Source organism: Scyliorhinus torazame, chromosome 5 (genome assembly GCF_047496885.1).
Source record: "Scyliorhinus torazame isolate Kashiwa2021f chromosome 5, sScyTor2.1, whole genome shotgun sequence".
NCBI classification, from domain to species: Eukaryota; Metazoa; Chordata; class Chondrichthyes; order Carcharhiniformes; family Scyliorhinidae; genus Scyliorhinus; species Scyliorhinus torazame.
Genome location: NC_092711.1, coordinates 202,914,606 through 202,986,694, shown reverse-complemented (window position 1 = coordinate 202,986,694; position 72,089 = coordinate 202,914,606). Strand labels below are relative to the sequence as shown.

Sequence of the window (72,089 nt, the reverse complement as noted above, 5' to 3'; positions counted from 1 at the left end):
GCCTTAGAGTCGCCAGGTATCTCTCGATACCGCCACAAGGTTCAACCCGAATACCGATCAAAGAGCCAATACACCAGTTAGTTAGTTCAAAGTCAATACTATTTACTTACGCACACAGTAAGATCTACTCATGCACAACAGTACTACAAATTAAACTATCTCTAACGCTAACGCCTATACTTAACTTCGGGTGCCCACTTAGTCAGAGGAACAATGGCCGTTGTTCGGATCTGAGGCTGTTGGGTTTGAAGGTATACAGGAGAACAGCTAAGGTCGTCCTTCTGGTAGCGAGCGTTGACCTTGAACTTACTTGCTTCTGGTGATGCTGCTGGACGGGTCTCCCTGCTTTGAGAGCCAAGTCCAAGAGAGCGATTCTCTCGTGGAGGTTCCTTCTTATACTTGGGGTGGCTTTGCGTGCTTTTAGGCAGGCCTTAAACTTGTTCCCAATTAATTGGGCCGCTTCTCGATCACTGTTATTGATCTTGACCAATAAAGGGGTGGGTGCCCTGATGGCTGGGCGTGTCTCAGGTGGCTGTTGGCCTTGCTTTGTTTGTGCTTTTCTGTTGGGGAACTGATGCCGGGATGTCTGCAATAGTATTGGTTACCTGAGTGTCATTCCTATGTTTCCCGGAGATGGGCCATCAATATGCTAATCGACCCATAGTTTCAATTCCGTCTGGGAGATGTTTCCCAAATATGCATTCCGGCTCTGTGCCCGCTTGTTTTCTAGTACTGTCCACAGTTCCCTACATTCTTTGCGAGCATCCATTTTGTATTCTGGAAGTGGCCATCCCAGCTGGCTACACTCCCTCCTTGTGATCCTCAACGCAACGCGTGAAGGATCATATTGCTGCATCTTCTTTGTTCTCTTCCTGAGTCAAGCACCCGCAAGCAAAGACAGGCTCTACTCTACTCTGACCTATGAATTGGAACTTTTACCTAAATTGTTTTATATACACACATTATTATAAAATTCTACAGGGCGCTATGACATTCAGGCATGCATTACAATTAAAACACGGGAAACTCTAACTATTCTTATCTAAACTATCCTTAATCAATGAAAAGCATGTGCAACATTATAAACTGTACAGTAGCAACAATACATGTCTCTGTGGCTTGACAGAGTTTTACATCTTTTTTATTAGAGCAAACAAACAAACAAAAAAGGTTGATGCACTTTAATTTACTGAAAGTGAGTGGGGGGTTTGCTGAAGTCCGAAGATAGCAGGTCTGAATGTCTATCCCGGAGTGCGGGAGGCTTTACTTCGCCATTTCCTAAGTCTCAGTATCTGGATGACACTGCAGAGTATTGCAATGACTAGCAGTGCTTTTACAACGTAGGACAGGGAATACCAGGTGACAAACTTGTCACACCAGGTCGGTGTATCAGTTGCTGTCTCTGGGTGTAGTGTGTGGCAGGGATGGGAAACATTCATGGCCTGTGGGGTAGGGGTCAGGGGGGTCGCGTCCGCGTGCAATTGGAGGGATCCCGTGAAGATCCAAATGTAGACCATGATGTCAGTCTTCATGTTCTCTTCATTTTTCCGTGGTCTTCCTGAGGCTTCTGTGGTTCTGGATTTCTGTGGACTTGAGCATCATATCTGTTATTATCTTGCTTAAGATCTCGTATGTCTGTCTGTCTGTCCTTTTATTACCAATTACCCATTATAATTGGTCACCATATGTGACTCCCTCTTTTTTAAACCAAATATTTTGGCCCAAGACATCCGAGAAGAAAATACTGTCACAGCGCGAGCAGTCTTGCAGCCTGTGTGATCGATGCAGTGAGTGTACCATCCCAGTGTTTGAGGATGTAAATAGCACATGGAGAGCAACCTAAGGGTCGCTGGAAAACAAACAAAAGAGTTTTGAACCAAAAGTTCCGAATGGGGTGCGTATGGGCCGAGGCGGGTAAGAATGGATGGAATCCCTGGGTAGGACGGTGACCAGTGCCATATGTGCACTACCTGAGCATAGCTGACCAGATTGGGGTCCTTAGGCAGGGCCGTTACTCCACTGCCTGAGTGAACGGACAAGAACGGAAAGAATTTGTGTTCGCCGTGGATGTTGCCTCTTGAATGTTACCTTAGAATCAGAAGAGTAGCTATGATCGCTTGTCTGTCGACAAACTTGTTCCTTTAACTGCCAGTGGGCGTTAAAAGAGTGGTGGCGTGGGGTCATGAATAAACTTTAAGTGCACAAACAACATTCAACATTTGCAGTAACAAACATTTAAAGTAACAAACTAACATAACAAAATCGGGCAGGCTCCATCAGAAGGACACCGTAAATCTCCATTGGTTCCTTTTTACCATCATCTGGACACCTCATTGCTCTATTGCGAACAGAGTCGCAAAGGGGTTCGTCTGGTGGGAGTCAGACTCTAAGTCATCATCTTCTCCCGGTTGCCATACTTGTGACTGGAGTAGCTGTGCTAAAGCTGCTTGGGGCGAATTGGGGTCCATCTCATCGTTCCGGAGGAGTCTGAACGAATTGTCTCGGTGCCAGTGTTTCGTGTCGAAGTTGGAGGTGCTAGGTGGTAATCCATAGTCGTTGCCCTGTGGGTCTGGATCACGGGCTTTAATGTACGTGGTCTCAAAGGGGTCAAATGAATCTTGTTCGGAGTCGCTGGGAGTGGGGCCCGGTGCGGGAGTGTAATCGTGGTGTGGTGTCATGGGGCTGTCGCTATCGCTGTCGCTGCTGGTTAGATGAAGGGAGAGGTGGAGTCATGCCTCTGGGGGTGGAGTCGAAGTAGTGTCTGAGGATGGGCTGGACTCGTTGGGGGAGGGTAGGAATAGGTCGTTCGTGGGCGGGACGTGTTCATCTGCTGCTGCAAGTGAGAAGTGGTGTGAATGGTTGTTCTGTTGTAGCCACCTAAAATGGCTGATTCCCGATTAATTTGGCCAAAACCCGATATAAAATGGCTAACCGAAAAGGCTGATGGGAAAAGCAGCCAACAGGACACAAACGGACAGCTGCAGACAAAATAGCGTATTCGGCTCTGGGGAAGTCGGCCCAGATCGATACCTGCAACCATTAGAAGCACATCAACACAGACATCTGCAGTTAAATCGGCTATCCCCGGGAACAATTGCAACATATTAGCAATTGAATGCCGGGCCAGACCTCTCGGCGCCTGCAGTGGCCAGAACAAAGACAGGTGACGGACCACCCCCCCGATCGAGGAATCGCCCCATTATTGGAGCATATCGAACCCAGTGATTGGGAACAAGTCCAAGACTCAGGGTCAAGGGCCGCCCCGAGAGGCGGGAAGCCCCGGTGCCCTATAAATTGAGGGGCCAAGTTCAGATCGCCTTCTCTCTCCCTTCTTCTCCTGCTCGCAACCTTCGCAAGAACATCGACCAGAAACTGTAAGTTTGACTCCAGCAATCGTTAACCGATAGAGACTCCTAGCCATCGACCCGTATCAGCCTTTTGAATCCCGCAGGCCAGATCCAATTCGATAAACCATTTATTTCCCTGACCTGGTGGGCCATCCCCATAAGTTAAGTATTGGCCAGTAGTTGTAGGTAGTGATATAGAAAGTAGGATTATTGTGTAAGTATTTATTGCTGTACATAATAAATGACCGTTGATTTCAATCTTACTAAGCGGTGTGCTAACTTATTAATCATAACTCGAGCTTGAACCACATGGCGGTATCAGAAAGATACCTGGCGACTCATGAGCAAAGGTGACATAATCAGAGCTAATAAAACTAAGGCTAATAAGAGCAACACTGTGTGCCATGAGCCTTAAGCTGGTTTATGTGCAACCATGCAGACTTGCCATTTGGATAGGTGATTTTATATACGGAGGGGCTGACTTTATCGGAAATGGAGTAGGGTCCTGCAAATTTGGGGGAGAGGAATGAACTGGGGTTGTATAGGGATAGCATGACCTGCTACCCTACTACAAATTCTGTGGCGTGTACTGTCTTGTCAAAGCAAACTTTACTTTGCTTCTTGCGTGTCCCAAGCCTAACAGTTGCAGCAAGTTGGGCTGCTTTTACATTCTCTATAATATGTTGAACTGCTTTCTCATGGGTGAGGGCGGTGACTGTGGGGCTGGCCAAATCCAGTCCTAACAAATATTCTGTCCCTTTCATGGGTCGTCCGGTCGTCGTCCGAGGGTGTGGGGGGTGTATCCTGTCGACGTGGATACCGTGTTTCTTATGAACATTATTGCAAAGGGGAGAACTGTGTTAAAAGCAACACTCAGAAAAATGGTGCAACAATACAATAGCAACTGTTACTATTACTATCCCAGTTGCTATTGTATTGTTGCACCATTTTTCTGAGGGTTGCTTTTAAGGTCCTATTCATTCTCTCAACTATGCCGCTTGATTGGAGGTGTTATGCAATGTGGAATTTTTGTTTGATTCTGAAAATTGTGAGGACGTTTTTCATTATTCGTCCTGTAAAATGTGAGCCTTGGTCAGACTCTATGCTGCGGGGATGTCCCCATCTTGTAACGATGTGCTGAGTGAGGATTTTGGCTGTCGCTTTAGCCATGTTCGTTCTGGATGGAAAAGCTTCCACCCATTTTGTGAAGGTGTCGATGACCACCAACACATACTTAAAACCATTCTTGCAGGGGGGTAGGGGTCTGATATAATCAATTTGCAAATTGGTCCAGGGGCCATTAACGGGGTGGGTGCGACTAAGCTGACCTTTCCTTGCATATCTGTCCGGGTTGTTCTGGGCACAGATTAAACAGTTTTCAATGTAGTGCGTTACATTGGATTTCCAATCGGGCCACCAGCAGAGAGGTCTGAGGTGGATGAGGGTTGCCTCTATGCCTTGATGTCCATGGTTCTCATGGAATAGACAAATAATCTGGTTTCTGGCCTGATTGGGGACTACGTAAATACCTTCTTTTGAAATTACACTGTCATGTGTTGTTAACGTGTTTTTGTATTTATCATAGGGGGCTGGGAAGTTGCCTTTTAAAACTTCCCTGAGCTGTGGCGTCTTCTTTTTGAGCCTGTGGTAAATCCTGAATGTTGGTCTGTGAGACCTGAACCACGTGTACTGAGGCACTCTCGGGAGAATTCCAAAAGTGACCGTGTCTGGAACCTGCCTTTGCGAGGGCGTCAGCCTTAACGTTACCAGGGGAGGAAGAACGATGGTGGTTACGAACTTTAATAATACCATATTTCCAATGTTTTACTGTCTTTAGGATATGCTGGAGTAATGGGGCTGAGGGTAAGGTTTTTTCCATTTGCGGAGACGAAACCTCTAGATTCCCACAGGGGTAGGAATTCTGTCAAACTAATACAGACATTTAAACTGTCCGAATATATGTCGGCTGGGGTCGGGAATGAGTCAGGGTGCTCTACAATATACGCTACGGCTTCTAATTCTGCTGCCTGTCAGCCGGGTAATTTCAAAGATATTTCTTCAAACGCGTGTCCCTGCGTGTCCTCTACATATATACCGCAACCGGCTATCCTTTTACTGTTCAAAACTGGAGGAGCCATCCACATAAATCCTAAGGGGTGCACCTATGTCTTTGGGCTGGGGTCTCTGGGGTGTAGTACCTGGTTTTGGGGGAGCTGACTTTGGCACAAAGGGTCCTGTATTGTGCCGAGTGGTTATTATTTCACACTCACGTGGGGTGCCGGCATAGTGTAAATTGTCTGCGAGGAAAGTGTGTGTTTTTGTCCTCTTCACTGTAATGTCCCGTCCCTGTAAGAGAAGGGCCCATCGAGCTGCGCAAATTTGGCTGACTGTGCCGTCCTTCAATCTACCATCTAGTAGGGGTTGTGTTGGGGTGTGCTCAGTTAAAATGGTGATGGGGTTGAGTCCTGTAATGTAGGCGAAGTATTGAACTGCCCACAAAACTGCGAGCAGGTGCCTTTCGCAGGCAGAAAATCCTTGCTCAACTGGATCAAGTACTCGTGAGGCGTATGCCACGGGGCCTAAACGATCATGTCTTTCTTGGAGGAGCACGGCCGAAAGGGTCTGGTGGCTGGTTGCAACTTCAATTGCGTATGGGGATAGTGGACCTGGGACCTGTAATGCGGGGACTGTGTTGAGGGCTTGTTTTAATGCATCCACGGCATCCATGTGCTGTGGAAGCCATTCCCATGTCTTGTTCCTTGTCTCTGAATAAAGCTCATAGTCTTAAAGTTGAAGTAGATACTTTATTGTGAGTCCGTTCTCTCTCCAGCGCTTAACTTAATGTTACATCTGAGTTGCCTGCCTGTTCTGCTCCCATCTGCCGTTCCTGTGTAGTGTGTCCTGACTTCCTGTTCATGTGTATTTATACCTCTCCCGTGCTCCCTCTAGTGCTTGCTCAGTTGTATTGCATTTACACAGATATACAATCACCACATACCCCCTTTTTTCTTTACATATTTTCTGTACAGTGTTAAAGAAAATTGTACAAAACAGTTAGATTACTTATGATATGTGTATCTGTACAAGTGATGATGATATTGGATATTTTACAACGCCAATTAATATTTATGAGTCCAATCTTAATAAAAACATTTATGAGTCCAAAGTTGATGAATTTGTTTGTTGAGTTTTTTCTTTTTCGTTATTGACGTGGTGATATTGATATTGCAACTCCATTATGAATGTTGTCGTTGTTCTTGTTTTTAAGTAACCAACACGTCATCCCGAGGTGTTTGAATGGTCGAACCACTGATGTTGATTGACATGGACTTTTTTCTGTGCTTGTGGTATTGATTTAGTGTGTCATCTGCCTTGAAAGCTGGTGTGCTTGTTTGTTCTGGAGCAGATGTGAATTCATGAGGTTCTTTGTCCTGCCATGGCATGTTTGTAGTCTTGTCATTGTTTTGCAGTGTGCTGTGGCATTGCCCTTCTTGTGCAGAGTTGTACCATTTTGTACAGGTCGTTGTTTCATTGTTGTTGTTTCTGTCGTTTCTGTCTTTGTTGTTTTCGTTGTCATTCTTGTTGTTCTTTTTTGTCGTTTCTGTCTCTGTTGTTTTTGTTGTCGTTCTTGTTGTTTTTGTTGTGCTTGTTGTTTCTGTTTTTGTTGTTCTTGCCGTGCTTGTTGTTGTCTTTGTTATGCTTCTTGTTGTTTTTGTTGTTGTGCTTATAGTTTTTGTTGTTGCTGATGTTGTTCTTGTTTCTGCTGTGCTTCTTGCGGTTTTTGTTGTTCTTGTTGCGCTCAGTGAGTTGGTCACACCGCAGATTAAAATTACTGAGGCAGATAGGGAAAGGGTGACCAACAGACAGAGTAGGAAGGCAGTGCAGGGATCCCCTGCGGTCATCTCCCTCCAAAACAGATTTACCGTTTTGGAAACTGTTGGGGGAGATGGCTCACCAGGGGAAGGTGGCAGCAGCCAGGTTCATGGCACCTTGGCTGGCTCTGCTGCACAGAAGGGCGGGAAAAAGAGTGGCAGAGCTATAGTGATAGGGGATTCAATTGTAAGGGGAATAGACAGGCGTTTCTGCGGACGCAAACGAGAATCCAGGTTGGTATGTTGCCTCCCTGGTGCAAGGGTCAAGGATGTCTCGGAGCGGCTGCAGGGCATTCTGGAGGGGGAGGGTGAACAGCCAGCTGTCGTGGTGCATATCGGCACCAACGATATAGGTAAAAAAACGGGATGAGGTCCTACAAGCTGAATTTAGGGAGTTAGGAGTTAAACTAAAAAGTAGGACCTCAAAGGTAGTAATCTCAGGATTGCTACCAGTGCCACGTGATAGTCAGAGTAGGAATGACAGGATAGCTAGGATGAATACGTGGCTTGAGAGATGGTGCAAGAGGGAGGGTTTCAAATTCCTGGGACATTGGGACCGGTTCTGGGGGAGGTGGGACCTGTACAAATCGGACGGTCTGCATCTGGGTGGGACCGGAACCAATGTTCTCGGGGGGGTGTTTGCTAGTACAGTTGGGGAGGGTTTAAACTAATGTGCCAGGGGGATGGGAACCGATGTAGGAAGTCAGTGGGGACAGAAACAAAAGGCAGGAAGGGAGAGTGTGTAAAGCATGACCAGAGAAAGCAGGGCAGAGAGCAAGGAAGGTCTACATTAAACTGCATTTATTTCAATGCAAGGGGCCTGACGGGCAAAGCGGATGAACTCAGGGCATGGACGGGCACATGGGACTGGGATATTATAGCTATGACTGAAACATGGCTAAGGGAGGGGCAGGACTGGCAGCTCAATGTTCCGGGGTACAGATGCTATAGAAAGGATAGAACAGGAGGTAAGAGAGGAGGGGGAGTGGCGTTTTTGATTAGGGAGAACATCACGGCAGTACTTAGAGGGGATATATCCGAGGGTTCGCCCACTGAGTCTATATGGGTGGAACTGAAAAATAAGAAGGGAGAGATCACCTTGGTAGGACTGTACTACAGGCCCCCAAATAGTCAGCGGGAAATTGAGGAGCAAATATGTAAGGAGATTACAGATAGCTGCAAGAATAATAGGGTGGTAGTAGTAGGGGTCTTTAACTTTCCCAACATTGACTGGGACAGCCATAGCATTAGGGGCTTGGATGGAGGGAAATTTGTTGAGTGTATTCAGGAGGAATTTCTCATTCATTATGTGGATGGACCGACTAGAGAGGGGGCAAAACTTGACCTCGTCTTGGGAAATAAGGAAGGGCAAGTGACAGAAGTGTTAGTGAGGGATCACTTTGGGACAAGTGACCATAATTCCATTAGTTTTAAGATAGCTATGGAGAATGCTAGGTCTGGCCCAAGAGTTAAAATTCTTAATTGGGGCAAGGCCAATTTTGATGGTATCAGACAGGAACTTGCAGAGGTAGATTGGGGGAGACTGTTGGCAGGCAAAGGGACGGCTGGTAGATGGGAGGCTTTTAAAAATGTGTCAACCAGGGTGCAGGGTAAGCACATTCCCTTTAGAGTGAAGGGCAAGGCTGGTAGAAGTAGGGAACCCTGGATGACTCGAGATATTGAGACTCTGGTCAAAAAGAAGAAGGAGGCATATGACGTACATAAGCAACTGGGATCAAGTGGATTCCTTGAAGAGTATAGAGATTGTCGAAGTAGAGTTAAGAGGGAAATCAGGAGGGCAAAAAGGGGACATGAAATTGCTTTGGCAAATAATGCAAGGGAGAATCCAAAGAGATTCTGCAGATACATAAAGGGGAAAAGAGTAACTAGGGACAGAGTAGGGCCTCTTAAGGATCAACAAGGACATCTATGTGCAGAGCCACAAGAGTTGGGTGAGATCCTGAATGAATATTTCTCATCGGTATTCACGGTGGAGAAAGGCATGGATGTTAGGAAACTAAGGGAAATAAATAGTGATGTCTTGAGAAGTGTGCATATTACAGAGGAGGAGGTGCTGGAAGTCTTAAAGCGCATCAAGGTAGATTAATCCCCGGGACCTGATGAAATGTATCCCAGGATGTTGTGGGAGGCTAGGGAGGAAATTGCGGGTCCCCTAACAGAGATATTTGAATCATCGGCAGCCACAGGTGAGGTGCCTGAAGATTGGAGAGTGGCGAATGTTGTGCCCTTGTTTAAGAAGGGCAGCAGGGAAAAGCCTGGGAACTACAGACCGGTGAGCCTAACGTCTGTAGTAGGTAAGTTGCTAGAAGGTATTCTGAGAGACAGGATCTACAAGCATTTAGAGAGGCAAGGACTGATTCGGGGCAGTCAGCATGGCTTTGTGTGTGGAAAATCATGTCTCACAAATTTGATTGAGTTTTTTGAGGGGGTGACCAAGAAGGGAGATGAGGGCAGTGCAGTAGACGTTGTCCACATGGACTTTAGCAAAGCCTTTGACAAGGTACCGCATGGTAGGTTGTTGCAGAAGGTTAAAGCTCACGGGATCCAGGGTGAGGTTGCCAATTGGATTCAAAATTGGCTGGACGACAGAAGGCAGAGGGTGGTTGTCGAGGGTTGTTTTTCAAACTGGAGGCCTGTGACCAGTGGTGTGCCTCAGGGATCGGTGCTGGGTCCACTGTTATTTGTGATTTATATTAATAATTTGGATGAGAATTTAGGAGGCATGGTTAGTAAGTTTGCAGATGACACTAAGATTGGTGGCACAGTGGATAGTGAAGAAGGTTATCTAGGATTGCAACGGGATCTTGATCAATTAGGCCAGTGGGCCGACGAATGGCAGATGGAGTTTAATTTAGATAAATGTGAGGTGATGCACTTTGGCAGATCGAATCAGGCCAGGACCTACTCAGTTAATGGTATGGCGTTGGGGAGAGTTATAGAACAAAGAGATCTAGGAGTACAGGTTCATAGCTCCTTGAAGGTGGAGTCGCAGGTGGACAGGGTGGTGAAGAAGGCATTCGGCATGCTTGGTTTCATTGGTCAGAACATTGAATACAGGAGTTGGGACGTCTTGTTGAAGTTGTACATGACATTGGTACGGCCACACTTGTAATACTGTGTGCAGTTCTGGTCACCCTATTTTCGAAAGGATATTATTAAACTGGAAAGAGTGCAGAAAAGATTCAATAGGATGTTGCCGGGACTTGATGGTTTGAGTTATAAGGAGAGGCTGGATAGACTGGGACTTTTTTCCCTTGAGCGTAGGAGGCTTCGGGGTAATCTTATAGAGGTCTATAAAATAATGAGGGGCATAGATAAGGTAGATAGTCAACATCTTTTTCCAAAGGTAGGGGAGTCTAAAACTAGAGGGCATAGGTTTAAGGTGAGAGGGGAGAGATTCAGAAGGGCCCAGAGGGGCAATTTCTTCACTCAGAGGGTAGTGAGTGTCTGGAATGGGCTGCCAGAGGTAGTAGTAGAGGCGGGTACAATTGTGTCTTTTAAAAAGCATTTAGATAGTTACATGGGTAAGATGGGTATAGAGGGTTATGGGCCAAGTGCGGGCAACTGGGACTAGCTTAATGGTAAAAACTGGGCGGCATGGACTGGTTGGGCCGAAGGGCCTGTTTCCATGCTGTAAACTTCTATGATTCTATGATTCAATGAGTGTTCTTTGTGGATAATTTGAATAATTGTCACAGTTATTGGTGTGAGTGTCCTTTGTGGTATCTGTTACATTGAGCGTTTCGTCTAGAGAATGGTCTGATGTTGCATTGATCTTGGTGACATCAGTCATTTGTGGTGGATTTGATTCATCTTCTTTGCTTCCTTGGTGCTCCTCTTCTGGAGTCATTCTCTTCACAATTTATTTTTCTTGTTGGTCTTTGTGCTCCTCTTCTGGAGTCAAAATCTTCAAGATTTCATTCTCTTGTGAGTCTTGGTGCTCCTCTTGCGGAGTCAAAATCTTCACAATTTCATTTTGCTGTGGGTCGTGGTGCTCCTCTTCTGGAGTCAACATCTTCAAGATTTCAATTGACGTGGTCTCTCTGTACTCTTGGGTAGCCCTCTCTGTGCTCCTGCACAGACAAGCTGAGATCTGTCAGTCTCGCTGTGATCCTGCACCTCCTGTATGTCGAGTGTGATGACATTGTCACTGTTTTCGCATGCAGTGGATAGACATTCAGTGTCTTCTTCTTGATTATGTGAGCTTGGTAGACTTTCATAGTCTGCTTGTGGTTGCTCAGATCTGGTGGGTACAGCTTCATGGTCTTGATCATGCATGGCGTTCGATACGGAGTGTTTGCTTGCTTCCATTTTGGAGTCTGTCAACGAGCTGTCCGTGGAGGCTTGCGTCGCTCCCTCTGTGGAGTCTTTCATCGCTCTCTCTGTGGAGTCAATCTGTGCTCTCTCAACGGAGTCGTTCTATGCTCTTTGTGTGGCGTTGTCTTCTTCTTGGGTATTGCTGTCATCCAATGTCTCGACGATCTGCCATGGCATCATGGTATTCGATTCATCTACCATGAGTAGAGTCGTGTTGAGCTTTGCAACCGTGTTGCTGATGCTGTGATCAGCATATCCGAATAACTCAGCCAACTCAGCCATGTCTGAGTAGTATTGTTCAAAAAACAAATCATCTTTTTTTGTTTCGGATTTGTTTTCGTTCTCTTCACTCTGGGTGGTGCAGGCTGCTTGTTCCAGGGTATTGTGAAAGTTAATTTCAACTGCTGGTGTTAATTCAGGCATTGGTCCGTTTTTTGAGGTCAGAAAATTGGGTTTTACAGCTTTAAATTTCTTTTTGTTCATTTTCGTGCATTTCCCTTTTAATTGGGCGTGGTCCGGGTCCACTGACGTCATGACATTCATGATGTCATGCATAGGGCTCGATTGCGCATGCGCACATCAATCTTCTTTTACTGTGCGCTGTTTTGTCCACTACGCATGTGCGGCTTCGGTTTCCTGCGCATGCGCAGACGCAGATTTTCGTCTTTTGTTCCCCGGAGACTGTGAATTGCACTCTGACACCATTTTACAGTGTTTTTCAGCGTTTTTGCTTTGTAAAACATTAAAGTTACTTTTTTCTTTCGACCTGGACTTTTCAATCACGATTTTCAGAGTTAACCCTTTATGTTCTGGTTTTGATTGTTTGAGTTTTGCATCACTCATTCCCTGTGCAATTTGGTCTCTGGGCATTGACTGTTTTAAAGCAGCATTGTTACTGATGTTGCAGTAATCTTCAAATTTTTTCAGTATTACTTCTAATTTGGTGCTGGTGCTGTCTTCACCTTTCAAGTATTTCAAGCAATTATAGATTTTTCTAACTTTCTGTCCTGCTGTTGCGAGTAGCAGCGCTATTTTTGTTGCGTTAGAGACTGCGTTCATATCATTTGCTACGATACATATCCCAAACATTTGTTTAAAGCTTTTCCAGTTATTACTTAAATTACCAGTTGTTTCCAGCTGCGGTGGAAGTCCAAATTGCAGTAAATCAGCGAAGTCTTGCAACATCTTTCTTGCCATTCTGGTCTTTCTATGGCTGCAGCTTGTGTAATCTTATAGTAAGCGTTCTGCAGCCAGTCCTGGTACCAATATGTTGTTCCGTGTCTCTGAATAAAGCTCGTAGTCTTAAAGTTGAAGTAAATGCTTTATTGTGAGTTTGTTCTCTCTCCAGCGCTTAACTTTAATGTTACATCTGAGCTGCCTGCCTGTTCTGCTCCCAGCTGCTGTTCCTGTGAAGTGTGTCCTGACTTCCTGTTCGTGTGTATTTATACTCTCCTGTGCTCCCTCTAGTGCTTGCTCAGTTGTATTGCATCTACACAGTATGGTAGGCACCACTGATGTATAGATTTGGTGCTTTGTGGTAAGGCCATGTACTACAGGTACGGGGGTAGTTCCCTGCCTGCTGGCTACGCCCAGTAGGCGGAGTATAAATATGTGTGCTCCCCGTACAGCAGCCATTTTTCCAGCTGCTGTAGGAGGCCACACAACTTAGTGTAGTAAAGCCTCGATTGCATACAACTCTCGTCTTTGTGTAATTGATCGTGCATCAATTTATTACACTAAATTTTTCAGAAGATGGACCTCTGCATCAAGCCGGATCGCCTGCAGCTGGATCCGCAATCAGGCAACGCCAAAAAGGACTTTGAACATTGGCTAGCCTGTTTCGAAGCTTACATCAGGTCTGCACCAGACCCAATTCCGGAAGCTCAGAAGATTCAAATCCTCTACACGCGGCTGAGCTCCAATGTCTTTTCACTTATCCAGGACGCGCCGACCTACGAAGATGCCATTGCGCTACTGAGGAAACCTATGCTAAGCGGACTAACACGCTCTACGCCAGACACATCCTCTCCACTTGTAGTCAACTTCCTGGTGAGTCAGTGGAAAATTTCTGGCGTGCTCTAATTCCCCTAGTCAGAGACTGTGACTGTCAGGCCGTCACGGCCACGGAACACTCGAACTTGCTCATGAGAGATGCTTTTTTTACTGGGATAGGGTCAAATTACATCCGCCAGCGCCTCTTAGAAGGGGCCACGCTCGACCTCGCGGCAACTAAAAAGCAAGCGCTCTTGCTGACGGTCGCTTCGCACAACATCCAGCCCTACACCCCCGGCCGTGCGGCCCACCCCTCCTACACATCGGGGACGCCTCAGACGGCCGCCCCATCGGGGACCCCAGTCAGCCATCCCCATGCCTGTGCCACGCGGCAGCCAACCAACCCTGGGGGCCCAAATGTTACTTCTGTGGGCAGCCAAAACACCCCCGACAACGCTGCCCGGCCCGGAGCGCCCTTTGCAAGGTCTGTGGCAAGAAGGGACACTTCGCTGCGGTGTGCCAGGCCTGCTCAGTCGCCGCTATTGTTCCGACATCCCCCTCATACGGCCAGTGGGCGCCGCCATCTTCCCCTCCCGGACCACGTGCGGCCCGTGGGCGCCGCCGTCTTGATCGACCCCCACCACGTGCGGCCCGTGGGTGCCGCCATCGTGTCCTCTCCAGGATCATCAGGTGGCGCCATCTTGTTTCCCCCATGACATGTGCAACCCGTGGGCACTGCCATCGTACCAGGACCCATGCCCCCCGGGCACCCCATCGTCTGCCACCATCGACGACCAGCCGCGTCTCGCCTCGGTCACGTTTGGCCAGTCTCACCCACGCAACCTAGCAACTGCCTCTACCAACGTGAAAATCGATGGGCACGAGATCTCCTGCCTGCTGGACTCCGGGAGCACCGAGAGCTTCATCCATCCCGATACAGTAAGGCGCTGCTCCCTCGCGGCACACCCCGCCAACCAGAGAATCTCCCTGGCCTCCGGGTCCCACTCCGTGGTGATCTGGGGGTACTGCATAGCCACTCTCACTGTCCAGGGCGTGGTGTTCAGCGGCCTCCGCCTCTACGTCCTCCCCAACCTCTGTGCTGCCCTGCTACTCGGCCTGGACCTCCAGTGCAAGCTCCAGAGCCTAACATTGAAATTCGGCAGGCCCCTACCACCCCTTACTGTGTGCGGCCTCGCGATCCTAAAGGTCGACCCACCTTCCCTATTTGCAAACTTAACCCCAGATTGCAAACCCGTCGCCACCAGGAGCAGACAGTACAACGCCCAGGACAGGACTTTCACCAGGTCCGAAGTCCAGCGACTGCTTCGGGAAGGCATCATTGAGGCCAGCAACAGCCCCTGGAGAGCCCAAGTGGTAGTTGTGAAAACTGGGTAGAAACACAGAATGGTCGTGGACTACAGTCAGACCATTAATAGGTACACGCAACTCGACGCGTATCCCCTCCCACGTATATCTGATATGGTCAATTAGATTGCTCAGTACTGGGTCTTCTCAACTGTGGATCTAATATCCGCCTACCACCAGCTCCGCATCCGCAAGGCGGACCGCCCATACACTGCCTTCGAGGCAAATGGCCGCCTTTACCACTTTCTTAGGGTTCCCTTTGGTGTCACCAACAGCGTCTCGGTTTTCAAACAGGAAATGGACCAAATGGTTGACCGGTACGGGCTGCGGGCCACTTTCCCGTACCTAGACAATGTCACCATCTGCGGCCACGATCAGCAGGACCATGACGCCAACCTTGGCAAATTTCTCCACACCGCCACTCTCCTCAACCTAATTTATAACAAGGAGAAGTGCGTGTTCAGCACAAACTGCTTAGCCATCCTCGGCTATGTGGTCCAGAACGGAGTTCTGGGGCCCGATCCCGACCGCATGCGCCCTCTCATGGAACTCCCCCTCCCCCACTGCCCCAAGGCCCTCAAACGTTGCCTGGGGTTCTTTTCTTACTACGCCCAGTGGGTCCAAAATTATGCAGCAAGGCCCGCCCACTCATTCAATACACTCTTTTTTCCCCTAACGGCCGAGGCTCACCAAACCTTCAACCGTATTAAGGCTGACATCGCCAAGGCCGCGATGCATGCAGTCGATGAGACATTACCATTTCAAGTTGAGAGCGACACACCAGACGTCGCTTTAGCCGCCACCCTCAACCAGGCAGGCAGGCCCGTGGCATTCTTTTCACGAACCCTTCATGCCTCCGAAATTAGGCATTCCTCCATCAAAAAAGAGGCCCAAGCCATCGTTGAAGCAGTGCGACATTGGAGGCATTACCTGGCCAGCAGGAGATTCACTCTCCTCACTGACCAATCGTCGGTAGCTTTCATGTTTAACAACACACAGCAGGGCAAGATCAAAAACGATAAAATCTTGAGGTGGAGGATCGAGCTCTCCACCTACAACTACTAGATTTTGTATCGCACCGGTAAGCTCAACTAGCCCCCCCGATGCCCTATCCCAAGGTACATGTGCCAGCGCACAGGTGGACCAACTCCGGACTCTGCACGATAACCTTTGTCACCCGGGAGTCACATGTTTGTACCACTTCATCAAGGTCCGCAATCTGCCCTACTCTGTCGAGGAAGGCAGGGCAATCACCAGAGATTGCCAGGCCTGCTGTTGCTAAATGTTGCTCTCTTTGGTTGGCGGTCAATATGGCGGTCAATATGGTCGCCTTCCTTAATTCTAATTACGTTTTGCTCGAGAGTCGCGAGGTATCTTTTGATACCGCCACAAGGTTCAAACCGAATACTGATCAAAGGCTCGATACACCAGTTAGTTAGTTCAAAGTCAAATGCTTATTTATTTACACACACAGTTAAATATACTCATGCACAAATACTACAGACTAAACTATCACTACCGCTAAAGCCTATACTTAGCTTCGGGTGCCCACTCAGTCAGAGGAACAATGGCCTTTGTTCGGTTCTGAGGCTGCTGGGGTGGAACTGGTACGGGGGAACAGCTAAGGTCGTCTGTCTGGTAGCGTGCGTTGACCTTGGACTTACTTGTTTCTGGTGCAGCTGGTGGACAGGTCTCTCCTCGGAGAGAGCCGGGTCCAAGAGAACGATTCTCTCTTGGGGGCTCTTTCTTATACCCAAAGGGGCTTCGCGCTCTTTTGGGCGGGCCTTGAACTTGGCCCCAATCAATTGGGCCGTTTCTTGATCATTCCTATTGATTTCATCCAATAAAGTGGTGGGTGCCCTGATGGCTGGGCGCGTCCTAGGTGGCCTGCTTTGTTCTGGTCTCCTCTGGTGCCAGGGTATCTGCCTTAGTATCGGTTACTCAAATGTTACTCTATTGTTCCCGCAGATGGGCCATTAGTCTGCTAATGGGCCTACAGTTGTGGTCTTGTCTGGGAGCTGCAGCTCCAATATACAGACAAATCCTGAACCTGCTTGTTTCCTCAGTATTGTCCATTTTTCCTGCAATCTTTGCAACGTGTCCATTTTGTAATCGGGAAGTGGCCATCCCAGATGGCTACACTGCGCGGAGTGCAAACCGCAGTTCTACCACCCAGAACGTGTGCGCCTGGTGAAGGCCTCCCGCCCCTTTGAATGCTTCAGCGTGGACTTCAAAGGGCCCCTCCCCTCCACCGACCGTAACACGTACGTTCTCAGTGTGGTCGATGAATATTCCAGATTCCCCTTCGCCATCCCATGCCCCGACATGACGTCTGCCACCGTCATCAAAGCCCTCAACACCATCTTCACTCTGTTCGGCTTCCCCACCTACGTCCATAGCGACAGGGGATTCTCATTCATGAGCGATGAGCTGCGTCAGTTCCTGCTCAACAGGGGTCTCGCCTCGAGCAGGATGACCAGTTATAACCCCCGGGGAAACAGGCACGTGGAGAGGGAGAATGGGATGGTCTGGAGGGCTGTCCAGCTGGCCCAACAGTCCAGAAATCTCCCGGCCTCCTGCTGGCAGGTGGTCCTCCCCAATGCATTGCACTCCATTCAGTCGCTCCTATGCACTGCGACTGATGACACACTCCATGAGCATCTCTTTGTCTTCCCCAGGAAGTCCACCTCCGGGGTGTTGCTCCCGACTCGGCTCAGGACCCATACTCCTCCGTAAACACGTACGACATCACAAGGCGGACCCGTTGATTGAGAGGGTACAGCTATTCCACGCCAACCCACAGTACACCTACGTGGCGTACCCCGATGGCCGCCAAGATACTGTCTTCCTCAGGGACCTGGCACCAGCTGGTTCCACACACGCACACACACCCCTCCGGCCCGGCGGCACCCTCCCCTCCCCCGGCGCATCCAGCCGCAACCCCTGTCCCAGAACAATCCGTCCGTCCCCCTGCCCACGCCCGAGGATGAAGAGGATTTTGGCACACTCCCGGAGTCACTGAAGACCAGACCGAGAACGGAATCGCCGCCATCACTGTGGCGCTCCCAACGGCAGATTAAGGCTCCGGACCGACTGAACTTGTAACTTGATCGGGACTCTTAAATCATCATCCTTCTGTACAATTCTCCTCCACCCCCGCTGGACTCAATTTTTTTCTGTACTTTAAAACATCTACTTGTATATAGTTCTCCACCATCCCCGCCGGACTCAGTTTTAACAGGGGGTGAATGTGTTAATCACCACTGATATATATATTAGGTGCTTTGTGGTAAGGTCCTATACTACAGGTACAGGGGTAGTTCCCTGCCTGCTGGCTCAGTAGACGGAGTATAAATATGTGTGCTCCCCGTACAGTAGCCATTTCACCAGCTGCTGTAGGAGCAGCATCTTAGTGTAATAGTTACACACATCTTAGTGTAATAAAGCCTCATTCGCATCCAACTCTCGTCTTTGTATAATTGATCGTGCATCACACAGATATACAATCACCACACAAACTAAACTATCTCTAACGCTAACGCCTATACTTAATTTTGGGTGCCCACTTAGTCAGAGGAACAATGGCCGTTGTTCAGATCTGAGGCTGTTGGGTTCGAAGGTATACAGGAGAACAGCTAAGGTCGTCCGTCTGGTAGCGAGCGTTGACCTTGAACTTACTTGCTTCTGGTGATGCTGGTGGACGGGTCTCTCCGCTTTGAGAGCCAAGTCCAAGAGAGTGATTCTCTCGTGGGGGTTCCTTCTTATACTTGGGGGGGGGGGGGGGCTTCGTGCGCTTTTAGGCGGGCCTTAAACTTGGTCCCAATTAATTGGGCCACTTCGCGATCACTGTTATCGATCTTGACCAATAAAGGGGTGGGTGCCCTGATGGCTGGGCGTGTCTCAGGTGGCCGTTGGCCTTGCTTTGTTTGTGCTTTTCTGTTGGGGAACTGATGCCGGGATGTCTGCAATAGTATCGGTTACCTGAGTGTCATTCTTTTGTTTCCCGGAGATGGGCCATCAATATGCGAATCGACCCATAGTTTCAATTCCATCTGGGAGCTGTTTCCCAAATATGCATTCAGGCTCTGTGCCTGCTTGTTTTCTAGTATTGTCCACAGTTCCCTACATTCTTTGCGAGCGTCCATTTTGTATTCTGGAAGTGGCCATCCTAGATGGCTACATTATTCAGGTTACTTACTATACATTCCTCCTACTTCCTGAAGGGTCTCCCAGACCCAGCTCTCACCTGGGCCAGGGTATTAATATCCCAGCAGTCCTTTGAACAGAGTGGTTAGCCCCGCCCCCTCACCTGGGTGGATCATATTCTGGTGAGGCCACAGGGACTCTGATGTTACAGATCCCTGAGCCTCTTGTAGGATATAACCCCCCCCCCCCCCCCTCTACCCCGGCCCCCCACCAAGCATGAAACATTGTCCATTTCGATGGAAGGGGGAAATCCTTTGCCCTCTTCGCTAAAGATTATCTGGCACTCTCCGCTCCGGGCACGGAGGGATATAACATTCTGGGAAGAGTCGCTTCCTGGTTGATCACCTGGGAGGTTCTCCGATCTGTCACGCGGCGGTCACCCCTGTACCTGCGTCGATGGCCGTCGGCAAAAACTCCATGTTCGAAACCTGGCCACAATTGACGGGTGGAGCAGACCATCACAAACTGGTTTTACAACAATGTGAAACCGATTTTTGCCATCTCACCAGCAACATTGATTGGAATTAATTGGGTCTTGTACAGATTGTACGTTTGCTTCTGTGCTCACTGGCTCACCAACGGGCACAACATTCAGTCGCATGATCCACTGATTCTGTACCCAGCGTGAATAAATTCTAAATATAGACATCTGGAATCAGAACATGTAAAAATAAAATCTTCCTGGCAACAAATGAGCTCCCACTGTGCATGATTCTCATTGAACAGTGTACAGGAGTCTCTTCACTGAGTATAAAAGGCTGTGTTATTGAAACAGTTCCGCATTGCGGCTGGTGTGAGTGAGAGAGAGAAGCAGCAGTAACCAGTCACTCTGGATTAAGGTGTTGTCAATGAGTGAACTTCACTGGTAAAACTCTTATCCGTCAAGGACGCAGTGCAGGTAAGTAGCAAGAAATCAAAGTACAAACTGGGTCAAGTTATCACAATTATGAGGGAGAATCATATTCAACAAGTTTAAACAAAATTACAGCTCAGCTTTAAATATTGCTCTGAGTGAGTTCCTTCATTTTCTGAATGTAATTTTCCTCATCAAAATCTGGATCTGTTCCTGATATGAATTTCTAAAAGTGAAGAATTTTATTTTGATTTCCACAAGAAGTTGAGTGAAGATTAAAAATTAACAAGAGAAATAAACTGCAGGAAATGTTTGTGGTAAAATGTTGTGGTTAACTGGGTGTGGTGCTGAACAAAAATCAGGACGTGCAGATGAATCTCAGTCGAGGTGACATTACCATTAAAATAGTGAGAGGCAGCACCAAAATAATTCTGCAAGGAAAAGGGCAAACCTAATTTTGGGCTGGATTCTCTGGTCGCCGATACCGAAATCGCGTTCGGCGATCGGCCGGAGAATCAAAGTTCCCGACCAAATCGGGGCGGCGCCGCTTTCGCGATGCCCCGCCCCCTCCAAAGTGACGCGCTCGGAGGGTACGCCGCGCAACGTATCAACAGCATCAGGACATTGCCTGAGGTCCCCCCCCCCCTCTTTTATTACACTCCTCCCATCTTTTATTACAGTTCTTTGTATGTTTTGACATGCTACAGAGTGTAATATGTGGTCGGGATTCTCCGACCCCTGCCGGGTCGGAGAATCGCTGGGGGCTGGCGGGAATCGCGCCGCGCCGGTCGGCGAGCCCACCCCCGCCAATTCTCCGGACCGCGATGGGCCGAAGTCCCGCTGCTGGAATGCCTGTCCCGCCAGTGTGGATTAAACCACCTTTTGAACGGCGGGACAAGGCGGCGCGGGCAGGCTCCGGGGTCCTGGGGGGGGGCGGGTCGATCTGGCCCCGGGGGGTGCCCCCACGGTGGCCTGGCCCGCGATCGGGGCCCACCGATCCGCGGGCGGGCCTGTGACTTGGGGGCACTCTTTTTCATCCACCTTCGCCATGGTCTTCACTATGGCAGAGATGGAAGAGACCCTCTCCCCTGCGCATGCGTGAGGATGACGTCAGCAGCCACTGACGCTCCCGCGCATTCGCCGACCTGTGTCGCCCAGCGAAGACCTTTCGCCCCCGGCTGGCGTGGCGCAAAAGGCCTTTCCTGTCAGCCGGTGGAGCGGAAACCACTCCGGCACGGGCCTAGCCCCTCAGGGTGAGGGCTTGGCCCCGAAAGGTGCGGAGACTTCCGCAGCTTTGGGCCGGCCCGACGCCGGAGTTGTTCCCGGCACTCCATTACGCCGGAACCCCCCGCCCCGCCGGGTAGGGGAGAATCCCGCCCGTGTTACTAAAACCTTGGTTGCTGATGAGGGTTTCTGAATCTCGATGAAGAAGACTCAAACTCATCCAGTCGTAACAAAAGGTTTATTGAGTAACTATAACAATAATTGCGTGAGTCCTTTATAACAATAATTGCGTGATGCTCTATGCTGCCGGCATGATAGCCCCCCGCCAAATGGAGGATTGGTGGTCAGTTTTTCGATCAAAACACCACCGTTCCCACGCCGCCTTGGGGACATAGTTTCAGAATCGGAGAATCCAGCCCCATATCTCAGGTTGGAAATTATTTTTTTAATTTTGCAAGGAAGGGCTGTTTGGGTATTGTCTATAATATGGACAGCTGAAAACACTGGCTCTTTGATACGATCCACCCGACTAGATACAGCCTAGATACCTGGCATCACATCGCCATTACATCTGGGGCGTCATTCTCCGACCCCCCAGAGGGTTGGAGAATGGCCGTTGGCTGCCGTGAATCCCGCCCCCGCCCCCGCCGAAGTCTCCGAAGGGAGAAAAGTCGGCGGGGCGTTAATGTCTCCGCTGCCGCGGAGAATGTCACGGGTCTGCGCAAGGCAGCCGATTTTCGGCCTGCCGATATTCTCCCTTCCGGATGGGCCGAAGTCCCGTCGACGTGATGACCGTTCACGTCGACGTGAATCAAACCTCCTTTTCATCGGCGTGACCCGGTGCTCCAGGCTCACGCCGACCAGCGTGGAGGTGAGTGACGGCCTGGGGGGTTGGCTCTGGGCAGGAAATGGCGTGGCCGCAATCTGATTGCATGGGGAGAGGTGTGTCTCGGGTTGTGTGTGTGTGTGTGCGGCGGGGGTGGGGTGGTTAGTGTAGGCTGGGCTCCGGGGGAGTGCCGGGAGGGGGGTCTGTGGCGGGGAGGGGGATGGGGGGGGGGGTCCGTGCCGGGGTGGAGGTTGGGGGGGGGGTCCGTGCTGGGGTGGAGGTTGGGGGTTGGGGGGGGCCCGTGCTGGGGTGGAGGTTGGGGGGGGTCCGTGCCGGGGTGGAGGTTGGGGGGGGGGTCCGTGCTGGGATGGAGGTTGGGGGGGGGTCCGTGCCGGGGTGGAGGTTGGGGGGGGTTCCGAGCTGGGGTGGAGGTTGGGGGGGTCCGTGCTGGGGTGGAGGTTGGGGGGGGTCCGTGCCGGGGTGGAGGTTGGGGGGGGGTCCATGCTGGGATGGAGGTTGGGGGGGGGCCGTGCTGGGGTGGAGGTTGGGGGGTGGTCCGTGCCGTGCCGGGTTGGAGGTTGGGGGGTGGGTCCGTGCTGGGGTGGAGGTTGGGGGGGTCCGTGCTGGGGTGGAGGTTGGGGGGGTCCGTGCCGGGGTGGAGGTTGGGGGGGGGTCCGTGCTGGGGTGGAGGTTGGGGGAGGGGGGGTCCGTGCCAGGGTGGAGGTTGGGGGGGGAGTCCGTGCTGAGGTGGAGGTTGGGGGGGGGGTCCGTGCCGAGGTGGGGGATGGGAGGGCAAGTGAGTTGGTCCACCTGGCCAGGTGCCAGCCTCCAACAGTTGGACCCATGCGGTCCATGCCACCTGGCTGGGGGGGGGAGGGGATATGGGCAATGATGACATGTCGTTGTTCCCCTCCCCCCCACCAGGCCGTCATGTTTTCAGATCATCCAGCGATGTTGGCCGCCGTGGTGGCAGCCGCTCATGTCTATGTTGCCCTGGATGAGGAGGAGGAGCGTGCCAGAGAGGCGGCGCAGGCTGCCGCAGACGAGCAGGCGGCAGCCGCCCAGGCTGGAGGGACACCTGACCGACAGGACGAGGAGGGGGAGGAGGACGTCGCGGCCCCACGGCAACGGAGGCACCCGAGGGCGCCCCGTGTGTACCGGCCCCGGCAGTCATACCAGGACCTCACGGACCGGGAATGCAGGAGGAGACTCCGGATGAGCCGGGAATCCGTGGCACACATCTGCCACCTGCTGGCACACCTGTCACCGCGTGGCACTGGCGGGGGACACCCTCTCCCTGTGTCCGTCAAGGTTACGGTGGCCCTGAACTTTTATGCAGCGGGGTCATTCCAGGCACCGAGTGGGGACCTGTCCGGCATATCGCAGACATCGGTGCATCGGTGCATCCGGGCAGTGACAGATGCCCTATATGCCATGGCGCACCGCTACATCCGCTTCCCCGTGGATCGGGCCAGCCAAGGTGCCCGGGCCGTGGGCTTCTCTGCCGTTGCCGGGTTCCCCATGGTCCAGGGCGCGATCGATGGGATGCACGTCGCCGTGCGGCCACCTGCAGATAACAGGGCCGTGTTCACTAATAAGAAGGGGACCTATTCGATGAACGTACAGGTGGTCTGCGACCACCGCATGATGATCCTGCACGTCTGCGCCCGTCACCCAGGCAGTGTACATGACTCATTCGTGTTGTCGCGGTCATCCATCCCCGGCATGTACGAGGGGCGCCATCCCCGGCTGAGGGGCTGGTTGCTGGGCGACAGGGGCTACCCATTGCGATCGTGGCTGATGACGCCTATACGGAGGCCACGCAATGAGGCGGAGAACCGCTACAATGATGCCCATGTAGCGACAAGGGGAGTGATTGAGAGGTGCTTTGGCATGCTGAAGATGCGTTTCAGGTGCCTGGACCTCTCTGGGGGCGCCCTCCAGTATCGGTCAGATAGGGTCGGCCGCATCATTGTGGTGTGCTGCGTCCTGCACAACGTAGCCCAGCAGAGGGGCGATGTGCCGCAGGCAGAGGAGGGCGGAGTGGAGGAGCAGCAGGAAGAGGCCCAGTCCTCCCAGATGAGGGGGATGGAGGCAATGGTCAGGGCAGACGGGGTAGACACAGGCGGGTGGCTGTCCACCGTTACCGGCTGGCCCAGCGGGCACGGGACAGACTGATAGACGCCCGCTTCACTGACTAGATGGGCGTGGGAATCGGGTACTATGGCCACAGACCGCACACTATGGCAACAGCCGACCACCCACACCCCCCACCCATCCACCCACCCAGCACCCTCAACCCCCTCCCCAACCCCACCCACCCCACCCGCATGCACACCACCCCCCCACCCCCATTGCCGATCCACCTGCGGCACAACGGGCCGGGCTCACACAGTTGCGGGTGGACGCGTGTCTATCACAGGCCATGGAGGATGATGACAACCCGCCCTGCGATGAGCTCCTGGCTCTACATCGTTGGACTATGTCTGACCCATGGCCACAGTACCACCATCCACCCGGACCATCCCTGCATGCGGCTGTGACACTGCAGCGCACGGTCCCGTCCTCTGCCCGGGGGGATGTTGATGGCGGCCCAGGGGGAAGAGGGCAGACTCAACTGGGGCTGAGGTAAGACCACCCCCCACACACACACTTGCGCTCAACGTACATGACACCCCCGCACACTTTGGACAGAGCACAAAGGCAGCTTTGGTAGGTGTAACATTGACTTTAATAACCAAAGGAGTTCATGCACGTGCCCTAGCCCCTAAAACTCATCTGTGCCCTGCACCCGTGCCAACTTACTCAGTGTCTAATTGTTTGGCCTTACGGGCCCTTTGACTACGTCTACGTGGTTCCCCAGACGGTACAGCAGAACTGGAGGTGGACTCCTGTGATTCCTGCCCTCTGACACTGGATCCCTTTGGCGGCCGTTTCCTGGGGCGTCCTGGCCTAGATGGGCCAGGCTGCGGGCCGGACGACTGGGATGGCGAGCTGCCAGCCTGTCCTGCCCGTTGCCCACCCGATGCACCTGGGACGGAAGGGGGGGAGTCCGAGGTGTTGCGGTGTACCGGGACCTCCCCTACAGAGGGAGCCGGGACGGACCACACCACCTCCTCCTCCCTCGGGGTGCCTGATGGCCCCCAGGCCTCTACATGGGTGGGGGATGCGAACGGACTGGCCATCCGACGCCCCCCCGACATCTGGCGCTGCCAGTCCTGGAGGCCCGTGCTGGTATCGACAGGGGTCTGCAGGTTTGCAGCCATGGAGCCTAGGGTGTTGGCAAACCCTGTCTGTGACAGTGCGACGCCGGCTCGCACATGGCCACTGGCGCCGATGCCCTCAGCGATGGCCTGCAGAGACTGGGCCATGGCCTGCAGAGACTGGGCCATGGCCTGCTGAGACTGGGCCATGGCCTGCTGAGACTGGGCCATGGCCTGCAGAGACTAGGCTATGGCGTTGAGCGTCTCTGCCATCTGGCGCTGGCACTGGCTCATGGCCTCCTGTGAAAGGGCAGCCATTTCCTGGGCCACAGACGCCGCCTGCACGGAAGGCCCCAGGCCTCGCAAACCGTTCCCCATGTCTGACACCGTCGCACCCATTGCCTCCACCGCGGACGCCACCCGTGCGGTGTCAGCCTGGGTGGCACGCATGACCGGCACCACTCCCAGCTCCTGGACGCGGGTGGACTCCTCCACCTGCGACCTCAGCCGCCGCAAGCCGCCCGTCACCCTCTTCGCTCGTCTCCGGGTCGGTGGTTGCATCGGATCTATGTGTGGGTGTGGTAACTGCAGGAACCCGGGATCCATCTGGGCGGCAGATGTTCGCTTGGGCTGGGCTACCCTCCGACCGCCCGGCTCCTCTGCTGCTGCTACCTCCACCTGCTGTACCGGGACGGCTGTGTTGTGCGCACCAGTGAGTGTACCAGACGCTTCATCACTAATGTGCCCAACCGTGGTGAGTGTTTCTGCGATGGTGGAGGGTGTTGGTGACAGCAGTGGCGTTGTGTCGTGCTCTTCGTCCCACTCTGAGTCCATGGCACTTTGGGGTGGGGGTTCGTCTCCACCCATCCACTCTGACTCACTGTCCGGTATTTCGTCTTCCTGGGTAGTGCTGTCCCGGGTAGGGGTGTCCTGGGTAGTGCTGTCCCGGGTAGGGGTGTCCTGGGTAGTGCTGTCCCGGGTAGGGGTGTCCTGGGTAGTGGTGTCCTGGGTAGTGGTGTCCTGGGTAGTGGTGTCCTGGGTAGTGGTGTCCTGGCTCGGATATGACGGGGGCCTGTGGCTGCCCCCCTCATCGCTGGGTGGTCACTCCCGCACGTGACGGGGGTGTCGTCTCCATGTTGCTCCAAGTCTCTCCGTCTCCCGTGGTGTGCGAGGGGCATCTTGCGGGCGTCGCATGCTGGAGGGTGCGTGTCTCTCCGTCTCCCGTGGTCTCCGAGGGGCATCCTGCGGGCGTCGCATGCTGGAGGGTTTGGTCTCTCCGTCTCCTGTGGTCTCCGAGGGGCATCCTGCGGGCGTCGCATGCTGGAGGGTCCGGGTCTCTCCGTCTCCCGTGGTCTCCGAGGGGCATCCTGCGGGAGTCGCATGCTGGAGGGTCCGGGTCTCTCCGTCTCCCGTGGTCTCCGAGGGGCATCCTGCGGGCGTCGCATGCTGGAGGGTCCGGGTCTCTCCATCTCCTGTGGTCTCCGAGGGGCATCCTGCGGGCGTCGCATGCTGGAGGGTGCGGCTCTCTCCGTCTCCTGTGGTCTCCGAGGGGCATCCTGCGGGCGGTCTGCATCTGCGGGGATGGGTGCCTGGACGTCTGGTCCTGCGATACACAATGAAGCATGCATGGTTAGACATCAGGCAGTGATCAGGTGATATGGAGGAGGGGGATATAGGGGAGGGGGGATATGGGGACGGGCTGTCGGTGGCTCACTCGCTAGTACGCCCCCGACCTCTGCATCAGCAACCTCCCGGTCCTCAGGTCCGCCAGCCAGTTCCAGGGCCCTTTCCTCGTGTACGGTCAGTGGCCTCTCATCAGCGGGCCCTCGTCCAGTCCTCACATGCTCCCTATTGTTGTGTGCGCGCTTCTCCTGTGGGGGGGGGGGGGGCAGGGGTAAAAGGCAACAGTGTTAGGCAGGTATATGAATGCACGCCATCGGTTGCGCGTGCATTGCAGAGGTTAAGGTTAGGGCTGGATTCACTTGGGGATATGGGGGATGGGGGGATATGGGGGAGGGGGGATATGGGGGAGGGGGGGATATGGGGAGGGGGACATGGGGGAGGGAGGATATGGGTGGGGGGGGGATATGGGGGATGGGGGGATATGGGGGAGGGGGGATATGGGGAGGGGGGATATGGGGGAGGGGGGATATGCGGGATATGCGGGATATGGGGGAGGGGGGATATGGGGGAGGGGGATATGGGGGATATGGGGGAGGGGGGGAGGAGGGGATATGGGGAGGGGGGATATGGGGAGGGGGGCTATGGGGGAGGGGGGCTATGGGGGAGGGGGGATATGGGGGAGGGGGGATATGGGGAGGGGGGAATATGGGGGATATGGGGGAGGGGGGATATGGGGGAGGGGGGATATGGGGAGGGGGATATGGGGGATATGGGGAGGGGGGATATGGGGCCGGGGGGATATGGGGGAGGGGGGATATGGGGGATATGGGGGAGGGGGGATATGGGGAGGGGGGATATGGGGGAGGGGGGATATGGGGGAGCGGGGGATATTGTGGAGGGGGGATATGGGGAGGGGGGATATGGGGGAGGAGGGGATATGGGGAGGGGGGCTATGGGGAGGGGGGATATGGGGGAGGGGGGATATGGGGAGGGGGATATGGGGGATATGGGGGAGGGTGGATATGGGGGAGGGGGGATATGGGGAGGGGGAAATGGGGGATATGGGGTATATGGGGGAGGGGGGGATATGGGGAGGGCGGGATATGGGGAGGGCGGGATATGGGGGAGGCTCACCCTGCCTGCTCTGACGAGGTCGTTCACCTTCTTGTGGCACTGGGTGCCTGTCCGTGGTGTCAGGGCCACAGCGGTGATGGCCTCTGCCACTTCCCTCCACAGACGCCGGCTGTGGCGTGGGGCAACTCTGCGGCCATGCCCGGGATACAGGGCGTCCCTCCTCTGCTCCACCGCGTCCAGGAGCGCCTCCACATCGCGTGACTCGAACCTCGGGGCTGAGCGACGGCCAGCCACCCAGTCGGGTGTTGCGGTCGGGTGTTCCGGTCGGGTGGGGGGGGAGCAGCGTGGCCTTATGAGCCGTCACGCCGTGCAGCGCGTATGACGCTTCACGGCGTGAACCACTGCGCAAACGCGGATCCCGTTACGTCACTGCTAGCCCATTTCGGGCCGGAGACTATCGACCCATTTTTCCGACGTGACGCAAGTCGGATTTGCGCCGTTTTTTGCGCTGATCGGCGGACTTTCCGCCGATAACGGAGAATTTCGCCCCTGATTCCAGCTTCTCCCTCTCAAATTGCAGGGTAAATTCTACCATATTGTGGTCACTGCTCCTAAGGGTTCCTTCACCTTAAGCTCCCTAATCAAGTCTGCCTCATTACTCATCACCAAATCCAGAATTGCCTGTTCCCAAGTGGACTCTGTCACAAGCTGCTCCAAAAAACCATCTCTTAGACATTCCACAAATTCCTTTTCTTGGGATCCACTAGTCTTTGGGATGTGCAGCCTAGATTCCTGGCATCACACCGTTAGTGAAATTCATATTCCGCATTACCCTTTTGTATAACAAGCAAAATGTCTTTCTAGCTTGATGGCAGCCTCCTGTTAGTGGAGAATACCACGCGTGTTGCTACCTCATGATGACAGCGAGAAACAATTAGCTTAAGCAGTTGCTGAAATGATTTAAGACACCTTCTCCTTCCAGGGAATTCGGAGGTAGACTGGACACTTTTCAGGACTGAAAGTGGTGTGCATCAGCCCATTCTTAGTTTATTACGATATACAGCGATCATTGATCTGAATTGGGTAGCCATTGTAGTACATGATGACTTTGTGCCCAATTTCAGCATCAGGCTCACACGGAGAACAAATGGCTTGGGCCCTATTTACAAGGCTTTGATAAGACCAATCATATACTGTAGTAATCCCAATGTGTACATTGTCTACAGAAAGCCCACCTCCCCTCGGCATTCTGTAGACAATGGTGGAAAACCCATTGGGAGATTTCTCAACTCACACGTTCAAAGAAAGGGAACTCCTTGGTTGCTCCATTTCAGATAGGATGGAGCCCCTAAGGTGTGCAAGGAAATTCTTAAATGCAGTGAAAGTAGGAGGATCTACTGATCTTGGTCCATGTAGGCACCAAAGACATAGATAAATCTCGGAAGGAGTTTCTGTATAGAGGCGAGGAGGAGCTGGGCACTAAATTGAAAAGCAGAATCTCAAAGGTTATAATCTCTGGATTATTAGTTGAGCTACATGTAAGTTAGCATAGGGTACATACAATTAGAGCAATGCATACATGGCTCAAAGGCTAGTGTGCGGCAAGTGGGTTCTGGTTTGTGGGTCACTGGCACCTACACTGGGGAATGTGGGGGCTGTATCGTTGGGGCAGTCTACACCTGAACCATGCTGAAACTTGCAAACTTGAGTGCTTCAAACTAAATTGGGCGGGCAATGGGTCAAATGTGGAAAGATGTGGTTGAGATGAGGGAGTAGAGGAAAACAATAATATTGGAAATTAAGGTCAGATAATGGCAGGAAGGAACGCAGATAAAAAATTAAGAATGTAAAAAGGATCAAGACAAGGGGCGAAATTCTCCGTTATCGGCGGAAAGTCCACCGATCGGCGCAAAAAACGGCGCAAATCCGACTTGCGTCACGTCGGAAAAATGGGTCGATAGTCTCCAGCCCGAAATGGGCTAGCAGCGACGTAACGGGATCCGCGCTTACGCAGTGGTTCACGCCGTGCAGCGTCATACGCGCTGCATGGCGTGATGGCTCATAAGCCCTCCCCTATATCCCCCTCCTCATCACCTGATCACTGCCTGATGTCTAACCATGCATGCTTCATTGTGTATCGCAGGACCAAACGTCCAGGCACCCATCCCCGCAGATGCAGACCGCACGCAGGATGCCCCTCGGAGACCACAGGAGACGGAGAGACCCGCACCCTCCAGCATGCGACGCCCGCAGGATGCCCCTCGGAGACCACAGGAGACGGAGAGACCCGCACTCTCCAGCATGCGACGCCCGCAGGATGCCCCTCGGAGACCACGGGGGACGGAGAGACCCGGACCCTCCAGCATGCGACGCCCGCAGGATGCCCCTCGCACACCACGGGAGACGGAGAGACCCGGACCCTCCAGCATGCGACGCCCGCAGGATGCCCCTCGCACACCACGGGAGACGGAGAGACCTGGAGCAACAGGGAGACGACACCCCCGTCACGTGCGGGAGCGACCACTCAGCGACGAGGGGGGCAGCCACAGGCCCCCGTCACATCCGAGCCAGGACACCACTACCCAGGACACCACTACCCAGGACACCACTACCCAGGACACCACTACCCAGGACACCCCTACCCGGGACAGCACTACCAGGAAGACGAAATACCGGACAGTGACTCAGAGAGGATGAGTGGAGACGAACCCCCACCCCAAAGTGCCATGGACTCAGAGTGGGACGAAGAGCACGACACAACGCCACTGCTGTCACCAACACCCTCCACCATCGCAGAAACACTCACCACGGTTGGGCACTTTAGTGATGAGGCGTCTGGTTCACTCACTGGTGCGCACAACACAGCCGTCCCGGTACAGCAGGTGGAGGTAGGAGCAGCAGAGGGACCGGGCGGTCGGAGGGCAGCCCAGCCCAAGCGAACATCTGCCGCCCAGATGGATCCCGGGTTCCTGCAGTTACCACACCCACACATAGATCCGATGCAACCACCGACCCGGAGACGAGCGGAGAGGGTGACTGGTGGCTTGCGGCAGCTGCGGTCGCAGGTGGAGGATTCCACCCGCGTCCAGGAGCTGGGAGTGGTGCCGGTCATGCGTGCCACCCAGGCCGACACCGCACGGGTGGCGTCCGCGGTGGAGGCAATGGGTGCGACGGTGTCAGACATGGGGAACGGTTTGCGAGGCCTGGGGCCTTCCGTGCAGGCGGCGTCTGTGGCCCAGGAAATGGCTGCCCTCTCACAGGACACCATGAGCCAGTGCCAGCGCCAGATGGCAGAGGCGCTCAACGCCATAGCCCAGTCTCAGCAGGCCATGGCCCCAGTCTCTGCAGGCCATGGCCCAGTCTCTGCAGGCCATCGCTGAGGGCATCGGCGCCAGTGGCCATGCGAGCCGGCGTCGGACTGTCACAGACAGGGTTTGCCAACCCCCTGGGCTCCATGGCTGCAAACCTGCAGACCCCTGTCGATACCAGCACGGGCCTCCAGGACTGGCAGCGCCAGATGCCGGGGGGGGCGTCGGATGGCCAGTCCGTTCGCATCCCCCCACCCATGTAGAGGCCTGGGGGACATCGGGCATCCCGAGGGAGGAGGAGGTGGTGTGGTCCGTCCCGGCTCCCTCTGTAGGGGAGGTCCCGGTACACCGCGACACCTCGGACTCCCCCCCTTCCGTCCCAGGTGCATCGGGTGGGCAACGGGCAGGACAGGCTGGCATCTCGCCATCCCAGTCGCCCGGGCCGCAGCCTGGCACATCTAGGTTAGGACGCCCCAGGAAACGGCCCGCCAAAGGGATCCAGTGTCAGAGGGCAGGAATCACAGGAGTCCACCTCCAGTTCTGCTGTACCGTCTGGGGAACCACGTAGACGTAGTCAAAGGGCCCGTAAGGCCAAACAATTAGACACTGAGTAAGTTGACACGGTTGCAGGGCACAGATGAGTTTTAGGGGCTAGGGCACGTGCATGAACTCCTTTGGTTATTAAAGTTAATGTTACACCTACAGATGCTGCCTTTGTGCTCTGTCCAAAGTGTGCGGGGGTGTCATGTACGTTGAGCGCAAGTGTGTGTGTGAGGGGTGGTCTTACCTCAGCCCCAGGTGAGTCTGCCCCCTTCCCCCTGGGCCGCCATCAGCATCCCCCGGGCAGAGGACGGGACCGTGCGATGCAGTGTCACAGCCGCATGCAGGGATGGTCCGGGTGGATGGTGGTACTGTGGCCATGGGTCAGACATAGTCCAACGATGTAGAGTCAGGAGCTCACCGCAGGGCGGGTTGTCATCATCCTCCATGGCCTGCGATAGACACGCGTCCACCCGCAACTGTGTGAGCCCGGCCCGTTGTGCCGCAGGTGGATCGGCAATGGGGGGGGTGGTGCTTTGCATGCGAGTGGGGTGGGTGGGGTTGGGGAGGGGGGTGAGGGTGCTGGGTGGGTGGATGGGTGGGGGTGTGGGTGATCGGCGGTTGCCATGGTGTGTGGTCTGTGGCCATACTACCCGATTCCCACGCCCATCTAGTCAGTGAAGCGGGCGTCTATCAGTCTGTCCCGTGCCCGCTAGGCCAGCCGGTAACGGTGGACAGCCACCCGCCTGTGTCTACCCCGTCTGCCCTGACCATTGCCCCCAACCCCCTCATCTGGGGAGGACTGGGCCTCTTCCTGCTGCTCCTCCACTCCGCCCTCCTCTGCCTGCGGCACATCGCCCCACTGCTGGGCTATGTTGTGCAGGACGCAGCACACCACAATGATGCGGCCGACCCTATCTGACCGATACTGGAGGGCGCCCCCAGAGAGGTCCAGGCACCTGAAACGCATCTTCCGCACACCAAAGCACCTCTCGATCACTCCCCTTGTCGCTACATGGGCATCATTGTAGCGGTTCTCCGCCTCATTGCGTGGCCTCCGTATAGGCGTCATCAGCCACGATCGCAATGGGTAGCCCCTGTCGCCCAGCAACATGCCCCTCAGCCGGGGATGGCGTCCCTCGTACATGCCGGGGATGGATGACCGCGACAACACGAATGAGTCGTGTACACTGCCTGGGTGACGGATGTAGACGTGCAGGATCATCATGCGGTGGTCGCAGACCACCTGTACGTTCATCGAATAGGTCCCCTTCCTATTAGTGAACACGGCCCTGTTATCTGCAGGTGGCCGCACGGCGACGTGCATCCCATCGATCGCGCCCTGGACCATGGTGAACCCGGCCACGGCAGAGAAGCCCACGGCCTGGGCATCTTGGCTGGCCCGGTCCACGGGGAAGCGGATGTAGCGGTGCGCCATGGCATATAGGGCATCTGTCACTGCCCGGATGCACCGGTGCACCGATGTCTGCGATATGCCGGACAGGTCCCCACTCGGTGCCTAGAATGACCCCGTTGCATAAAAGTTCAGGGCCACCGTAACCTTGACGGACACGGGGAGAGGGTGTCCCCCGCCAGTGCCACGCGGTGACAGGTGTGCCAGCAGGTGGCAGATGTGTGCCACGGTTTCCCGGCTCATCCGGAGTCTCCTCCTGCATTCCCGGTCCGTGAGGTCCTGGTATGACTGCCGGGGCCGGTACACACGGGGCGCCCTCGGATGCCTCCGTTGCCGTGGGGCCGCGACGTCCTCCTCCCCCTCCTCGTCCTGTCGGTCAGGTGTCCCTCCAGCCTGGGCGGCTGCCGCCTGCTCGTCTGCGGCAGCCTGCGCCGCCTCTCTGGCACGCTCCTCCTCCTCCTCCTCCTCCTCCTCCTCCTCATCCAGGGCAACATAGACATGAGCGGCTGCCACCACGGCGGCCAACATCGCTGGATGATCTGAAAACATGACGGCCTGGTGGGGGGAGGGGAACGACGACATGTCGTCATTGCCCATATCCCCTCCTCCCCCCAGCCAGGTAGCATGGACCGCATGGGTCCAACTGTTGGAGGCTGGCACCTGGCCAGGTGGACCAACTCACTTGCCCTCCCATCCCCCTCCTCGGCACGGACCCCCCCACAACCTCCACCCCAGCACGGACCCCCCCCCCCCCCCCCAACCTCCACCCCGGCACGGACCCCCACCCCCCAACCTCCACCCAGGCACGGAGCCCCCCCAACCTCCACCCCAGCACGGAAACCCCCCCAACTCCACCCCGGCACGGACCCCCCCCCTAACCTCCACCCCAGCACGGACCGCCCCCAACCTCCACCCCGGCACGGACCCCCCCCCAACCTCCACCCCGGCACGGACCCCCCCCCCAACCTCCACCCCGGCACGGAACCCCCCCCCAACCTCCACCCCAGCACGGACCCCCCCCAACTTCCAACCCGGCACGGACCCCCCCCAACCTCCACCCCGGCATGGACACCCCCCAACCTCCACCCCGGCACGGACCCCCCCCCCAACCTCCACCCCGGCACGGACCCCCCCCCCAACCTCCACCCCGGCACGGACCCCCCCCACAACCTCCACCCCGGCACGGACCCCCCCCCCCAACCGCCACCCCAGCACGGACCCCCCCCAACCTCCACCCCGGCACGGACCCCCCCAACCTCCACCCCGGCACGGACCCCCCCCAACCTCCACCCCGGCACGGACCCCCTCCCGGCACTCCCCCGGAGCCCAGCCTACTCTAACCCCCCCCCCCCCCCGCCGCACACACACACACACAACCCGAGACACACCTCTCCTCACGCATTCAGACTGCGGCCACGCCATTGTCTGCCCAGAGTCAACCCCCCAGGCCGTCACTCACCTCCACGCTGGTCGGCGTGAGCCTGGAGCACCGGGTCACGCCGATGAAAAGGAGGTTTAATTTACGTCGACGTGAACGGTCATCACGTCGACGGGACTTCGGCCCATCCGGAAGGGAGAATATCGGCAGGCCGAAAATCGGCTGCCTTGCGCAGACCCGTGACATTCTCCGCGGCAGCGGAGACATTAACGCCCCGCCGACTTTTCTCCCTTCGGAGACTTCGGCAACCGGCGGGGGCGGGATTCACGGCGGCCAACGGCCATTCTCCGACCCTCTGGGGGCTCGGAGAATGACGCCCAAGATGTTAGAAAAAGAACTAATGGCTCAGTATCTAAATGCACGTCGCATTCTATCAAGCCTCAGCCAAGCGACTACTCGGAAGCGATGTCTGTACACAAAATTTTGATTTTATTCAGGTTGCTGACTAGACAGTCCTCCTACTCCCCGAAGGGTCTCCCGCACCCAGCCCTCACCTGGACTGGGGTATTTATATCCCACCATTCCTTTGAACATAGAGGTTAGCCCTGCCCCCTCATCTGAGTAGATCATATTCAGGTGAGGCCACAGAGACTCTGATGTTGCAGAGCCCTGGGCCTCCTGTAGGTTATAACCCCCCCCCCCCCCCCCCCCGTCCAAAACATCGTCCATTTTGATGGAAGGGGGTCAAACCTTTGCCCTCTTCGCTGAAGATTATCCGCACCTGCCGCTCCATGCACGGATGGATATAACATACACAGGAGAGTCGCTTCCTGGTTGATCACCTGAGAGGTTCTGCTACCTGTCGCATGGCGGTCACCCTGTACCTGCGTCGGTGTCTGTCGTCAAAAACTCCATGTCCGACTTCTGGCAGGACTGGTTGACCTCCCGCACTTCCAAGTCACCGGGCCCAGCTGTCTCACTGGGTACCACTGGCAACCGCTCCGGAGCGAGGGACACCACCGGTCTCTGGATCCATGGTCAGTCCTCAGATACCTGTTCTGCCCAGCTCCGGAGATGGTCCGAGTCTTGATTTTGAGTCCTCCCCTTTGCTCCGCACTGTATATAGACCGGCATTGTGCGTTATATGAATGTTCCCGGAATCCATAATGTCCCGTCAGTAAAATTCTGGACGTAATCAGAGTCCCCAGCGGCAGATTTTCTTACGGGCCTCGCTCGCTGGCTCTGGTCCATTCCTGCTGGTAATGGACCTTATCCCTGATGTTCGACGAAACGTGGCTCAACCATGTGATGACCCATCAAGAGTTCCACTGGCATCACGCCGGTGATAGCATGCGGCGTGATTCTATAGTGGAATAGAAAGTGGGTGAGGCGGGTTTCTGGTGAGTCAGCGGTCTGTTTTCTCATCCCCAGTTTGAAAGTCTGTACGGCACGTTCTGCCAACACATTCAAGGACGGGTGATAGGGCACGGTGTGGACATGATGGACTCCACTTTGCTGCATAAAATACGCAAATTCCGAACTAGTGAAGACGGTGCCATTTTCCGACACGAGGACCTCGGGGGGTCTGCGATAGCTAAAGGTCTAGTGATGAAGATTGTCAGAGAATACAACAGGATATAGATAGGCTGCAAAATTGGGCAGAGAAATGGCAGATGGAATTTAACCCGGACAAATGCGAGGTGATGCATTTTAGTAGATCCAATTCAGGTAGGAGCTATAAAATAAATAGTAGAACAATCAGGAGCACAGACACACAGAGAAATCTAGGCGTGCAGGTCCACAGATCCTTAAAAGTGGCAGCACAGGTGGAAATGGTGGTAAAGAAAGCATATGGTATGCTTGCCTTCATAGGACGGGGTATCAAGTATAAAAGCTCAAAAATTATGTTACACTTATACAGAACATTATTTAGGCCACATTTGGAATACTGTGTCCAATTCTGGTCACCCACTACCAGAAGGACGTAGAGGCGTTGGAGAGAGTACAGAAAAGGCTTACGAGGATGCTGCCTGGTGTGGAGGATATTAGCTATGAGGAAAAATTGAATAAACTGGGATTGTTCTCCGGAGAGAGACGGACGCTGAGGGGCGACCTGTTAAAATTGTTAGGGATATAGATAGGGTGAACAGCTGGAGGCTTTTTCCCAGGGCAGAAATGACAATTACAAGGGGGCACAGTTTCAAGGAAGGGGGGAGGGGGGTGATAGGTTCAGTGGAGATGTGTGGGGGAAGTTTTTTACACAGAGGGTGGTGGTGGCCTGGAATACACTGCCAAGTGAGGTGGTTGAGGCAGATACTTTAGTGACCTTTAAGACTTAAATGGCTAGGCATATGAACAGACGGGGTATAGAAGGATACCGGCGGTTGGTCTAGATAGGACACTTGATCAGCGCAGGCTTGGAGGTCCGAAGGGCCTGTCCCTGCGCTGTATTGTTCTTTGTCAACCGGAGTCGTTCAGTGGTGGCACGCAACGTGGTGTTCATCATTCTGTGCACATCCAACCATTTAGAGTATGTGTTTACGATCAGTAGGTACATTGCCCCTGGAAGGGCCCTGTGAAATCCGGCCTGGCCATTCCCATGGGTACAGTGGAGCTGCTGGGGGGAGCTTCTGGTGCTCCTGGCAATGGGCACACTGTTTTGCCAAGTTCTCAATCACCATGTCGATGCCGGGCCACCACACGTAGTTCTGGGCCAGCATCTGCATTTTGGACACAACTAGGTGTCCACTGTGGAGGTCCTGCAAAATGTCCCCATGGCCGCATTCGGGGATGGCCACCCTGCAACCCCATAGGAAAATGCTGTCCGCTACGCTGAGTTCCGCCACCTTCATGGTAAAAGCCTTCAGGTCCTCCGGAAGGGCACGGTACTGGGCCTCATACAGCACGATGTGGCGCACCCTGGCCAGCAGCGGGTCCATCTGTGTCCAAACCTTTACTTGGGCCGGCATTACCGGGAATGAGTCCATAAAATGTAAGGTTGCGACAACCTTGGCCAATGGCGTTGACGCGCTGGTGGGAATCAGAAGGCAGCTAAGAGCGTCCATGTGGAGAACCTTCGTTCCTGCGCGATGCTCCAAAATATACTCGTGCACCACCAGAAGGAGAGACCAAAGCTGAATGCGGGTGGATGCCTTGAATAACTCCAAAAGCGGTTTTGGTCGGTATAAGCCATGAACGCATGGCCGGAGGCATATTGATGGAATCATCAATGCCGAACATCAATACCAACCCCTCCTTTTCTATTTGGGTATAATCTCGTTCTGCCGTCACCAACGTGTGTGAAGCCACTTGGTCCGATCATCCAACCTGTGTGCCAAAACGACCCCAATCCTGTTGGGCGAGGTGTCGCACATGAGCAGCAAGAGCTTCGCCGGGTTGAGGTGCGTCAGCAAGTGGGAAGATGACAGCCGCCACTTTACTTCGGCAAACGCCCCTGCTGCGGCGGGTCCCAAATCCGCCGCTGACCTTTCTTCAACAACAGGTGCAGCAGGGCCAAAATCATTGCCAAATTTGGGATGAACTTCCCATAATAGTGGACCAGGCCCAAAAATGAACGGAGCTCCTTTGGGGTCTCTTGGCACGGGCACCTGTCGGGTGGTCCAAACTTTAGCGTCCACCTGGGACATCCGTGTCTGTCAACTATGTAGCCCAAATTAACCACTCCAGGTGCATGGAACACGCACTTTTCACGCTGCAGGTGGACCCCGGCTGCCTCGAACCGATGCAGCAACATCCTCCATGTTTTTTAGATACTCTTGGTCATAGGAACTGATGACTAGCTCATCGTCTCGGTAAACTGACACTTGTGGCAACCCTCGGAAGATATTTTCCACCACCCTCTGGAATGTGACACATGCTGACGAGACTCCGAATGGCAGCCTGGGAGATTCATGCAACCGCCTTTGTGTGTTGATGGTCACGTACTAATTAGATATAGGCATGGCTCATGTCGAGCTGGGTAAAAGTCTGTCCGCCACTGAGCCTCGCATACAAGTCTTCAACCTTCGTCACCGTGTAGCGATCCAGATGGGATGCCCGGTTGACCGTCATTTTGTAATACCCACAAAGGCAGAGGGACCCGTCAGGCTTCATTAACAGCACAACCGGTGCAGCCCAATCCACAAATTGCACCATGTGGATGATCCCCAGCTATTACAAGCTGTCCAGTTTGGCCTCTACCTTCAACCTCAAAGCGTAAAGAACGAGTCGGGCCCGAAAATAGTACGGTTGAGCCTCCGGGTCCACTGATACCTTGGCGGAAGACCCCCCCCGAATGGTGCCGAGGCCATCCCGGAACACCCCGGGAAACAGGCCAACACCACATCTGGTCCAGCGGGGTGCATTCTGCATACTTGCTTCCAGTGCAGACGGAGATGTTTCAGCCAGTCGCGCCTCAGCAAACTTGGGCCGGAACCTTCACCACCACTTGTGGTAGGTTCACCGACGGCTCTGTATTTCATGGGAACTTCTGAGGTGCCCACGATCGCCAATGGTTCCCCTGTATACATCACTAGCTGGGCATTGGTATCCTTCAACGCTAAGGCGTGCGTCCCGGAGCGGATCATGTCATACGTGCAATGGACGATTACCGATACCACGGCTCCGGTATCAAGTTCCATCGTAATTGGGAAACCGTTGGATCTGGACCATGACCTGGATAGGTGCCACCCTTGGCGCCAAAATGTAGTAAAGGCGGTGGACTACCTCCTGTCCATTGTCTATGAAATATGTCCACGTTCTGGGATGGTCATCGGTGTGGCGGTGGTGGGTGGGTGAAGTCTCTGTCCCGCCGTCTCCCTCTGGCACCGGTGCTCACATTCCGCACATCAGGAGACTCCGGTGTATGGGGTGCTCGGCGGCCATCGGCGGGGATTTGGTGCCATCAGTCCTGGTCTCTGGAGTGCACCCCTAATGGGGGAGTCCGAAAATCCTGCCCAGGGGAGGTGCGCTCCGTGCCTTGCCGGGCGTGCAAGGTCCAGGACGCCCATCCATTGGAGCTCCTGCACACTACATTGTGTGCCCTCCTGGGACAACGAGATCTCAGTTGCTTTTTTCAGATCCAGGTCAGTCTCACTCAATAAACGTTCTTGGGCCGCCCTGTCTCTGATTCCCCAGATCAACCAGTCTTGGACGCCTCTGATAATGCCGACCTGAACTTGCAAAACGCAGCGAGTTTGCGAAACTAGCCCAGGAATGTTTTAGTGGTTCGTCTGCCATTGAGAAGCTGTGTGGAAATAAAAATGGCGAACTATAAGTGCCAGTTTTGGGTCAAAATGGTCGCTGACCAGTGTAACGAGCTCCGTGATCTGGCGGTTGTCAGGCGAGACGGGAAATGTTAAACTTTTGCTAATGCTGTACGTCTCTGCACCACAAACCACACGGAGAGTCACCGTCTGCCTGTTGTCCCCGACTATGTTGTTCATCCATTCTATGTACTGGGTCGAATCTCCAGTCTCGGCGTTGAACGCCTCAAGCTTTCCAATTAGTGGCATCTGTGCCACCTGAGTAGAGGCCTCCTGAGGTCTAATCGAGATCGACCCGGCCAGGAGGAAATGGCGCCTCCTGCAGCTCCACTTGACCACCGTTGCCCGTGTAAAGTCTCAGGCAAGTGATGCATGATCAATTGGACAAAGACGAGAGTTGAATACAACTGAGGCTTTATTACTCTCAGATGTGTGGCCTCCCACAGCAGCTGGCGAAATGGCTGCTGTACGGAGGACACACATATTTGTACTCCTCCTACTGGGCGGAGCCAGCAGGCAGGGACTACCGCTGTACCTGTAGTACAGGGTCTTACCATACATATCCTAATATACGTACAACAGTGGATTACCACATTCACCCCCTGTTAAAATTGAGTCCGGCGTGGGTGGTGGAGAACTATATACAGCAAGTTTGAGTTTAATGTACAGCGTTGCAAAAAAACATTTTTCTTTTGAAGTCCAGCGGTTAGACAGTCCCGAACCAGTTATAGGTTTAGTCGGTCCGGGGCCTTGATCTGCCACATGGAGCGACGCAGTGGTGGCGGCGATTCCGATGTTGGTCCGGTCCTCGGAGACTCCGGGAGCGTGCCAAATTCCTCTGCATCCTCTGGAGTGGGCAGGGAGAGGATGGATGGTCCTGGACAGGGGTTGCTGCTGGGAGCGCCGGGGGAGGCGGGGGGGAGGGGGGGGGGGAGCCGGGCCAGAGGTGTGTGTGTGTGTGTGGAACCTGCTGGTGCCAGGTCCCTGAGGTAGACAGTATCTTGGCGGCCGTCGGGGTACGCTACGTAGGCATTGTTGCTGCTAACTTTAGCCTTAGTTTAATTGCTCTTGTTCTATCACCTTTGCTCTTGAGTCGCCAGGTATCTTTCTGATACCGCCATGTGGTTCAAGTCCGAGTACTGATCAATAATCCAACACACCGCTTAGTCAGAGTTAAATCAAAGCACATTTATTATATACACTAATCAATACTTATACATAAATTCTACTTCTAAGCTACTTCCTACAACTAACAGGCCAATACTTAACATTGGAAATGCCCATCAGGTCAGGGAAACTAATGGCCTTTCGTATGGGTTCTGAGCCTGCGGTATTCGAAGCTGGTACAGATCGATAGCTAGGAGCGCCTATCTCATAGCGAGCGTTGAAGTAAGACTTACAATTTGAGCGGCTGTTGCAGAAGGTCAGCAGAAGGGTGTCGAAGGGTGCGGAAGGGTCGATTTGAACTTGGACTCTATTCTTATAGCCCCCAAGGGCTTCCCACCTTTCGTCCCAATCACTTGGTTCGATATTCTCCAATGCTGGAGCGATTCCTTGATCGATGGGCGGTTTTGGGGTGGCCGTTCACCTCTCTTTGTGTAGGCTCCTGTTGGCGCCGAAAAGTCTGGGTTGGCTTTGTGTGTCTAATTTGTTGCACATTGTTCCCGGGGATTGCTAATTAGTATTCAGTTGGCTGGTGTTTTGTTATACTGATGGCTGCAGGTATCGATTCTTATCTGGCCTTCCCAGAGGCGAATACACAGTTTTACCTGCAGCTGCTTGTTTTAATCCTGTTGGCTGATTTTCCCATCAGCCTTTTCCGTTCGCCATTTTAAATCGGGGTTAGCCATTCTAAATCGGGAGTTAGCCATTTTAACTGGCTACAGCATATTGGGGGTTCGCGTGGAACAACTGCACCCTTTCTACCAATGGGTCCATCTTGTGGAGTCGGACGTGCCTATGGAGGAGCGAGTCAAGTCGGCAGCGACACCCTGGATGTGGACTTCATGGGGAAGGCAAAGAGACGTTCATGGGGTGGCCATTTTAACTGGCTACAAACCCTCCTTGTGATCCTAACGCGAAGCGTGATGGATCATATCATTATGTTGCTTTCCATTCCCTAACCTGGGGGGGGGGACACACTTCCTTCATGGCCTGTGCACTGACCATAGCTATGCACAAAAATTTTTAACTAACAATTCTAAGGACTCTATGTCAGACAGGGACATGCATTACAAAACAATAAACTGGGAACCTCTAACTTATTCTTAATATACTACACTCACCTAAACATTCCATTATCCTACCTTCCTCAATCATAAAACAAAATCATAGCATTTCATACAGTCTTTCCTGGCTTGGCAGTCAAGCTCAGGATCATACAATTTTTGCTCATTACATCTCTTTATTTACAATAACAATAAACGCAAGTGAATGCACTTGATTACTTTATTATAGGTCGCGGGGGTCTGGTCGTAACCGAACATAGGGGATCTGATCCTATATATACCGGGGTTCGAGCGCGGTAGGCTCTCCTTCTCCATTTTTGTAGACGCATAGTCTGCACGATGCAGCAGAGTATCGCCAACGCTAGTAGTGTTTCGATCACATAGGACAGGGAGTACCAGGTTATGAACCTGGCACACCAGGATGATGTAGTGTCGCTGGTGACTGGGCTCTGGGTACTGTGGGAAAGTGAAACATTAACGGCTGGGGGTGAAGTCATGGGGTTCGCGGTCACGCGCAACCAAATGTCCAATAGCACAAAGGTGATCCACTTGAAGGAAGTCCTCATGGCTCTTCTCTTTCCTTTTCTTTCTTTGTTTTCCTCCGGTCCTGGAACTTCTGGAGTTCTGTAGAAACACGCATAGTGTCTGTAACTATCTTTGTTTAATATCTTGTATGCTAGTGTGTCTGTCCTTTGGTGCCAATTATTCCCTTTATAATTGGTCACTATGTGTGACTCCCTCATTTTTTTTCAAAAAACAATTTTTAGGACACGGCACACTTCCCAATAATGAACCAGTGCTGATTTACCATCCAAATGTTCCAGGATGTAAATAGCAGATGGCTGGCAACCTAAAGGTTACCTAAACAAACAAAACTTTTTGAACAGAAAAATGCCAAAATGAGGTGCGTATGGGCCGCGAAGGGTAAGAGTTGGATGGAGTCTCCGGGTAGGACGGCTACCAATGCCGTATCTCTCCTACCCGAGCGGAGTTGACCAGCAGGGCGGGTAACAACCTGTTTCTCCACTGCCTGAGCAACCGACAAGAACGAGCAAAAATGTAGTCATCGTGGTGGGGCTGCCGTAGTGGTTCTACCTTCGAACCAGAAGGGCAGTTACGAGCGGGCGTCTGGTACCCGAACAAGTGTCTGCCGACAAGCTAGTTCCTCTGAACAAGTGTCTGGCAATGGTGAGTCTCTGTGGGCAAGTCCTCAGAGGTTTCAGGTGAATTGGCATCTGGCAATGGTTAGTCTCTGAAGGCAAGTCCTCAGAGGTTTCGGCCGAATAGGCGAGTGGCAGTGAGAAACATTCTCCTGTCGGACATACAACATTTAACAAACGTACAAACAACATAAAACATTCTGCAGGTTCCATCAGAAAGGAGAACACTTCTCCCAAGCGGTTCCTTTGAAACATCATCTGGACACCTCAGTTCTCGGTTGCGAACAGGATCGCAAAGGGGTTATCGGTTTGGGAGTCAGACCCAAGGTCGTCCTCTTCTCCCGGGTGCCAAACTCTGGAGTGGATGAGAGCTGAAATGGCTGCATGGTGTGAGGTGGGGTCGCTCTCGTCATTGCGGACGAGTCTGTATGAGTTGTTGCGGTGCCAGTAATTGGTGTCTAGTAGTGTGGGGACAAAATCGGGGTCGTCAGTGTGGTTCGGTGGTCGGTGGTGGGGTTTGTTCAGGAAAGTGATCAGGAAGGGATCACTTGGATCGAAGTAGGAGTCGCTGGGTGTGGGTCCTGGTGCATGGGGATAGTAGGGAGGAGTGCTGTGGCTACCGTCCGAGTCACAGTCGCTGTCTCTGCTGCTGCAGTCTGTGGGCGTTCCGGGGCGGAGTGTATATTTCGGGGGAGGAGTCGAGGTCGAGTCCGTGGCTGGGCTGGACGTGGTGGGGGTTGGTAGGGTTACGTTGGCTGTGCGCGGGGCGTGGTGTGCTGCGTCAAGCATGACGTGGTGTGCGTGGTTTGACTGTGTTCCATAAGCCTTCAGCTGGTTTATATGGAACCACGCAGTCTTACCATTGGGGTGCTTTATTTTGGAAACGGAAGGGCTTACTTTATCCGCAATGGAATACGGACCCAAGTATTTTGGTGACAGGAATGTGCTGGGATTATATACAGAAAGCATGACTTGCTGTCCGATATCGTACTCAGTCGCATGCACTGTCTTGTCGAAACAAGCCTTGCTCTGTTTCTTTCTGGTGCCCAATTTTACTGTGGCTGCTAGCTGAGCCGTTTTAACATTTGCAACTAATTGCTCCACGTCTTTCTCGTGTGTGAGGGCCGTCACTTCGGGGCTGGTCAGGTCCAAACCTAACAAATATTCTGTGCCTTTCATGGGGCGTCCGGTCATGAGGGTGTGTGGGGTGTAACCTGTGGAGGTAGAAATAGTGTTACGCAAAAACATTAGCACAAAAGGGAGGACTGAGTCCCAAGTGGTGTTGTTCTGCTGGATCATTTTTCTGAGGGTGGTTTTTAGGGTCTGATTCATGCGCTCCACGATACCACTCGACTGTGGGTGGTATGCAATGTGGAATTTTTGGGTGATGCCAAATATCGTGAGGACGTTCTGCATGACACTTCACGTAAAATGGGAGCCTTGGTCCGATTCAATGCTGCGGGGGAGTCCCCATCTTGTAAAGATGTGGTGGGTCAAAATCTTGGCTGTGGTTTTTGCAGTGTTTGTGCGGGCTGGGAATGCTTCCACCCATTTCGTAAATGTGTCAACGACCGCAAGTACATATTTATAGCCATTCCTGCAAGGGGGCAATGGTCCTATAAAGTCAATCTGAACGTTAGTCCAGGGGCCATTAACGGGTCAGGTGTGGCTGAGTTGGGCCTTTTTGGCATATCTGTCGGGATTATTCTGCGCACAGATAAGACAATTTTCTATGTAATGGTTTACATCTTCCTTTAAATTCGACCACCAACAAAGCTGCTTGAGATGGGCTGTAGTGGGATCGATTCCCTGATGTCCATGACCATCATGGAACAAACAAATCAATTGATTCCTGTCCTGTTCAGGAACCACATAAAGGATGTCCTTTAACACCACACCGTCAAGTGTGGTCAGTGTATTTCTAAACCTCTCGTAGGATGCTGGATACTTTCCCTTTACAATCTCCGTGAGATTGCTGTCCTGCTTCTGAGCCTCCACTAGATCCTCGATCTTTGTCTGTGAGACCTGAACTGCACTCACTGGCGCGCTTTCGGGGGGTGTCCATAAATACCCATGTCTGGAACCTGCTTTAGCCAGTGCGTCGGCTTTTACATTCCAGGGGGGGAGGAACGATGGTGGCTGCGGACTTTGATGATCCCAAAAGTCCTGTTCTGGGCTTTTCCTAAAATATGGCGGAGCAATGGGGCTGAGGGGAGGGGTTTTCCGTCTGCAGAAACGAATCCTCTTATTCCCATGGGCAGAAATTCCATAAGGCTGATACAGACATAGAGGCTGTCCGAGTATATGTCTGCTGGGCTGGGGAAGGAATCTGGGTGTTCCACTATATATGCTATGGCCGCGAGCTCTGCTGCCTGTGCGCCTAAGTGTCCGGGTAGTTTTAACGATATTTCCTCGAGGGCGCGTCCCTGCGCGTCCTCGACATAGATACCACAACCTGTTATGCGCTTCCCATCCAAGACTGTGGAAGATCCATCCACATAAATCTTTATGGGCTCACACGTGTCCATGTGCGGGGGGCTGTGAGTTGAATTACCTATTTTTCTGGGGGGTGTTTTAGCGATAAAGGGGCCTGTGTTGTGGTGTGGAGAGATAATCTCACATTCATGGGGGGTTCTGGGGTACTGTGAATTGTCGGCTAAATCGGTGTGGGTCTTTGTCCTTTTCACAGTGATGTCCCATTCCCGCAAGAGAAGGGTCCATCTGGCTGCTCTTATTTGGCTTACTGTACCGTCCTTGAGTCGTCCATCCAGTAAAAGTTGGGTGGGGGTGTGTTCGGTCAGAATTGTGATGGGGTTCAGTCCGGTAATATATGAAAAATACTGGACTGCCCAGAAAACTGCGAGCAGGTGCCTCTCAGAGGCTGAAAATCCCTGCTCCACAGCATCTAAGAGTCTGTAGGCGTAAGCTACGGGCCTTAACTGGTCGTGCCGTTCCTGGCGGAGCACGGCTGAAAGGGTGCGGTCTCTGGTCGCTACCTCTATGGCGTAAGGGGAAAGGGGGTCGGGAACTTGTAGTGCGGGGGCGGCTATGAGCGCCTGTTTTAATGATTCCACAGCATCCGTATGCTGCGGAAGCCATTCCCAGGGGGCTCCTTTCTTTAGGAGGTCTGAGAGGGGTGCTGCCTTGCTGGTGAAACCATCAATGTGGCTTGGCGTTAGCCAACCAGTCCTAAAAACGACCGGAGGGCTGAAACGTTCTGGGGAAGGGGCAATTTAGCAATCGAGTCAATCCTTTTCTGCTCGATCTCGCGTTTACCGTGCGTGATAATTGTTCCCAAATATATCCCCTTTTCTTCCAAAATCTCGGCCTTTTTGGGGTTGACTTCACAACCAATTGAATGTAATAGTTCCAGCAATTCGGACAGAAGCTGAATGTGCCCTTCCTTGGTGTCTGTCTGCAGTAGTAGGTCGTCTACATACTGTACCAGACATTCGGGGCGAGAGAATTTTGCTAAACCATTTGCCAGCTGTCGGTGGAAAATGGAGAGGGAGTTGTGGAATCCTTGTGGCAGGCATGTCCACGTGTACTGCTGCGCTTTAAAGGTGAAGGCAAATTTGTACTGGCACGCTTTTGCCAATGGAATGGACCAGAATCCATTACTAATGTCCAAAACCGTGAAGTAGCGGGAATTGAGTCCCTGCTTGAGCATGGACTCGGGACTTGTTGCTACTGTGGGGGTTGCTGTGGGGGTAACTTTGTTGAGTTCCCGATAATCAATGGTCAGTCGCCATGATCCATCGGGCTTTCTCATTGGCCAAATCGGGGCATTATTAGTGGAGGCTACTGATCTAAATACACCCTTCTCTAATAAGCTCTCTATTACCTTGGAAATTTCTCCCTCTGCCTCTTGGGGAAACCCGTACTGTTTTTGGGGTCTAGGGTCAGGTCCTGTTATTTGTACAGAGCCAGACATCCGTCCACAGTCGTGCTTGTGGGTCGCAAATGCTGCCCTGTTCTTTTGCAGAACTGCCCTAACCTGCTTGTCCGTGCTAAGCGTGGTCGGGTTGAACCAAAATTCGTCTACGACGCTAATTTTGTTCATATACTCTCCTATGTTGAGCGTTGCGGGGGCTCTTGTAGATTCTCACAACTTCCAGACACACTGGTTGACTGGATCGAATGATAAGTTGTGGGAATTCATGAAATCAATTCCCAGAATGTGTTCTGCTGTGTGGGGCAGGTCAACTAAAACCACGGGGTGCTTGGTGGTAGTGTTACCAATTTGAATGGGTACAGGGGCTGTGATGGGTCCCTGCTGTGAGTGGCCTGTAAAGCCGCTGAGGGTGATAGTGGCTGTAGTGGGCCACGTGTCTTTTTGGAACATGGTGGAGGAATTTATTGTGGTGCGGGACCCTCCCAAGTCCCAGAGAAATTCGATAGGCTGTCCCCGAATTTTTGCTGCAACTACCGGTCGTCCGGACCTATCCCAAAGGGTGTCGCAGACCCAACTGGGGGAGCCCGTACACCGTCAGTCCATTCCGGTCAAGTCCGTCTGATCCGAACGGGTGCTAATGCTATGAATGGGCTGTCTTTTTCTTAATCAGAGTGCCCGTCTGCTGGGCTATCTGTGGCTTTTTAGGGGCACTCTTTTTCGAAGTGTCCCAACAGTCCGCAGTTGTAACAATCTTGTGACTCGGGTAGGGGGGCTGTTCTTTCCCTCATTCACCCATGCGGGGTTCTGGTGTGTTGTTTTTAATGCCTGCATATCTGCGCCGGCCTGCTTTCCCTCGCTATTCTTAACTGCGGGATTACTTTGAACAGATTGTTCCCAAACGTGGGACAATCTTTTCACTACCCACGTCTCGTTATGGGCCTCCTTTGAGGGATCATAACTCGCACACGCTTTCTGACTTGTTTCTGTGGCATGGGAGATAAGGGTGCGGGTCTATTTGGCCATGCTGTCTGGGGACAAATGGGCACGGTCTACGTCTCCAAAGACTGCTGCAAAGTGAATCCACAGGTGTCCAGCGAATGCTGTGGGCTGCTCAGATTTCTTCTGCCTACATTTGTTGAGGCCATCTACGGGGTCACCCCGGTTATACCCGATCGCATCCAGGATCGCGGTATGCATTTCTGCAAGGGTGCCTCCTCCTACATTCTGTGGGCCGGGAAGGGCTGCTGCTACTGACGGATCTAAACTTAAAACCATGAGCTTTACATGCTCTCGCTCATCTAGGCCGTACATGTTCGCCTGACGTCTAACTGTGGCAAAGAACTGGTGGGGGTCTGAGGTGGGGAGCAACGGTGTAATTGCGTCACTGTTAAGGGGGTGGAATATAGAAATTCCGCATCGTCCAGTGTGGCTGTGCAGTGGGTGGTTACAGGGTTCATTGGAGCGTGAACTATCTGCTGTGTGGGGGTTTGGGGTGCTTTTCTCTTTTGGGGCTTTCCCTGCGCACATGTTCCCTGAACATATCTCTGCTCTGTTTCGTTTAACTCTTCCCAATCAGGGCCGTCTTCCTGATCTAACTTTTCCCCAAAGGTTTCCTGAAAACCTTTTTGAACAGAAAGCAGCGATTGCAGCTCTGCAATCTGCTTCCGGCACTTTGCGTGATCTAAGGTGCTTTGTCTTTGTTCTGTGGTGGCAGCATGGAGTGCTCTTAATGCTGCCTTGAGATCACTCCACTGTTTCTGTAATGTCTCTACCTGTTTTTCCGTTTCTTCTCGTACCAGGACTGCACGTTGCGTGTCCTGATAGGCCTTTTCATATTGAGATTGGAAGCTGCTTAAATGCGCCAGACAAGACTGGTGAGCCCGTTTGGCGTCATCCACCTCTCCATCTTTTGCTGCCAATTTCCTCCTCAATTCCATATTCTCTCTTTCTACTTCGCTTACATCGACCTTACTCATCCGATGTATGCCCTCAACTTCATTGCGGAGCGTCTTAATGACCTCCTCTGTGCCTCGCAATTGTGCCAAACAGGACACGATTGCCATCGGCTTGCGAGCTTTTCCCAAGCTCTTTTTGTGGATCTCGCTCAGGTTCTCCCACCAAGTATGTCCTATACTCCTGGAAGCTGATTCCTCATTATCACAGAAATCATTCCAAAGGGGCCATCCTTTCCCTTTGAGATATTTCCTGATTTATTCCTCCCAAATGGGACGTCGTCCCACTCTACTGCTGCTGGTCGCTGCGACCGCAAATTCCTCAGGGTTCATGAGGCGCTGCATTGCCTGCATTGCCATCTTGCCTATCCGAATGCTTCTTTTAAATTTGGAACAGGAGAGCTAAGGCGGTGCTGTAAATATGGGTACGGCTTTCGCTACTTTCCGATATACAAACTTCCGACAGTTTTGACGCAACAAAAATCTATCAGTTTTACCTTATAGCCCTGTTAGTTACGCATGCATACACACACTTCCGAATTATGAGTATTAATCATAACTGCTTGAACACATGTGGTGTTCTGTTTCCAATTGGATCTCTAATTCAAATTCTTGGGTTCACCCGGAGTGGTTTTCCACTTCTAGATCGGGATGTCGCCAAATGTTGCTGCTAACTTTAGCCTTAGTTTAATTGCTCTTGTTCTATCACCTTTGCTTTTGAGTCGCCAGGTATCTTTCTGATACAGCCACGTGGTTCAACTCCGAGTAATGATCAATAATCCAACACACCGCTTAGTAAGAGTTAAATCAACACACATTTATTAAATACAGTAATCAATACTTCTACATAAATTCTACTTCTAAGCTACTTCCTACAACTAACAGGCTAATACTTAACTTTGGAAATTGCCCACCAGGTCAGGGAAACGAATGGCCTTTCGTATGGGTTCTGAGCCTGCAGGATTCGAAGCTGGTACAGATCGATAGATAGGAGCACCTGTCTCGTAGCGAGCGTTGAAGTAAGACTTACGATTTGAGCGGTTGTTGCAGAAGGTCAGCAGAAGGGTGTCGAAGGGTGCGGAAGGGTCGATTTGAACTTGGACTCTATTCTTATAGTCCCCAGGGGCTTCCCGCCTTTCGGGGCGGACCCTGTACCTGGTTCCAAGTGATTGGACTTCGTCCCAATTACTTGGTTCGATATTCTCCAATGCTGGAGCGATTCCTTGATCGATGGGCGGTTTTGGGGTGGCAGTTCACCTCTCTTTGTGTAGGCTCCTGTTGGCGCCGAAAAGTCTGGGTTGGCTTTGTGTGTCTAATTTGTTGCACATTGTTCCTGGGGATTGTTAATTAGTATTCAGATGGCTGGTGTTTTGTTATGCTGATGGCTGCAGGTATCGATTCTTGTCTGGCCTTCCCAGAGACGAATACACAGTTTTACCTGCAGCTGCTTGTTTTAGTCCTGTTGGCTGATTTTCCCATCAGCCTTTTCCATTCGCCATTTTAAATCAGGGTTAGCCATTCTAAATCGGGAGTTAGCCATTTTAACTGGCTACAGCATACTGGGGGTTCGCGTGGAACAACTGCACCCTTTCTACCAATGGGTCCATCTTGTGGAGTCGGACGTGCCTATGGAGGAGCGAGCCAAGTCGGCAGCGACACCCTGGATGTGGACTTCCTGGGGAAGGCAAAGAGATGTTCATGGGGTGTGTCGTTAGTGGCGGTGCACAGTAGTGACCGAATGGATTGCAGTGCATCGGGGAGCACCCCCTGCCAGTGGGACGCCGGGAGATTCTTGGACTGTAGGGCCAGTTGGACGGCCCTCCAGACCGTCCCGTTCTCCCCCTCTACTTGCACGTTTCCCCAGGGGTTTAGTTGGTCGTCCTGCTGGAGGCGATACCCCTGCTGAGCAGGAACTGACGCAGCTCATCACTCATGAATGAGGATCCCCTATCACTATGGATGTAGGCGGGGAAACCGAACAGGGCGAAGATTGTGTTGAGGGCTTTGATGACGGTGGCAGATGTCATGTCGGGGCATGGGATGGCGAAGGGGAATCTGGAGTACTCATCGACCACACTGAGGAAATACGTATTACGGTCGGTGGAGGGGAGGGGCCCTTTGAAATCCACGCTGAGGCGTTCAAAGGGGCAGGAGGCCTTCACCAGGCACGCGCGGTCCAGCTGGTAGAAGTGCAGAGTCGGGCAGATTGCGGGCCTTTATGAAATGGTACATCCGTGTGACTCCCGGGTGACAAAGGCTGTTGTGTAGGGTCCGGAGTCGGACTACTTGTGCGCTGGCACATGTACCTTAGGATTGGGCATCTGGGGGCTCGTTGAACCTGCCGGGGCGATACATAATCTCGTAGTTGGAGGTGGAGAGCTCGATCCTCCACCTCAAGATTTTATCATTTTTGATCTTGCCCCGTTGTGTGTTTTTAAACATGAAGGCTACCGACCGTTGGACAGTGGGGAGCGTGAATCTCCTGCCGGCCAGGTAATGCCTCCAATGCCGCACAGCTGCAGCGATAGCTTGGGCCTCTTTTTCGACGGAGGAGTGCCGAATTTCGGAGGCATGAAGGGTGCGGGCAAAGAATGCCATGGGCTTGCCTGCCTGATTGAGGGTGGCGGCTAGGGCGACATCTTATGCATCGCTCTCCACTTGAAAGGGCAGCATCTCGTCTACTGCGTGCATCGCGGCCTTGGCGATATCTACTCTGATACGGTAGAAGGCATGTTGAGCCTTGGCCGTCAGGGGAAAATGGGTGGACTGGATGAGTGGGTAGGCCTTGTCCGCATAGTTTGGGACCCACTGGGCCTAGTATGAAAAGAACCCCAAACAGAGTTTGCGGGCTTTGGGGCAGTGGGGGAGGGGGAGCTCCATGAGGGGACGCATGCAGTCGGGATCGGGCCCCAGAACTCCGTTCTGAACCACATAGTCGAGGGTGGCTAAGCGGTTCGTGCTGAACACGCACTTCTGCATGTTATAGGTGAGGTTTAGGAGAGTGGCGGTGTGGAGGAATTTTGCAAGGTTGGCATCGTGGTCCTGCTGATCGTGGCCACAGATGGTGCCATTGTCTAGGTACGGGAAAGTGGCCCGCAATCCATACCGGTCGACCATTCGGTCCATCTCCCTTTGGAAGACTGAGACCCCGTTGGTGACGCCGATGGGAACCCTGAGGAAGTGATAAGAGGCGACCATCTGCCTCGAAGGCAGTGTATGGACGGTCTGCCTTACGGATGTGGAGCTGGTGGTAGGCGGATTTGAGGTCCACAGTTGAGCAGATCCGGTACTGTGCAATCTGATTGACTATGTCAGATATGCGTGGGAGGGGGTATGCGTCAAGCTGCATATATCTGTTGATGGTCTGGCTGTAGTCCATGACCATTCTGTGTTTCTCCCCAGTTTTAACTACTACCACTTGGGCTCACCAGGGGCTGTTGCTGGCCTCGATGATGCCTTCCCGAAGCGGCCACTGGACCTCTGACCTGATGAAGGTCCTGTCCTGGGTGCTGTACCGTCTGCTCCTCGTGGCGATGGGTTTGCAATCCAGGGTTAGATTTGCGAAAAGGGAAGGTGGGTCAACCTTTAGGGTCGCGAGGCCGCACACAGTAAGGGGTGGTAGGGGCCTGCCGAACTTCCGTGTTAGGCTCTGGAGGTTGCACTGGAAGTCCAGGCTGAATAGCAGGGCAGCGCAGAGATTGGGGAGGACGTAGAGGCTGAAGCTGCTGAATTCTACATCCTGGACCATGAGTGTGACTATACAGTACCCCCGGATCGCCACGGACTGGGATCCCCGGAGGCCAGGGAGATTCTCTGCTTGGCTGGGTAGACCGCGAGGAAGCAGCGCCTTACCGTATCTGGGTGGATGAAGCTTTCGGTGCTCCCGGAGCCCAATAGGAGTCCATCAATCTTAACGCTGGTTGAGGCGGTGGCCAGGTTGTGCGGGTGAGACTGGTCGATGGTGACCAAGGCGAGTCGTGGCTGGTCGTCGCTGGTGTTGGACGATGGGGTGCCCGGGGGGCACGGTTCCTGGAACGATGGTGGTGCCCATGTGCCGTTGGGAAGACAAAATGGCGGTCTCTGGAGATCTTGGGGTGGACAAATTGGCGGCGCCCACTGGCCGCACGTGGCGGGGGTTGAAAAAAATGCCGGCGCTCATGGGCCGCACGTGTTTTGCGGAGGGGAAGATGGTGGCACCCACTGGCCGCGTGTGGTCTGAGGAGGTGAAGATGGTGGCGCTCATTGTGCGTAAACGACGAGGGTAGGGGCAATAGAGGCGACTGAGCGGGCCTGGCACACCGTTGCACAGTGCCCCTTCTTACCGCAGGCCTTATAAAAGGCAGCGCGGACCGTGCAGCTTTGGCTGGGGTGTTTTTGTTGGCCGCAGGGGTGTTTTTGTTGGCCGCAAAAGTAACATCGGGGACCCCCGGGGTTGGCTGGCTGGCGCATGGCGCAGGTGTATTGGCTGGGTAAGGCCCCCGCTGGGGCGGCCGTCTGTGGAGTCCACGATGCGTAGGAGGGGTGGGCCGCGCGGCTGGGGGTGTAGGCCTGAATATTGAGCGAGGCGATCGTCATGGATAGCGATAGTTTCTTTGTCTCTGCGCAGTCGAGCGTGGCCCCCTCTAAAAGTCACTGGCGTATGAGGTCTGACCCAATCCCCGTAACAAAAGCGTCCCGCATAAGGAGGTTCGAATGTTCCATGGCCGTGACGGCCTGACAGTCACAGTCTCTGACTAGTGGAATTAAGGCACGCCAGAAATCGTCTACGGACTCACCAGGGAGCTGACAGCGAGTGGAGAGTACGTGTCTGGCGAAGAGCGTGTTCGTCTGCTGGGCGTAATTCTCTTTGAGTAGCGCCATGGCTTCGTCGTAGTTTGGCGCGTCCTGGATCAGAGGAAAGACGTTGGAGCTCAGCCTCGAGTACAGTATCTGTATTTTTTGAGCTTCCGGAATTGGGTCTGGTGCAAACCTGATGTACGCCTCGAAACAAGCTAGCCAGTGTTGAAAGTCCTTTTTGGCGTCGCTTGATTGCGGATCCAGCTGCAGGCGATCCGGCTTGATGTGGAGGTCCATCTTCTGAAAATCTTAGAGTAATAAATTGATGCACGATAAATTGGACAAAGATGAGAGTTGAATACAACTGAAGCTTTATTACTCTAAGATGTGTGGCCTCCCACAGCAGTTGGCGAAATGGCTGCTGTACGGAGGACACACATATTTATACTCTGCCTACTGGGTGGAGCCAGCAGGCAGGGACTACCGCTGTACCTATAGTACAGGGTCTTACCGTACATATCCTAATATATGTACAACAGTGGTTTACCACAGCAAGCGATGTCTGTCGCAAAAATTTCATTTTATTCAGGTTACGATACCCTCCTACTTCCCGAAGGGTCACCACCTGGGATTCTCTGTCCTGCCAGCCGGCCAATGGGGTTTCTGATTGTGGGCAGCCCCACACCGTCAGGAAATCCCAGGCGTGGGTGTGCTGCCAGTGCAAAGGGGAATCCTGACCGCGGAGAATCCATTCTGGGATCTTTCCCGTTAATTGTCTGGAGATTGACCTGAAGTGGTGTTTGTTGATTTCTCGCTACAGTATGGCAGGTTAGAATCATAGAATCCCTACAGTGCGGAAGGTGACCATTCAGCCCATTGAGTCTGCATCGACCCTCTGAAAGAGCACCCTACCTAGGACCAATCACACCCTATCCCTGTTATCCCACCTAAATTTTGAACATTATGGGACAATTTAGCATGGCCAATCCGACCAACATGCACATCTTTGGACTAGTTCCTGATTTTGCCAACGGAGCGGGCGGGTTAGATCACAAACAAATCGGCGTCTGGTGGGGTTCTCGATTTTTGGCCTCTCCCACGATTTGATGGCCTTGTCGCACTTTCACTTAAACGCAATGCGGCTGTATAATCGCGCCCTTGGTCACTTGTTCGAGCCCTGGGGAGTTTCCCCCCGGGCGAGCTCACATTTAGAATTACTTTCATCGTTGAGGAGCTGAACTCACTGGCGAAGGCGGCTTCTCAGAGATCGGGCATCCATTTTGAATAGGTGTCTCGATCTCTAAGTGAGCTTCAGGGTCACCCACACTCCCGGCCCATGGGAAATGTCACCCCAACACACATGGGCCTTACCCTACTCGGATGCCCCACTATGAGATTGTTGGGGTCCCCTAATCAAATCTTGCCCCTGCCCCTTTTATAGGCCCCACCCCCCTTTCAGGACTCCCGCCATTTACCGCTTCAACCCTCCTTTCATGAGCATGGCCCCGCCCTCAGGCCCTGACCCTTGTTGGTGCCCCCTGGCACCTGGGTACCCTGGCCCTGCCATCCTGGCACCGTAACAGTGCTCCTTCCAGCCTGGCACTGCCAAGATGCCTGGGTGCCAGGGGAGTGCCAGAGTTCCATCCTGACCTGTCCTCTCTGAGGCCCCCAAATGGCCTGGGAAACATACCGGGTGCCATTCTGCCTGCTTACGTTTGTGTGGACCAGTATTAATCGGTGCTCACGTGAATGCTTGCTGGAGAGCCGTTTGATAACAGGAAGCTGTTAGATAGGGGGCCCTACTCTTTAACGAGGTGGACTTTGGTTTTAATTAGTGATTATTGGTTTCTCGCCACGTCTGGGCGGGAATTGGATCACGCCAACGGGAGCAGTTAGGTCAGAAACCGATTTGCGCCTGGCGCGGATCATGATTTGGGCTCTCTCGTGATCGAATCGTCTCGCACCGATTCATACTGAGCGTAATGCAGCTATTAAATCAAACCTCCATCTCTAATTTCTCTTGTAAGCAACAGTTTGGCCACGGTTCCCTCCCTACCCTAGCGCTAAAGAGGAATAAACAACTTTTGGTGTCCACCTTTTTGTTCCCCGATTGCCTGTCATTCCCTGTCCGCTGTCAGTCATGTTTCACCTGACATTTTCTCCTTCCCTCTTCTTTTCATTGTCATTATTTTTCTCCACATCAATGGGAATCATTATCTTCATTCCCATGTCCTTCACTTTAAAGGGTGAGGTTGTGGTGCAGTGGTATAGTCCACAGTAATGCTCTGTCGACCTAGGTTCGAAACTCACCACGGTAGATGGTGAAATTTGAATTCACTAAAAGTATGGAATTAAAAGTCTAATGATGACCATGAAGCCATTGTTGATAATTGTAAAAATCCATCTGGTTCACTAATGTTCTTGTGAGAAGGAAATTTGCTGTCCTTACACGGTCTGGCCTACATGTGACTTCCGACCCACAGCAATGAGGCCTTAACTGCCCTCTGAAACAGCCTAGCAAGTCATTCAGTTCAAGGGCAGATCAGGGTGGACAACAAATGCGAACCGAGCCAGCGCCGCCCACATCCCTGTATTGAATTTTTAAATTTTTGATCCTGCAGGTCTTCATTTGCCTCAATAAGTTCTCTTCAGTTCCACTACAATTAAAGGATGACATCCAATTTAACTGTGTAGTTTAGTTGGAATATTCTCTCAGGAATTCCTGCTCCCATATTCTTCTCCAGTCACTACCAGCTTAATGCCTTCTCTCCCACCTGCAGATAATGGAACAAATCTTTAATCCATTTCATATCCTCTGTCAGATCAATGATTTACCTGTCCATGAAACTGTGAGTAATAGTCACCTTATTGAGAAAAACAGCATTAAATAAACACATTGTCCTTTATGATTCTAATCTTCATCAATAACAAAACACAATAGGTGATGTTCTCTGCACACAATGTCGCAAATGCGCACTGCAATCGGGCATCTGGCCAAAATCAAGGTCCACGCCCAGCGCCGACCAGAGCGGGAGTTATGCTCTGGTCCCCAGCTGGTGGCGGTAACGAGGCTTTCACCCTAACCCGTCAGCGACATGCAAGACAGACATTTGCATGCATTTAAATGTGATTAGTGCGTTTGATTCACTGTACTCCAGGCCTCCGCGATGCTCCGCCCCTCCTTGTCTTAAGTCACGAAGGCAGTATTTGCAAATGGCGCCTGGGCATCATGGCTGCTGAGGGTTGGCACGGTGGCGCACAGGTTAGCACTGTTGCCTCACAGCACTGAGGACCCAGGTTCAATCCTGGCCCCGGGTCACTGTCCGTGTGGAGGTTACACATTCTCCCCGTGGCTGCGTAGGTTTCACCCCCACAACCCAGAGGATGTTCAGGGTAGGTAGATTGGCCACGCTTAAATTGCCCCTTAAATTAAAAAATGTAATTTACAAAAAATGGTTGCCAAGAGTGTGAGAGAAGGTGAACAAAGTTTGAAAAACGGCACCACTTGCTGTGGGGTGGCTGCCAGGGCCAGGGAGGGAGTGGCAGGAGGGTCTTGGTGACATCTCTGTGGATTTGGGTTTTCCCCCTCGGGATCAGGATGGCCTGGTTCAGACTGCCATTGCTGCAGTCTTTGTTTTAAATACACCCGTTTGGTACAATTTATAGGCCCCTGGCTGCTCACTCTACTGACTGCTCAACGTGTCCTGTAAATGTTCAAGAGCCTCTTTTTGGACCCCAGCCAGGCCACCTCTCTGGATACCCTCAGATGCCAGAGGACCCATCAATGGGATGGGCATGGCCAAGCTCAATCATTGGCACACCAGGTGCTGGCACTCCTCAGTGCAATCAGAAGAATAGTCCCACTGCAGGAGAAGCAGGGGAGTAGCAGAGCTCGCTCCACACAAAGGGGACAGACCTTGGGCACCCTCCCTGGCACACTGCCCTCTCAGGGCAGAGGTCTCACCAGTGACACTATCAGCCAACACACGTCCCAGGACCACCAGCTGTCTCTAATCCCTGCCTGTCCACCTGCTCCTGCGCCCATCCATCCTGCCCCTGGACTAGTTGGCACAATATGTGTGTCACACTTAGCACCCACATCAGACTGCAGCTAGCTCTCAGCAGATGACCACTTCCTTGCCTCACCCCCATCTGTTGGACCTGCCAACACAAAAGCCTCTAAGCATGGAGGCGATTGGTGACAAACAGTGACCCTCTCCACCGCAGAACCAGGTGCCACCCTGTTGGTGGGATAGCACACATCCCACGCAATGAATATGCCCACAGTAGACACCACTGGAGAAATAGGACTTGGGTCACAGAGCCTATCGCTGACATGTTGCGGCAGCTACGTGTACCCTGTTTACAAGTATGGGTGGTGAGGATAAAGGCTCCCCGGTACCTCTCACTGATGGGAGCACGGGTACAGTGTGGAAGGCGACATATCAGGTGTAAAGGCTGAGAGGTGGGAATGGGTTTGGGAGGCACATGTGGAGGGTGGAGCTGAAGTGCAACCCAGGGTCACCATGCAGCCTGTTGGATTTGAATAGGGGAGGGAATACTCATCTTGCTTACATATCTTCTCCTTTCCCCACCTGCAGAGAAAGAATTTTGGAATACAGCCAGCAATGCCCCAATAAAAAACATTCATTAAAAAAAAGCAATGCTCACTATCTACCTGGCCACAGCTGCTGTGGTGGATGCACGGAGGCTGGTGGTACAGGGCCTGCTCAGGGAGGACCTTGCACAAGAGGAGTCTGCCCCAGAAGAGCAGGGTCCAGCCAGCGAGACTCCAGTGCTGGCCTTCCATCAGGCCGAGAAAGAGGAGCCACATCAGACCATGTGTATACCATCAACGACTGATCTTTGAGGAGATGCCAGACCACCTGTGCCGCCAAAGACTTTGGCTAACCAAGGAGACCATGCACAACCTGTGCCAGATGATGGCACACCTGGCACTGCGGGGGTTTTGAGGAGGATACCCGCTCACAGAGGCCGTGACAGGTGCCCTGAGCTTCTATGCCTCAGACTTTCCAGGGGCCGAGCAGAGGGATGTCTGGGATCTCTCACACATCCGTACATGGGTGCATCCATGCAATAGGATGCCCTATGCTCTTGGGCAGCAGACAATATAGTCTAGACCAGGCACACCAGGATGCCTGACAAGCAGGATTTGCCATCAGCACTAGCATTGCCCTGGTCCAGGGGGTGATCGATGGCACACATGTCCCCCTACGAGCACCGGTTCATTAGGGGGTACCTTTGACAATCAGAAGGGTTTTCACTCCCTAAATGTGCAGTTGGTTTGTGACCACTAGCTGCACATCATGCACGTCTGTGCCTGATACTCAGGCAGTGTGCACAATGCATGCACCCTGGCACACTCGTCGGTTCCCGTCAGCTTGGAGGGGCTCCCGCAGGCAAGGGGTTGGCTCTTGGGTGACAAGGGTTACCTGCTAAGGTCTTGGCTAATGACGCCTGTCTGGAGGCCCAGGCTGACACGGTGAATCGCTATAATGACACCCATGCAGCAAACACGAGCGTCATTGAGTGGTGCATTGGCAACCTCAAGATGCGCTTCCAATGCCTGAATCACTCTATTGGCGCACTTCAATGAATCCCCAGAAAGATCTCTAACATCATGCTGGCATGCTGTGTCCTCCACAACATTGCACAGTAGGGGGCGAAGCAGGAGGGGGCGAACATGCTGGAGGACGGGGAAGAATGCCAGTCCTCCTCTGATGAGGAGGATGGCCAGGAAAAGCTGGGCATTGAGCCTCGGCTGGCATGACAGGCCACCTAACGTGTGCTCCAGGACCGCCACACACGGGCAACCTCATCACCTCCAGATTTGCTGACTGGAAAACCTGACCAGCAGCTGCTCCACCACCCCATGTTCTTTCCCCCCTCCCCCCACCTCCACACTCCCTTCCAAGTGGTTCCCCCTTCCCCATAGCCACTCGCATCATTATCTCTCCCTCCTTCCTTCACTCCATCCCACCACCCCAGTCTCCCAAGGTTTGTTGGACCTGGGTAGGCAGTATCATTGGGTCTTTTTCACAGGATAGAGGATAATGATGACTCGATGTGAGATGAGCTCTGGTGCTCCTCATCATTGTTGACCAATCCATCTCATGAACCACAGTTGATAGCACTGTGGCTTCACAGTTCCAGGGTCCCAGGTTCGATTCCCCGCTGGGTCACTGTGCGGAGTCTGCACGTTCTCCCCGTGTCTGCGTGGGTTTCCTCCGGGTGCTCCGGTTTCCTCCCACAGTCTAAAGACGCACAGATTAGGTAGATTGGCCATGATAAATTGCCCTTAGTGACCAAAAATGTTAGGAGGGGTTATTGGGTTACGGGGATAGGGTGGAAGTGGACTCGATAGGCCGAATGGCCTCCTTTTTCACTGTATGTTCTATGTTCTATGAACCCTTATATTCTTCTATTCATCCGGGTGGTGGTAGGCATTGGGTGGGGTTGGGGGGAAGGGGTGGGGGGGGGGGGGGGGTTGGTTGTAGGCACTGCCGCAGTTGTGGAGACAGTGAGCGGTGATGGGTCACCCACTGGGTAAGCTGTCCTAAGATGGCTACACATTTCTGGCCTCGTTCCCTGATGCTCTGAGGGATGATCCCAAGTGGAACGTTCAGTTGTCCTGTGGACCCTGCCTCGTTTCATCCTCCAACACCCACACAACCAACCTCCCACAACCCCAACCGCAACACCCTCTCGACCAAACTCAGCCCATCCCTCACACCCTTCATACAGAGGATTGAAACAGGTCAGAATGTTGGTAAATTGGTGTTTAATCGTGACTATATATAATTGTTGTGCCTTGACCCCTACCACTAACCTATGTGCTGCACCCGTGCCAACTTAACTACTGTCTTCGTTATTTTACGTGGCCTACTTCTTCTTCGAGGTGTGACCCCAGACAGCACGTGAGATGTGGAGGCTGCCTGCTGCATATCTCGCCCGCTGACCTGAGATGTCTTTGGCGGACGTCCTCTGGATGGCGTGGACCTGGATGGGCCCAGCTGACTTTCTGGTGCAACAGGTGATGAGGTGCCACCCTGTTCTGCCCACTGCCCGTCAGATGCCCCATTGTCAGGTGGAGGGGATTCAGACGCGCTGTGGGTGGCACCAGCATGGGCCCCATCATTTCCTCCACCCTCAGGATGCTCGATGGCCCTGGGCTACTCCATGGGACAGAAGTGAAGACAGATTGAGCTCCGGAGGCTCCATTTTAACCCTGGTATTGCTAATCCTGGAGGCCTGCTGCCCTCAATCATGGGGCACTGAGACTGGGCACGGCCTTCAGCAAGTGAGTCATGCCCCTCACTGACGTGATCATGTCCCTGTGTGACTGGCCCAGATCAGTCAGCACCCGGCCAATGCTCTTGGCGCCCTCAGCCATGACCTTTTGGAACTGGGCCAAGCTCTGGAGTATTGCAGCAATGTCCATGTGGACCGGTATTTGGGTATGTTGGGGTTGTAGCTGGAGGCAAGGCACCCAACACAGACTGGCATGATGCTGATCCTGTAAGACAAAAGACAAGATATATGTTGAGATCTTTGGACGGAGTGATGAGGTGAGAGGGGTGACACGTTTGCTATCGGGGCATCATTTTGCATTCGGGACTCAGTTGTCGCATGTGAACCTCCGCCTCGGAGATAGCCCTCTCTTGCACCTCCCTGGATAATTCCATCGCCCTCTGCTCAGCAGGGGTGAGAGACCTGAGGTCTGGTACTCCCCCCTCCAGTCTTCTCCCACTCCCTTCTATAATGGGCCGCCTTGTCCTGCGGGTAAAAAAAGGACACGATGCATGGAGGCGAGTTATAATCGGGGGTGGTCACCTGTAGTGGAATGTGTGCGCAAGGCACCTGGCCAAAGAGGACAGTATAGATGTTGGGATTTGGTGTGGGGTGGGATGTGAGGGACATGCAGGTGGGTTTTGATTGGCCTCTAGGGGAGTGGGGTGTGATGTGAGGGACAGGAGTGATGCCAGGGGTGGTGGCTCACCTGAGGGGTTGTTCATCTCCTTGCGACATTGCGTACCAGACTACATGGTGAGGTTCACAGCACTAGCCACCTCGTCCACCTCCACCAAGGCCCGGTTGGCCACCTTGGGTGGGAGACTCCTGCCCACCTTGGGGAAGAGGTTGTCCCGACTCTCCTCCACCACGTCCAACATGGTATCAAGCTCCAAATCGGTGAGATGTGCTGCTGCTTCCCTTGGAGTCATCTTCTTGGCTGGAATGTGTGTGTGTGGGGAGTGGAGTGCTTATACACAACTCCAGCGTGTCAAGCTCTCTAGTGCCAATTCTGGTTCCAGCGAATCTGACGCCAGTGCAAATGAGAATTACTCAAGATTCACATGAGCAGAGTGGTGGCCCATTAGCATGCCCTGAATTGATCCACACATAGTGCTCCCAACGGGAACGCGAAACACATGCAATTCAGTCCCGGCGTCAACATTTAGGGCTGCATTCTCGAGTGCCGACGGCAAAATCACGTTCGGCAATTGGCAGGAGAATCCGTTTTTATGCTGAAATCGTGGGCTCCGCCTCCTGAAAAATGGTGGCATCACTGAGTACGCCGCACGCCACTGGGGCGACCTCAGGACGTCACCTCCTCGATGCTCCGCCCCCGATGGGCCGACTTCCCGACGGCATCGGTCGCAGGTCCTCAGTTTTCACGGATCTCGCATAGCGCCTGCGGACTGTGTCCAGCGCTGCCAGTCAGGGGGGGAAGCCATTCCGCTGGCCGGGGGGGCTTCGGCTGGCACTGGGGGGGGGACTGGTGGGGGTGGTGAGGGGGGTTAGAGGGGGGGCCACTATAATCTGGCAGGACGGGTCCATGTCCATGTGCGGCCCTCGCCATGTTGTATGGCGCGACCGCTGCAGGTTTCCGCCGTGCGCATGCGTGACCACAGACCCGGCAATTCTGTCCGTATCTTCAGGTAAAGCCGGGGGCTTGACGTGATGCGGCTGCTAGCCCCCCCACCGGGCGGAGCATCAGTGCGGGAGCGGCCCCGACATTTTGGCTGTAAGACTAGACACATGCTCCAGACATAGCCTCAAAAGTGGAGATCCAGCCCTTAATCTCCAAAATGAAGGATTCTGACCAATGGAGGTGCACATTCTGTTTTAATTCAAAGAACAAAGAAAAGTACAGCACATGAACAGGTCCTTCAGCCCTCCAAGCCTGCACCGACCATGCTGCCCGTCTAAACTAACATCTTCTGCACTTTCAGGGTCTGTATCCCACTATTTCCATCGTATTCATGTATTTGTCAAGATGCCCCTTAAACCTCACTATCGTCCCTGCTTCAACTACCTCCTCTGGCAGCGAGTTCCAGGCACCCACTACCCTGTGTAAAAAAACTTGCCTCGTGCATCTCCTCTAAACCTTGTCCCTCACAGCTTAAACCTATGCCCCCTAGTAATTGACCCCTGTACTCTGGGAAAAAGTCTCTGACTATCCACCCTGTCTATGCCCCTCATTTGTAGATCTCTATCAGGTCGCCCCTCAACCTCCGTCGTTCCAGTGAGAATAAACCAAGTTTATTCAACCTCTGCTCATAGCTAATGCACTCCATACCAGGCAACATCCTAGTAAATCTCTTCTGCACCCTCTCTAAAGCCTCCACATCCTTCTGATAGTGTGGCGACCTGAATTGAACACTATACTCCAAGTGTGGCCTAACTACGGTTCTATACAGCTGCAACATGACTTGCCAATTCTTATACTCAATGCCCCGGCCATTGAAGGCAATCATGCCGTATGCCTTCTTTACTACCTTCTCCACCTCTGTTGCCCCTTTCAGTGACCTGTGGACCTGTACACCTAGATCTCTCTGACTGTCAATACTCTTGAGGGTTCTACCATTCACCGAATATTCCCCACCTGCATTAGACCTTCCAAAATGCATTACCTCACATTTCCTTATATTCCACACAGACTTCGTCTGTTCCCAGCCTTCTAGCCCTGACAAATGCCGCCTTTTACTTTTTGACGAGGCCTACAATATGTCTCGTTATTCAAGGTTCCCGAAATTTGTCGTATTTCTCCTTCATCCTCACAGGAACATGCCGGTCCAGAAGTCCTTTCAACTGACATTTGAAAGCCTCCCACATGTCAGATGTTGATTTACCCTCAAACATCCAACCCCAATCTAGATTCCTCAGGTCCTGCCTAATATTGTTATAATTAGCCTTCCCCCAATTTAGCACATTCATCCTTGGACCACTCTTATCCTTGTCCAGCAGCACTTTAAAACTTACTGAATTGTGGCCGAAATGCTCCCCTCCTGAAACTTCTACCACCTGGCCAGGCTCATTCCCCAATACCAGGCTGTATTTCGAATACAACTAGTATAGGTAAAAGATAGCTGTTTAAGCATAAATATTAGGCCCCAGTTTTAAATACCCATTTATACAGCATAATTCACTTTTACTGAAGTCCGTTGTTCTGGCAAATGCATATTTTCAAAGACAGTGTGACATTAAAACAGCACAGTTGCAAAACAATTTGACACTGCTTGTGCTAATTGTCAAGGCGAAGGACTGAGTTCCAAGGCAACAAGGTGGCAAGAGTCCAATGCAGTTTGTAAGAGCATTGAATCATATATATATTACTCAATGTTTCTCGATATGAAGTCTCAATTGTTACATTAGCCAAGCCAGCTTAAAGATTAGCAGAATATCACATTCCATAACATGTAGACATGAAACAATTAAAAAGCTGATGTTGCACATTGAAGATGGACGGCTTGCCATCAAATCAAATGTGTTTGAGTCTAACCCAAACCAATTAGGATTATACTGGGGTGTGATTAGATGACTTAAGACAGATATGAAAGTGTATAACTGAAAAGTTTCCGCCCGCCATTTTAGTGTTGTCTCGTGTGTTGTGTGTGTGTTGTCTTTGTGTTGTCTTTCTGTTAATTTAGTCAGTTTTGTCCTTAATAATCTCCATTTTAGAGATGTCTTTTGGGGGTTCTGGCAGTCTACCAGTCTGTGTCAGTGATATTAGTCCACTTTTGACTTTGAGTTTTAGTTTTGCTGAAGATTAGCTTTCTCTCTCACTTCATGTTTCATTGCCAGACTTTGACCTTTTAAAAGTTACTTTCGAGCTGTCTGCCTAAGCAAAAAAAGATAATGTCTGTAATTCTCTGAAAGCTTCGAATTGTCTACGAATTGCCTTTTAAATGACTTTCAAATTGTAATCAAGCGACTACAAATAAAACAATTCTTTTTGGCACCTGAGAAATTTTAACTGAAATTTCTGCTGAGTTCCAGTATTCGCAAAGTGCTACTGATAACCAAATAGCAGAGATGATATAAATTCCTTCAACTATACACAGTCGAATAATACAAGGAATCGAACAACTTGGCATAGTCCAGAAATATTACAAATCTTACAACTTGTCGTATTGCGCCAGGACTTTGATTCATCAAAGCTTCCCCCAAACTTGCCGTAGTTCGACAGGTTAAGATCCCATCAATTACAGATTCCTGCCGAAATGCTCCCCTCCTGAAACTTCTACCACCTGGCCAGGCTCATTCCCCAATACCAGGCCCAGTACAGCTTCCCTAGTTGGACTATCTACATATTGTTGTAAGAAGCCCTCCTGGATGCTCCATACAAATTCTGCCCCGTCCAAGCCCCTAGCGCTAAGTGAGTCCCAGTCAATATTGGGGAAGTTAGCCTCCCATCACAACCCTGTTGCTTTTACTCCTTTCCAAAATCTGTCTACCCATCTGCTCCTCTGTCTCCCGCTGGCTGTACAGGGTGGCCTGTAGTAAACCCCCAACATTGTAACTGCACCCTTCTTATTCCTGATCTCTACCCATATAGCCTCGCTGCCCTCGGAGGTGTCTTCCTGCAGTACAGCTGTGATATTCTCCCTAACCAGTCGCGCAGCTCCTCCAACTCTTTTACACCCCCCTCTATCCCACCTGAAACATCTAAATCCTGGAACGTTTAGCTTCCAATCCTGTCCTTCCCTCAACCAGGTCTCTGTAATGCAACAATATCATAGTTCCAAGCACCATTCCAATCTCTTCAGTTCATCTGCCTTACCTGTTATACATCTTGCATCAAAACATAGCCACCAGTCCCACTGTTTTCAGCAACATCTCCCTGTCTGCTCTTCCTCAGAGCCATACTGGCCCTGTTCCCTAGTTCTCCCTCAATTTTTTCACCTTCTGACCTATTGCTCCGGTACCCAACCCCCTGCCACACTAGTTTAAACCCTCCCGTGTGACACTAGCAAACCTCGCAGTCAGGTTATTTATGTCTCTCCAGTTTAGATGCAACGCGTCCTTCTTATACAGGAGCTCCCATGGTCCAGATAACTGAAACCCTCCCTCCTACACCAGCTGTTTAGCCACGTGTTTAGCTGCTATATCTTCCCATTTCTCGCCACACTGCCACGTGGCACAGGGAGTAATCCCTAGAGGTGCTGTTTTTTTTTTAACTTTCTGCCAACCTCCTTTGTTCCAGTGAGAACAAACCAAGTTTATTCAACCTCTCAATAACTCAATACAAATAACTCAATGTAATAATTCAAATATCTGTAGTTTCTTTGCAATACTTGCCCCAGAAGTACTGAAAACAAGAATAAAAGGTGGGGATAGAGAGATCATCAAGTTACATAGTGACAACTGCCCTTGTTTTTCAGCTCAATGAGTCTTTAAGTAGCTGTGAGTGAATTGGTTCAGCCCCTGTAATTTCTGTTTGAAATCAGTAAATATAGATTGTAACATCTTTGAATAAAGGCAGACACAGATTGTGGAAATTGTGTGTTAAATATTAATTCTCTTCCACAGTGATCCAATGGCTCAGTCTTCAAACCCTCAATTCTTCACTCAGGAAGAGCTCAATAACTTAAAGTCCACTTATGAAGTGGGTGGGCTGGAGGCTGTTGTGTCTCTGATACGGAAGAAGTTACAAGAGCTGCAGAATACAGAGCTGCACATTGCAGTGACAGGGGAGTCAGGTGGAGGGAAATCGACCTTCATCAATACTATGAGAGGACTCCGGAGAAAGGATAAGGGAGCAGCTAAAACTGGTACCACAGAAACCACAATGAAACCAACCCCGTACCCACATCCCAACATGCCGACTGTTTGCTTCTGGGATCTGCCAGGAATAGGGACAACCAACTTCCCAGCAGGTGCGTATCTTCAGGAAATGAACTTGAATAAATATGATTTCTTCATCGTTATCTCAGACTGTCGATTCAGAGAAAATGATGCAAGCCTCGCCGAAGCGATGAAAGAACTGGGGAAGAAATTCTACTTTGTTCGATCTAAAATTGATAATGATCTCCGTGCTCTTCAAATGGAAGATGAAGAGTTTAACACAGATGAAGAACTGGGCAAGATCAGAAATGACTGTGTGGATAATTTGGAAAAGGCAGGGATTTCATCAGCTGATGTTTTCCTCATATCAAACTTTAAACTGAATGAGTATGATTTTCCAGCATTAAAGGAAGCCCTCGAAGATGGTCTTGATGATCTAAAGAAACACATTTTTTTGCTGTCGCTTCAAAACACAACAATGGAGATTATAGAGAAGAAAAGAGTCCATCTCTTGGCTCTAATCGGGATAATTGCCATAATTTCTGGAATAGTGGGAGCAGTGCCAGTTCCTGGTTTGTCATTTTCTTGTGATGTCAAGCTGCTGACATATGCAATAATACATTTCCGTAATCATCTGGGTCTGGATGATGCCTCTCTTCAAAGACTGGCCGACACAGTAGGAAAGCCTATGGGAAATCTGAAAGCTGTGGCGAAATCTCCATTTATGGGTGAAATAAATGAACAAACTGTGGAAAGAATGATGGTGAAAGCCACTTCCTATACGATATTTACTGATGTGATCCGTTTTATCCCAATCATTGGGTCCATCATTGGAGCAATATCATCAGCTCCTACAATTATCAATTTTCTGAAAGATGCACTGAATGATCTTACAGAGAATGCAAAGAGAGTGGTGCAGGTTGCATTTGGGTCTCACTAAAATGGTCGGCAGTTATACATCCGGACATTGAACTCCTATAATAAATAAAAAAGTGAAGAAAGAAAACAAATCTTGTGTTGTGTTGGTATCTTCTGCATCCCCCAAACAATGCAAGTAGGTCCACAACTAATGAATAATATTTGAAGAAATTGTACTGTTGTAGATTACCATGGCAACTAATTTGCGCAGAGCAAGAATCCACAAAACAACTGAGATGAGGAATCTGTTAATTATTTTTGTTATACATAGATACATAGAACATACAGTGCAGAAAGAGGCCATTCGGCCCATCGAGTCGCACTGACCCACTTAAACCCTCACTTCCACCCTATCCGCATAACCCAATAATCCCTCCTAACCTTTTTGGACACTAAGGGCAATTTAGCATGGCCAATCCACCTAACCTGCACGTCTTTGGACTGTGGGAGGAAACCGGAGCACCCGAAGGAAACCCACGCACACACGGGGAGAACGTGCAGACTCCGCACAGACAGTGACCCAGCGGGGAATCGAACCTGGGACCCTGGCGCTGTGAAGCCACAGTGCTAGCCACGTGTGCTGCCGTGCTGCCATTATACTGATGTTAATTGAATGTGTTATGGGTGAGGTGTTTTCAGAACCCCAAAATGTATCATGGAGTTCAACCAACCTCTCCCTTTAATGTATTTGTTGCTTTTCCTAGCACACTGCTTGTCCCCTAGGTGTGGGATTACAATTATGGACACTGTAGCATAATCAATCACTCATGAGACGGGATGAGAAGGAGTTGAACGATGGCTTTATTAAGCAGACTTGTTCCCCAGCAGCACAGTTACAGAATGCGGCTGCTGGGAGAACCCGGGCTCTGAAACTCCGCCTTACTGGGTGGAGCCAGCAGGCGGCTGATCCAATCGGGACCCAGCTTCTATCCACCAATAGCCTCTCGGCATCACAGGGTACCTTAATACCCCTAATACATACCACCACAGACACGTGGGTTTTTAAACACAAAACAATGTTTATTCCATGAACACAACTTAACATCTTAAATAAACATTGGATCTCTTAACATCCCTTGCTTCAACGATAACTCAGATAGTATTGCAACAGTAAATAATTCCTTAAAATGTTCCTTCAAACTTCCAAGAGACTTAACACCTTTAAACAAAATCACATCAGGTTAAAGGCTTCTCTATTATAAGTTTAAATCACCCAAATGATCCAGAGATGGTATTTTATGGCAGAGATCCAGCTCACTGCAAAACACGGTCACACACCCAGCTCTTTTCCTCCCAACTGCAAAACTAAACTGCAAAATGGCTGACCTGACCTCAGCTCCACCCACTCTCTGACATCACTGTTTTCTTAAAGGTACATTGCTTAACATCCATGTCTTAAAGGTACTCTCACATGACAAATGAAACATGTTGCCCAGGTCATTGCAGAAACTCTTCTACTCTTCTGTGGATATTTTATATCTAGATGAAGAAATTAACAGATCTTAGTTTAACTCTTCACTCAAAGAACAGCATTTCCAATATTGTAGCTGTGTGCTGTGTATCGATCTATTGTCTGTGCTCAAGTCGCTGGAAGAAAAGGGGCTAAATTTAAGAATTGCAGCAATTTCACATGTCACTTTGTTTATGGATTGACCAGCAACAAAAGAACCAAACATTCCAGCAAACTTGTAATTCTGTTCTATGATTGAAAAAAGAAACATCAAAACTCAATGTGTGTTAAATAAATGTTAATGAATGTCATCAATCATGGATTATTTTATGATCATTTCCTTCATCGAAATGTTGGTTGGGTACACCTCGAAGTGTCAAATGACAACACAGGATGTGTAATCAACACCCTACCTATTTTTGGAAAAAGGTCACTGAACTTGTATAAATCACTTGATAAGAATGCCATTTTATCTCCTTTTAAAATAACAGCAAGAATCTGTACTGCAGAGATGGTGTTCCATGAGAAAGCCTTTGAACGAACTGCATTTCACCTGAGCAGATGAGGTAGTAACCAGCAAAATCTTGAAAGTGGAAGAAGGACTCCACCCACTCTCCTGCGCCCCCTAAACCTACTCCAACTACAGGTTCATCTGGGAACCAAGCTGTTAGAAATGCAACTACAAGAAGCCTCACTGTGAACTGATAATTTGTTGCTTTACAAAACCTTCACTTCAACTAAAACATCAGATCATCTAATAAACTACAAGCCTGCCAAAAAGACCATGAAACAATCATAAATAATCATTGTATTGTTGTACATTTATCTGCATTTGTATCAGGGGTGGCATGGTGGCACAGTGGTTGGACTGCTACCTCACAGCGTCAGCGACCTGGGTTAAATTCCAGCCTTGTGTGACTGGCTGTGTGGAGTTTGCACATTCTCCACCTGTCCTCCAGTGTTCTACCATAGTTCAAAGATGTGCAGGTTAGGTGGATTGGCTATGCTAAATTGCCCCGTAGTGTCCAAAGGTGTGAAGGTTAGGTCCAAGGGTTAATCCAATAGTATTGAGTTAATTGAAGTGTAATCCAATAATATATAGTCAATTCCAGTGTAATCCAATGGTGTGGTGATAATTGTAGAATAGTTCAATAGTATAGAGTTAATTGCAGTATAATCCAATAGAATAGACCTAACGCAGTGTAACCCAACAGTATAATGTTAATTACAGTGTAATAAAATAATATAGAGTTAATTGCAGTGTAATCAAATAGTATAGACTCAATTGCAGTCTCAGTCTCATCCAATGTGTCTCATCAATTGCAGTGTAATCCAATAGTACAGAGCTAATCAGTGTAATCCAATAATATAGTGTCAATTGCAGAATAATCTAATAATATCGAGCTAATCGCAGTGTAATCCAATAGTGCAGAGTTAATTGCAATGTAATCCAATAGTATAGAGCTAATCGCCGTGTAACCCAACAGTGTAAAGTTAATTGGAGTGTAATCAAATAGTATAGAGTCAACTGCAGTGTAATTCAATATTATACAGTCAATTGCAGTGTAATCCAATATAGAGTCAATTGCAGTGTCATCCAATAGTATGGGTTCAATGCCATGTAATCCAATAATATAGATTCAATGCAGTGTAATCCAATAGTATAGAGTCAATTGTAGTGTAACCGAATAATTGTGTGGTGAATATCAAACTGACCACAGGATTAATTCAGGTTAAAATAAAGAAGCTTATAAGAATCAGGAATTTAAAATTAATGCACAGTGTGTTCAACCCAAGTAGAGTAAAATCACTGCGAGTATCTTTCTAGAATTCATTGGACACTTGGAAAAAGACCTTAGACTAATGTATTTGCCACGAACATGCAAAGAGCCTAAACTAAGGAATCCTTGATTTGACAGATCATAAACCCTTTTAATTACTTAATTTCAACTGTACCTATAGCCGAACCAAAGAGGCCATAAACAAGATAACAGAATAGAACCAATTAAGTAACTTTCTGTCCAACCATATAACTTCTTGAGGCACAAAAATTAAATAGAATAGACAATCTCAATAGTAACTTTCTATTCATATATACAGCATAACCTCCCTAGTCTTAAACTCCATCCCTCTAGCAATGAAGGACAAAATTCCATTTGCCTTCTTAATCACCTGTTGCACCTGAAAACCAACTTTTTGTGACTCATGCACTAGCACACCCAGGTCTCTCTGCACAGCAGCATGTTTTAATATTTTATCATTTAAATAATGATCCCTTTTGCTGTTATTCCTACAAAAATGGATAACCTCACATTTGTCAACATTGTATTCCATCTGCCAGACCCTAGCCCATTCACTTAACCTATCCACATCCCTCTGCAGACATCCGGTACCCTCTGCACTTTTTGCTTTACCACTCATCTTAGTGTCATCTGCAAACTTGACACATTGCCCTTGGTCCCCAACTCCAAATCATCTATGTAAATTGTGAACAATTGGAGGCCCAACACTGATCCCTGAGGGACACCACTAGCTATTGATTGCCAACCAGAGAAACACCCATTTAGAGATCCTTTTGGAATTCCATGTTTCTTTATTTTAATGGAGACAATGTTGACAGATAAAAAAGGACTGTTAGCAGATTTATATTGTAAAAACTCTGTAACTTTGTTCTTATACTCTGAAATGTTTATAATAAAACTCCACGACAAACTATAAACAGTGTATGTTTACAATGAGATACGTCTAAAATCTGTTATGGGTCCGGGTTTACAGAATTCCAAAGTGGAGTTCA

At 51.7% G+C, this 72,089-nt stretch overlaps 1 protein-coding gene across 1 annotated transcript; it reads left to right on the top strand.

Annotated features, from left to right (window-relative positions):
- Positions 1-19,907: 19,907 nt before the first annotated feature.
- LOC140420891 (interferon-inducible GTPase 5-like) lies at positions 19,908-69,777 on the top strand. Its single transcript, XM_072505011.1, has 2 exons — positions 19,908-20,018; positions 66,673-69,777. The coding sequence occupies exon 2, from the start codon at positions 66,680-66,682 to the stop codon at positions 67,865-67,867; it is 1,188 nt and encodes a 395-aa protein (XP_072361112.1). The 5' UTR covers positions 19,908-20,018; positions 66,673-66,679; the 3' UTR covers positions 67,868-69,777.
- The last annotated feature ends 2,312 nt before the right edge of the window (positions 69,778-72,089 follow it).

Bases quoted from the DNA above. Each gene is read 5' to 3' on its own strand.
- LOC140420891 (XM_072505011.1), top strand. From the start codon at position 66,680: ATGGCTCAGTCTTCAAACCCTCAATTCTTCACTCAGGAAGAGCTCAAT.